This window comes from Tasmannia lanceolata, unplaced genomic scaffold, assembly GCF_043159265.1.
Source record: "Tasmannia lanceolata isolate RefF3 unplaced genomic scaffold, GAP_Taslan_0.1 ptg000008l, whole genome shotgun sequence".
NCBI lineage: Eukaryota > Viridiplantae > Streptophyta > Magnoliopsida > Canellales > Winteraceae > Tasmannia > Tasmannia lanceolata.
This window is the reverse complement of record NW_027518685.1, coordinates 33861299-33932198: the sequence shown is the minus strand read 5'-3', so window position 1 is coordinate 33932198 and position 70900 is coordinate 33861299. Positions and strand designations below refer to the sequence as shown.

General features: G+C 41.8%; 8 protein-coding genes and 3 pseudogenes across 9 annotated transcripts in view; 7 read left to right on the top strand and 4 right to left on the bottom strand.

The window, feature by feature from the left end:
- Nucleotides 1-4970, top strand: part of LOC143883579 (guanine nucleotide-binding protein subunit gamma 1-like) — a 20559-nt gene extending 15589 nt beyond the window's left edge. For both annotated transcript variants that reach the window (XM_077386923.1, XM_077386922.1), the window contains 3 exons: nucleotides 4375-4427; nucleotides 4553-4597; nucleotides 4704-4970. In XM_077386923.1, the coding sequence (XP_077243038.1) occupies nucleotides 4375-4427; nucleotides 4553-4597; nucleotides 4704-4788 (183 nt within the window). In that variant the 3' untranslated portion in view covers nucleotides 4789-4970. The remainder of the gene's footprint in view (nucleotides 1-4374; nucleotides 4428-4552; nucleotides 4598-4703) is intronic.
- An 11425-nt stretch (nucleotides 4971-16395) lies between these two features.
- On the top strand, nucleotides 16396-17908 carry LOC143883578 (zeatin O-glucosyltransferase-like). Its single transcript, XM_077386921.1, has one exon. It carries the CDS (start codon nucleotides 16467-16469, stop codon nucleotides 17883-17885), a length of 1419 nt encoding a protein of 472 aa, XP_077243036.1. The 5' UTR covers nucleotides 16396-16466; the 3' UTR covers nucleotides 17886-17908.
- A 1574-nt stretch (nucleotides 17909-19482) lies between these two features.
- Nucleotides 19483-21386, bottom strand: LOC143885257 (zeatin O-glucosyltransferase-like). Its single transcript, XM_077389334.1, has one exon. The coding sequence runs from the start codon at nucleotides 21243-21245 to the stop codon at nucleotides 19833-19835; it is 1413 nt and encodes a 470-aa protein (XP_077245449.1). The 5' UTR covers nucleotides 21246-21386; the 3' UTR covers nucleotides 19483-19832.
- Nucleotides 21387-24426: 3040 nt separating this feature from the next.
- Nucleotides 24427-26098, top strand: LOC143882902 (zeatin O-glucosyltransferase-like; annotated as a pseudogene).
- A 1351-nt stretch (nucleotides 26099-27449) lies between these two features.
- On the bottom strand, nucleotides 27450-29353 carry LOC143885256 (zeatin O-glucosyltransferase-like). Its single transcript, XM_077389333.1, has one exon. The coding sequence runs from the start codon at nucleotides 29210-29212 to the stop codon at nucleotides 27800-27802; it is 1413 nt and encodes a 470-aa protein (XP_077245448.1). The 5' UTR covers nucleotides 29213-29353; the 3' UTR covers nucleotides 27450-27799.
- A 3040-nt stretch (nucleotides 29354-32393) lies between these two features.
- Nucleotides 32394-34065, top strand: LOC143882901 (zeatin O-glucosyltransferase-like; annotated as a pseudogene).
- Nucleotides 34066-35710: 1645 nt separating this feature from the next.
- LOC143885254 (zeatin O-glucosyltransferase-like) lies at nucleotides 35711-37316 on the bottom strand. Its single transcript, XM_077389331.1, has one exon. It carries the CDS (start codon nucleotides 37142-37144, stop codon nucleotides 35774-35776), a length of 1371 nt encoding a protein of 456 aa, XP_077245446.1. The 5' UTR covers nucleotides 37145-37316; the 3' UTR covers nucleotides 35711-35773.
- Nucleotides 37317-40365: 3049 nt separating this feature from the next.
- On the top strand, nucleotides 40366-41775 carry LOC143882899 (zeatin O-glucosyltransferase-like). The gene has a single exon (XM_077386284.1). It carries the CDS (start codon nucleotides 40366-40368, stop codon nucleotides 41773-41775), a length of 1410 nt encoding a protein of 469 aa, XP_077242399.1.
- Nucleotides 41776-43382: 1607 nt separating this feature from the next.
- Nucleotides 43383-45230, bottom strand: LOC143885253 (zeatin O-glucosyltransferase-like). The gene has a single exon (XM_077389330.1). It carries the CDS (start codon nucleotides 45086-45088, stop codon nucleotides 43715-43717), a length of 1374 nt encoding a protein of 457 aa, XP_077245445.1. The 5' UTR covers nucleotides 45089-45230; the 3' UTR covers nucleotides 43383-43714.
- Nucleotides 45231-45829: 599 nt separating this feature from the next.
- On the top strand, nucleotides 45830-50256 carry LOC143882898 (zeatin O-glucosyltransferase-like). The gene is made up of 2 exons (XM_077386283.1): nucleotides 45830-45851; nucleotides 48878-50256. Exons 1-2 carry the CDS (start codon nucleotides 45830-45832, stop codon nucleotides 50254-50256), a joined length of 1401 nt encoding a protein of 466 aa, XP_077242398.1.
- A 15913-nt stretch (nucleotides 50257-66169) lies between these two features.
- Nucleotides 66170-67301, top strand: LOC143882897 (EIN3-binding F-box protein 1 pseudogene; annotated as a pseudogene).
- Nucleotides 67302-70900: the final 3599 nt, after the last annotated feature.

The following is a 70900-nucleotide window of genomic DNA, read 5'->3' as shown; positions in this document are numbered from 1 at the left end:
GGAGAGAGGTTCGTGCGGCACTTGAGTTGTCTCACGACAAGCAAGCCTAGCAAGGTTGTGAGGGTCAAACGACTCCTAAGGGGCCCCAATTACCCGTTGACTAGAATGGAATCCCTGCTACGATATGCACTAACAATGCACCACTCGTGGCCAAGCTAGCTATTAGGGTGAAGAGCTTTAGCAACCTACTCACTTAGCCAGCAGTGCCCACCAAAGGCAGTGCCCACCAAAGGTGCTACTACCCCAGTAGAATTTACATGATATTGATGGCTCGAAATACCAACTGCGTCCCTACTACTACTACTTATTATATTGATAGACCAAGGCGCTGGACGAAATGGCCCCGTGACACTAGCCTAGCCTCTAGTTTCTCCATCGCATCTCCCAAGTTGGCCTTACCACCACGCATCCATCCTAGTTCCGGTTAACCTTCCCTTTGCCCGGCTTTCCCTTCCTTTCCTCTCACCTGCTTTATGACCATATGTTTCCCCACACAGTCCAATTTGCAAATGAATCGCTTTCTCTCAGTTTTATGACTATCAAAATACTTGTCTCCAGCCTGTATTCTTGGTTCTTTGTTAGCAATGGAATAATTGTTATCAATTCTATTGTTGTGCTCCTCTTTGGAATCTGACAAAAGTGCTGGTTATTTAAAGCAAAGGTTTCCTCTTCCTTGGGATTAAAAGGATGCTGAAGTCGCTAATGAAGAAGTTCCACCTAGCAGTTACCATTGCAAATCGCGAGTTGAAGGGGTACAGTTAGGTAGGAAATGGTAGGAGAAGAATGCAAACTATCACAATGTTCTCTTTTATCCACTTTTTTTCTTTCTATTCTCCACCTGCATTTTCTTCTTCCTCTCCCTGTGTGTTCTTTCTGCTTGTTTCTTGATGACAGTAGACTAGTAGACCAGTCTATTCATCAGTCTTTGAAAATATAAAAGGTTGTTCACTTGTTTGTATATGAAAGCACCTCCGTCACTCGTACTCATTGCAACCAGTTGATTTCACACATGTGATCTTCTAGAGTAGATCTGTCTGTCACTATTATTTAATTAAAATGGGTTGTTATTAGATGGTGGCACCTTTGTCACAAGCGACTGCTTATATTGCCTCGCTCAGAACTGATTGTCAATTTAACCAACATAAATGTATCAGAGCTCGAAGCCTGAAGTAACTTACTTTAGATGTGTGTGTGGTCGAATAGTTATAGATATAGTTGTGATTGATATATCTATCTAAGCTTCACATGTTTTCATAGTGAATTACGTTTGCACATTTGTGTGCCATGCATTTCCGGACATTTTCAGTCTATCAACCAATAGAGAGGCAAGAGCAAGTGAATACATAGAAGGGGGGATTTATGGTGGTGGTGGTGGACAGTGAGATACAGAATTTTACCCATCTTCTAGGTCTCCTTGGGGTCCCATTACTGTTCGTTGTCGAATCCTGATTATTGAGTGTAGACCCCTAACACCTTAGGCTCATTTTCTGTTCGATCTTTCTTTAACTTGTTAATTCAAGAAGAGAGTGGATTGGTACGAGTATTCTAGCATTTGAAAATCTTTGGCACCCCCATGGGTGATTGTCATTTGAAAATCTTTGGCACCGCCCTTGGGGATTGTCTTCACTTGGATGGTAGTCAAGAAGCATATTTTTACATATGATGGGCTCTAAAGATGTATGCATATGGCAAGCCGGGTGTAGTCTCTGCAAGAAGGACGAAGAGTTGCTAGATCATTTCTTGTTACATTGTTCTCTTGCTCATCTGATTTGGAAAGCTATATTAGAAAGCTTTGAAATAAGTTGGGTCTTTCACCGGTCCATCAAGAAGACTATCCTATTTTGGAATAGGGACCATTTTGGAAAGACGGGGCAGACCCTTTGGAGGCTACACCTTACGCAATTATTTGGCACTTATGGAAAGAAAGAAATAATCAAAATTTTGAAGATAAAAAAAGGAAAGTGGAAAGAATAGTAATCGAGGTCAAAATTGACCTTGTGTCTTGGGCAACACAAGGTAAAATTTTATGGCATATATTCTAAGGAATTGGGCAAGGCTAAGATGGAGCCCACCACCACCGGTCCGGTATAGGGTGTCTTTTCTGAGACAACAATGGAAACATGTTTCCTTCTCTGGACATGTGGCACCATTTGATGTGAATGAAGCAGAGTAGAAAGCCCTTCTACGGGCTCTGAAACGGTTTGTGGGAGTCATGTCCGGTCCCTTAATCAATGAAGGTGACGCCGCAATGGGCTTCTAACAAGGTGGCAGTTCCTTGGAAGTTGGGGAAATCATTTATGAGATACCAATATCTGCAGTTCTATCCAACCAGAGTTCAGACATAAGAAAAAGTCACCGAACAAGCTCGCTGACAAACTAGCCAAGGACGGGGCAGAGAAGGTTGAGGTTACCTGGAAGGCGGTTCGTTCCGGTACGCGGTACGATGAGGGTATATATATATATATATATATATATATATATATATATATATATATATGAGAAAACGGTTTCTACACACGTGTAGATAAGTTATCTACACACTAGCTTAAAATACAATGGAGGACGTATTGTTTGGGTGATCCAAACCATTCATTTGATTGGCCCTCAATGGAGGGCATATATATGAGAAAATGGTTCCTACACATATGTGTAGAGAGTTCTCTACACACTAGCTTAAAATACAGTGGGGGCCCACATTGTTTGAGTGATCCAAGCCATCCATTTTAAAGGCCCTCACATAGATAGGGTGTCTACAAAAAATCAGATCCATAGGATCATCCCAACCCTACGATTTGTAGAGGTAAAATGGATGTCTTTAAACCTTCACAAATTAGTCCATTTTTTGCCTCCACAGTTCGAATGGTTAGGATGATCCTATGGATCTGATTTTTTGTGGACACCCTATCTATGTGAGGGCCTTAAAAATGAATGGTTTGGATCACCCAAATAATGTGGCCCCCACTGTATTTTAAGCTAGTGTGTAGATAACTTATCTACACATGTGTGTAGGAACCGTTCTCTCTCTCTCTCTCTCTCTCTCTCTCTCTATATATATATATATATATATATATATATATATATAGAGAACATTTCCTACACACTTGTGTAGGTAAGTTACCTACACACTACCTTAAAATACAGTGGGGGGCCCACATTGTTTGGGTGATCCAAACAATTCATTTGAATAGTCCTCACATAGATAGGGTGTCCACAAAAAATCAGATCCATAGGATCATCCCAACCCTACGATTTGTGGAGGTAAAATGGACGTGCATAAACCTTCACAAATTAGTCCATTTTTTGCCTCCATAGTTTGAATGGTTGGGATGATCCTATGGATCTGATTTTTTGTGGACACCCTATCTATGTGAGGACCATTCAAATGAATGGTTTGGATCACCCAAACAATGTGGACCCCCATTGTATTTTAAGGTAGTGTGTAGGTAACTTACCTACACAAGTGTGTAGGAAATGTTCTCTCATATATATATATATATATATATATATATATATATATATATATATATATATTTTCATATATTTTTACAAGAATGTCATTCCATAGTACACACTACACACATTTAATACACAAAATATAAAAACCTCGTGTATGTCATACATATTTTTTCAAAAAGAAAGTTCCCGTTGGAATATATGAATATCCTTCCATAGTCCATACTACATCCATTTAATAAAAAAATAAAAAAACCTCATGTATGCCCTACATATTTTTTTTCAAATAAAGCTCTAGTTCCAATTCAACCCAAAATATATAAACTTTGTAGCTCTCTCCATCTCTCTTCTAGTCTATATGCATCTCTCTCTCTTTCTCTCCCGCGGGTCGCCGTGGTTCGTCATTTTTGGCGATCCGGGTCGTTAGTGAACCACGTTTCGGATCGTGCGACCCCGGATCGCGGATCGGAGGGCGGATGGTGAATCCGGTAACTATGGGTTGAGATAGTGGTTTTTCAGAACCTACCGGTGGAAGGATGCACAGTTAAATAGTTAATCGGGTCTTGAACAGGGAGGTTGAGCTGGGGTTGGAGTCAGACTGTGGTTGGGTGTATCTGGATGGAGGGAGTTTTAGGAGGTGCAAGTAATCGGTTTGTGGGACGCTTTGTCCCCTTGCTGTATTGCAGTTGCGTTTGAATAAAATCGTTATTTCTCAAAAAAGAATAAATAGCACAACTGTGTGCAGGTGAGAATGTCCTTACTGTCTTCTACACAGGCAAAGGCTGCTTTAAAACAGACATCTTAACGTTCCTTTTTTTCCAGCCATCTTAACTTCCATTTCTAATTGTTTAACCATTTTCTTTTAGTGTTGCTCCATTCTATAATTTACTTGACTCACAACTCTGTAAAACGTGCATGCAGGAGGAGCTGGAAGAGCTTGAGAAAACAGAGAAGGTCTCAGCCGCATGTCAGGAGTACGTAGACTAAAATTTTGTGGAGCTTACCATAACTTTTTCTTGTCTAAATGACTTGAGATTCATTACAGCTATACATACAATATAGACATATGCAGGGACTGAATTTCAATTTGTGTCACCAGATTGCTGCTTAAAGTCGAATACAGACCAGACCCGCTACTCCCAGTGTAATAAACATCTCCTTATTCTCTTGTATATTTCAAATTTTCAATGTGGACATCATAATCTTTTTTCCTAACAAATGCAAATTATTTCTTTCTGCGCTTGTGACAGAACAAATGGCCCAGCAAATCCCTCCTGGGATCGATGGTTCGAAGGGCCCCAAGAGTCGCGAAATTGCAGATGCTGGATTCTCTGATTTCCTTCACAGGTCCAAGCTCCATCCTTTTCCATTTGTATCCGGAGGATTCGAGGAATGTTTTCTTTAGACTTCTTCTTATTAATTATATAAGCAAAAAAAATGTATCAGAAAGCTCCAATTGTTTCAGGTCATTGAAAATTCAAAATGTGAAATTAATCCTGCTTTGGGGAGACCCCATATGATGGTGCATCCACAAAAAAAAGCCTCTCTCTCTCTCTGTCTTCTTTCATCCCCAAACAAATACATTAAAAAATAACTGTTCAATCACTCATTTTCTCTTCAAGTCGTTGCCTTCACAGAGGAACTGTAATCATAATGTTTGATCTATGAAATGGAGAGGCAGAGCTCATCCAATGAGAATATAAGCAAAGCATAACCACATAATCAACCAGTGTTACCGTAAATAAACCAAATTAAATCAAGAAATTAATTGGTAAAAGATATAAATTTGCAGCCATATATACAACTCTCAATGCGAACTTAGGAAAAAAAGGCCTTTTAAGTTGAGTGTCGTGGCCGTGGTCTCGGTTGAATCAGTAATATCTGCTTGTGTCTAGCCGAGTACTGTGAGTCTTCAACTTCCTCAGTCATTCTTCCTGTGATCTCCATAAAAACCCGAGTCATTGGTGCGTCTATTAATAATTATTAATATTAATTAATATGTTCTAATGATTAATAATTATTAATATTATATGAATTCTGATTTTCATTTTTATTATTTTCTTAGTTATTATTATTTTTTATCTTATTATTTATTTATTAGTAGTCACTAGCAAGGTTTTAAATTTCGACCGAAATCCGAAATTTCGGGTTTCGGTCGAGAACGAAATCGAAATTGGGTTAAATCGAAACATTACAAAATTTCTATCGAAATTTCGTTTTCCCGAAATTTCGGGCCAAAATTTAAGGGATAAGACCAAAAAAATCTATTTTTATTCATTATTTAATATTATCCTGAAATTTCAGCCAAAATTAGCGAAATTTCGGTAATTTCGCTGAAATTTTCGACGGGATAAAATATGACGTTATTGGATTTTGATAGATTTCGTTCGAAATTTTGAAATTTCGGCTGAAATTTCGAAATCGCTGAGGACCGAAACGCATTCCGAAACCGAAATTTAAAACCTTGGTCACTAGCACTAGATTTTTTTTTTCATTCAAATCAAATTTAAAAAACACAAAATAATACTATATACATATGAAATAATTATATATAGAATATAACTATAACTAAGTATTTTATTAGATTGGGAATTTCAATTGAAATAATAATAAAGAATAAATGCAATGTCAAAATGAAATGAATCTATTCATATTTATAAATAAGTAAATAAATAAAAAGAAATCTATCAAAAGTGAGGCGAATATCTAGGTGGTGGACGTATCTCTTCTTATCTCTTCGTATATTTATCTCATGTGTCAATCTTTTTATTAATTTACAATTTTTTTAGTCGATAAAGGTTTTCAAACCAAAAATAGAATTCCTCCTAAACTTTAAGTTTTTCCTTTCCGTTCACTTGGATCTTCCGTTTCATCAAGTTTGTCTGGATCCTTGTTTACCAATCACATATTGTCTAACCAAATCAAATTCTCTCTCGATACTTTCCTCAAAACATCCGATTTGTGCTGATTCTTTCCCAAACTAACAAAGAGATAGGAGAAAAGTTAAAAAAATTATTTTTGAGTTTTCAGAATTTTAAAAGAAAGAACAAAATGGTGTCTAAAGATAGATAATATAACTAATATTGAATTAATATTTTTTATTCATTTTTTATTAATATGAATAATATTCATTTTCAATAATATGAATTTCGATTCATATTATTGAAGATGAAAATATTCTTTCATTTATTTCCATTTTTTAAAACTAAAGATATTAACCATAACAAATATTTCGTTCTTGGAGATAATTTCATTTTTATTGAGTTATTGATATAAGGGGAAAATTAAGAAAGAAGAGGACAAAAAATCCTTCTTTCTTTTTCTTTGAACTCCCCCCAAATGATCCCACAAACAAAGAAATTGTATAGTACAAAATTGTACTTTTCAAACTTTGGAGAAAGGCTGGGATGACAACCCTCGGGGGATCCTCCCGTCAGTGCTGTTGGTTTGGCTCTGATCTGGGTCGAGCATCCTCTCGCTCACGGTCCTTGTCTCCGAATCAGGCGGCCTCTGTTCATTTTTTGGTGGCTACAGTCTCTTCAACATTGATATACTCCTCCGCTCGAGCTATCAAGTCGCGGAAAGTCTTGGCGGGGTTTTTTGGCAAGAGAAATCTTCAGCCTGGTGTTGGTGATGCCTGCCTCATAGCTGTGAGGGCAACGGACGCTTCGAGCTCCTGGATTTCCACTGCCTCAGTGTTAAAGCGGGTGACGTTCTCTGTCAACATCTCACCTCTCTACTATTTTATGGTTAGGAGGGTGTCAGATACCTTTGGGTGGGGACGGCAAGCAGAGTATGAACTCTCGTCGGAATTGTTGGAAGATGCTGGTGGAGTAAGGCTGAAGCTTGGAGTACCGTGCTCGGGAGGCTCTTCTGAAGGTGGTTGGAAGGGCTCTGCACAATATTGCATCGGTTGTGCTATGCAAAAGCATTACAGTCTTGAAATACCTGACATGCCCCACTGGGTCCATAGTTTCGTCGTAGGACTAGTGATGGAAGCCGGAAGCTTACGGGGACTGTTTCCTTTAGAACTTCGTGAGTGAATGGATGCTCTTCATTATCATCCGTGTCGTAGTCCCCTCCCTCTCAGCACGTCGCTTATCATTCGTTGCATCTCATGGCGAATGCCGTGGGTGGTAGGGCAGGGGGTGCTTCTCTGGGTAAACCTGGCCATGGGGTGCTTCTCTGGGTAAACCTGGTCATGGGGTCATCGAAGATCCGGGGTTTACTCCTGTGAGGTTGATTCTTCGGACAGGGACAATCGGGCTGGACGTCTTGGGACTCCCTATGCTCCTTCATCGGAAAGTTTCGGGTAGGGGTGTAACTCGGGTTGGGTTCAGCCCGAAAAGAAATTGAGTTGGGTTTGGTATCTTTCGGGTCGGGTTCGGGCTTGGGTTGAATTTTACTAACCTGGATTGAATTCAGGTTTGGGTTGAGGGCTTGGGCAGTCCAATCCGAGTGAAACCCAGCCGGCATTTTTTTATCAATTTTTTTAGTTTTTAGTTTTTACATTTAAAGCTTAAAAACTCGGGTCGGGTCGGGTCGGGATTAGGTTGAAAAAAATGGTTCCTGGAGTTGGGTCAGGTTGAACATCATCGGGTTGGACTCGGGTTGGGTTGGGTCGGGTTCATGGTTCCTCAGGTTGGCCCCAACCCGACAGCCTAGTCACGGGCACTTCTGATTCTGGCCGAGCGAATCACTCAGCCTCTTGTTGCGCTGGGATGCGGCCCAACCCCCCTGCTCTATGTATCTTTGGAGTAGGGTGGCCAGGTTCACCACTTGGGTGACAAAATGACTATATTCGCTCCTGCTGGGGGCCACCTGCCCAGTACGACCGTAGTGGGACTACAGTGCGTGAGGTCGGAATGGGCCTGCCTTGGGCTATGTGGGATCGTCCGTAGGATTCCTGCATCGATCCCGCTCATAACTCGCTTGACCTGCTACGATCCTTGGAGGATCAGGGTCCCGGTTTTATCGATTGCCCAGATGGATGAGATCTGCTATATTAGATGCAGGGAGGATTTACACCGTAGCTATGGTGTATGCACTCTAGAGCTTATACGATGTATATTACTGATTAATTATTTAAAGAGAAATTTAGAAAGTGTAAACACCCCATCTTCCAAGATGGACTAACGATAGGTTGCCACAATGATGCTCCAGTTCGGATAACTTAGAATATGAACAAGTTGGTTGTTTGTCTTTTGTACATGCGAAAAGTGAAAGAATTCCCAGACTTTGTAGCCCAAAAACATACCCAAATACAACTCAGAGCTTGTCAAAAACTCAGCCATCTTTCTCAGCCTTCGTTTTAGCGGCCCTAACCTCTACATCTAATCCCACCCAAAAACCTCCTCAATCTTTTTATCTTGCTCAATTCCCTTTCTTCAGTACCCATTCAAAAACCCATCTTGCCAACGAATGCATCGTCCCTACTCTCGAATCTTTAACCTTTGAACCTCTTTTTTTTTTTGGGCGGTACCTTTGAACCTCTTGTTCTTTCATAACTACCTCTTAGCCCTTTTTTAACCGATCAAGAAATATCATTCTTTCTTGAGTTCTTTAACCTCATAACCAAAGTTCACCATTCCTTTAACCTTTCATCTAAATTAAACTCCCATAATTCATTCCACGGGTCCCCACAGAACCACCTAGTTTCACCTCCATTTTGTCCCTTTTCAACAAATCCAAGAACCCCTTTTCCAAACTTTCAACTACATTTTTCATTCCTTTTTCTTCCATAGTTTATCTTCCCTTTTTCCTTCAGCCTCTCATGCATCTACAATGAGTTTCACTTTTTTTTGGATATGTAATTGCGAAGCCACGTGTTTGGATTGATTCAATTGAGGATGGTAGAGAAAAATATTTCCTGAGCCACCTAGATGATTAAGTGTGCAAGAGCGACAGTAGGCCTTCATGTCAAATCGATGTTGATAAAGATGGAACTGGAGCGATATAAATTGCGACAATCACAGCTCAGTCATTGGAAAGAAATATGTTATCTCTTTATCTAGGAATTCACCCCTATCACTTATCGAGAGTCCTTGAAGATACATGTACGTGAAAAAGCCTAAAGGCCAATGATCATTTATAGAGGAAAGCCGCCTGTCTCACCATCCAAAAGACATGACACATGTATTATGCTAGAGGAGAATATAAGAGGTATATTAGTTCTACCATCAAGATTCCGAGTTCGTTTCGTCAAGATCACCCGAGTTTACTACTTGTGCACTAAGTATAGTACAACTGCAATCTAGCAAGTCGGGAGAGCCTAGATCACTTGATGGAGTTCGTGTGAGAAACTAGATTTGCCCAAGGAAGACTTCCCACAAGCAGAAGTGATGAAGTAGCTTATGATGTATGATATCATCCTTCTTCATGGGGGAGTAGCATAATTAAACTTGAGGACAAGTTTTTTTCATGTGGGTGTAGGACATTTTTATTATTTTAGGTCTCTTTTAGTTAGTTAGTTTTTTGGGTCTCTTTAACTAGTTAGCATGAGATAGAGTTAGATTAGGGAGAGAATTTATCCTAATCTTGGTGATGTCTATAAATATGGACATGGTGTATATTGTAATCGAATCTCTCAGGGAATAACTAAAGTTTTAGTTTTTATCTCATCGGTGTAGATTCAATGATTCCTTATTTTCTCTTGTGGATTCAAGAGTTTTATAAAAGTAGAACATCAGGTTGAAACCGGTGACCTTCGCGTGACTAATCAAACTTAAAATTAAGAAGTTGAAGAACAGACATTGCCCTTTTCATTTCCACTGGTTTCGCTTATCAATTTTATTGGAAATGGACTTTTCAAAAAATAATTAAAAAAGAGAAAGTACATTCGTTATTAAGAAATGACAAATAAAAGGGGTGTAAATAACAACTCCCTATCAGGATATATGGGCAATGAAGGAGTCTAGATCCTGTCGACAACTCCCTCCTTCCGACCACTCCTCACGAATGGCCTCACCCAACTTCTTAGATCTTCTCCTCATCTTCTTCCCTTCCTCCAACGCCATCAACCTTCTCACCTCCACTTTCACAGCAACGGTCCTCGGTTGGTCCGATGCGGCCATGCCACAATTGGGACCCCAAAGCTCATACTCTCCATGCAAGAATTCCAACAACAGTGGCTCAAAAACCCTCCCAAAACCCTCCCGTAGATTCGTGGGCCAAAATCGCCAACTGTAGGGCCCAATCTCTCACCACTATCCCCACTCCTTTCAAACCCACCTCATAATTCTCAAGCAATTTATAATTTTCACTTCTCTTCTGATTATTCTCTTCTGCAAAAATGTCTCCTCTATCCGTTTCCCTCAGCACCCAAATATACCTTTGCTCGCTCTGTTTATGTCCCATTCCGAGTCGTAAATCTGCTCCTCTAATATAGACGAATTGCTCCTAAACGAGACGTAAAGCACTGACCTCGGCGGCTGCTTCTTTAGCCACTTCAAACAATCGTGTCGCTGTCTCGAACCTCCATGTTCGTTGAGAATAATTGGATGTAATGGCCCCACCACCCATGGTCTCGAGTGTCTCTTCCCGGGAACCAAGAGATCAAGAAACTCGCCCTCGACCAATCGACACCTGTTGTAGAGTTCACTTGTTCAAGTACAAATGACTAAATACACAACTCTAACTGCTTAAGCTTTTGAAGAAATTGATTGTTTCACATAGTACCAGAGCCATTGCCTCACGGCAGGTTTTGGGTTCAAAACCCAAGAACTCATTTTCTTTCTAGATTGTCTCTCTACTTCTGTTTTGTAAACCTTAAAGGCACTTAATGCCTCACTTTTTTCAAAAAGAAGATAGAGATACATATATCTCTTGTGATCATCGATAAAAGAGATGAAATATTTTGACCATTCACACAAGGAGTTGGAAATGGCCAACAAACATCAATATGTATGACTTCTAACTTTTCAGAACACCTCTTGGCACCCTTCCTGGACTTGTTTCCCTGCTTTCCCTTTATGCAGTTCACACAAGTTCCAAAGTTCAAAAATCAAGAGTCTCTATGATTGCATCAATCAGTATCCTTTATTGCAATCTATGGAAGTATAACCTTCTCTCTTGTGCCATAATCTAAAGGATTCCATATTCTCATGACTACATTTAATGCTAACACAATCTTGCACAGTTAGGGTATTTTAAGAAAAAATATTTAGGCTCAAACGATGTAGGCCATCAATCAAGGTACTATTACTAATAACAGAATCCTTAACTATACAATGGAAGAAGAATGGAAATTAAGGTTCAAATCATAGACTGTAAGGCTTAAACAAATAAAGATATTTAAGAGGTCCTTTCTTTATTTAAAAGAAAACATGTGGATGACTCAAGCTGGTAGGTCCCTATATCCTCCACCCGTGAGCATTTATAGTTTCTTGAGAAGATAAACTGCTCACTTTCCGTCGGTGTCAGATGACTAGCTTATCCTTATAAGGTATTGGCAACATGGATTGAAAAACAGAGTCAATCCTCTACGTGTCATTTTGAATATAAATCATATTAGATTCATACAAACTAAATGAGATCAACTCACTTTTGAGTCACTTTACGTACTTGAGGTAGTCTTCCTTTACACGTCCCTTCTTTCTCCAGAAGAAGCACTTTACTTGAGTATCCTTAACGTCAATTTGGTTAACTGACGAGTTATTTGCTTTCTTCTTCATAGGAACACTTCGGCCTTTCTTTCCTTTGTTCTTTCCTCGAACGACAAGATTGGTTGTTTCCAGCTTCTCTTGTCTCAATCTCCCTTCCTCATATACGCTCATGGTCAGAAGTTTATTGAGAGACCATTTGCACTTATGAATGTTGTAGCCAATCTTAAATTGGTTGTATTCAATAGAGAGGGAGTTGAGGGTAAAGAATATCAGGAATGACTCAGAGATCTCGACTTTCAGGGCCTACAATTGCGCATATGCACTTACACTCCTCTATCTATAGTGTGCTTCAAAAATATGTGTTTGCTCATGAGGGTCATAGCCAATGCCTTATCTGAACTGACAAACTGTTCTTGAACAGCTTACATAAACTCCTTGTGGTCCTAGGGAGAGATGTATTAATGCTTTGAGCAATGTGGCTCTGAATGAGCAACAAGCTTAAGCGGTTCGATCTCTCCCACTCTTTATGGAGGTCATTCTCATCTTACGTACTCTCATATGTAGGAGTAGGTTGTTCATGTACTCTGAGAGAAGATTAATTTCCATCTAGCCCAAGAATGAGAATAACCCTATCCTTCCACTCAAAAAATTATTCTCAGTATGGAAAAGATTCCAACAGATTTATAATACAAAATATTGACTGATTAGCTACAAAATATATAAGACAAACACATGCTTACTACATGCTAAATTCCAATTAAGCCATAATACTAGAATGCCAACCCATATTGACATCTCTGGTTGTAAATGCATCGCATCACTGTAACCTTCCTGTGGGCCAAGCTACAACACGCATTAGATTTACCCTTAGTAATCGCACCAATCAATCAAATTAGAATTTGGTCTCTTCGCCGTACCTGTGGGCCTAGGATAAGAGCCTTCATCTAACCTAATTGATCTCACGATTCCAATTGATTTACAATACACAATCACCTTCCCGTGGGCCAAGCGACCATGTATTATAAATCCACTACAATCTTAGATACCATCAGAGCAAACCAATTGAAAAGTTATACTTTATGTGTCAATGGGCATTATCAATGCACTAGTTGTCACATGTATCCTCATAGCCATAGGATATTGTGGCCCTCCCAGACTAATAAAATACCTCTTTATAATAGTATCTATGGGTGTATGACTGGTCTTTATGTCATATTACAATAATTTTACTTTATGGGTTATGATTTACTTAATTGTAAGTATCCAATATAACTGAAGGAATTGCATACAACAACTACAACTGAATTTAAAGAAATATGCATATAAATTGAAACTTAAGCAAAAAACACTTTAAATTCAGATTGTATAATTTTAGGCAATTATTACCTTTATTGTAGAAGTTTTGGATTGATCAGATTACCTTAATGGAAAACCCAAATCAGTTTCCAAGGGCCTTTAGGCTGTAGGCAAAATTGACCATAAACAACATAAACCTCTTCAAAATTGAAATCCATTAATCCAATCGGTCCAAAACGGATACACATAGTACCATAGGATATTGATAACATTCTATCAAGATTTGGGAGTGTTTCCCAAACCCAATGGACAAAATCCGAAGCTCTTTTATAGTGGGAATAAAGAGAACAACAACATACTGATCTCGGATTGTTCTGAAAATTATACCACTGCGTCCGAAACACCGAAAAGCTTTAGGGTACAGTTTAAGACTTTTTCTATTTATGATCATAAACTCAAGAAAAGTTGGAATATCTAGTGCCCAAGAAAAGTGGAGATTCGCAGAAAAGCAACCTACATGTCTCATTTTGTTCCGAAACCAGTACTGCTGTGTTCGGGACTCCGAGAGAAGGTAGGGTATAGGTCAACACTTTTGCAAAATCTCAAATTTAAGGGCTCAAATTTCAGCACAAATGAAATCTCGAGAAAAAGACGAAACCACTGCGTCATCATGAGGCCCGCACAGTGCTTAACGCACATCTCTTCTTCCCCAATTATTTTAATAATAAAACCTGCAACTTCTAGTTTCTGGTGCGATTTTTGGACAGCCGCCGCTGGCAATCCTGACGTCCGATCTGATCTCCGTCAATGGCGTTAGAACCGCGGAATGATCATCTTTCCACCCATGCCATCAGATTAATGATTATACCGCCGACGGTTTTAGCAGAACAGAACTGCCCAAAAACACCAAAAAATTGATTTTCCACCCTTTCTTTAATGGCGTTTTAACCATTGCCGAACTGAAAATCTCTTATTTGTCCCAGAATCTCTTCCTTTATGATTCAAATTGATCTTATATTATCCACCCGTCGACTTCTTAATAAATCTAATTTCGATTAAAACAGGAAGGACGAATGAATAAAATTGATTCGAATCTTTTGTTCAAAACGAATTGATCTTAACTTGACCAATCGCCACAGCCCAAAGGCTGCTCTGATACCAACGGTTAGACTTTATTTAATTCAAAATTATTGCGGAACTTACCTCCGACCAGGGCGATTAGAATCGAAGATCATGAATTCCTCTAGCTTTGGCAAAACTGCGAACACGAACACGATTTCCACTGCACCACACAAACAAGAGAAGAGAGATCATCTAGACCTTAGGGCTCGATCGATGGAATCGCAGGCACAATTTTTCTTTCAGTTTAAGAACCCTCTTTATGATGGAACTTCTGCTATAACGTATGAGTATTGTTCCCATCACACGCAACCATATTTATAGATTTTGGTACAAGCCAATTTGTGTCCTTCCACACTTCAAATACCTTAGTGTTTAGAGTTTCAAAACACTTAGGATTTATCCCTGAACTCCCTTTGCAAATACAACTCTAAGTAGATAAGTTTTCGTCCACCTTACGTGTGATTCCCAATGTGGGCCGCACTAAATAAAACGCCAACACAACGATGATCCACTGACAATTTCAAAAATTTGATGTGAATTCTGGAAACACCTTCCCTTTGTAAAACAAAGTGGGTGATGCCTTCATCAAAGTATAGTAGAGCAACAAAGTGGGTGATGCCTTCATCAAAGTATAGTAGAGCGGATAACAGTACCCTTTGTAAATTGTCAAACAAGAAATCTGTTTTCGCAAATGAAGCAGACTTCTTTTGCGAAAACCCCTTTCCCAAAAACATGCGGCATATGAGCTACTATATTGGGACCAATAAAATGATAGTGCAAGCAGTCCGCACCAACACTTTGACCTAATTTTTCATCAGAGAAATTGGTGTAAACACTGGAGAAATTATATGATGAGTGGACGTACAAAGACACTCAACATCCCATACTTGATCTTTGATACAACAGCAGTTCACTTTTGGAGAAGCTGCTTGAAATTTGATCCAACGGCAGTTCACTTGTTGAGAAGCTGCCGTTGGATCAAATATCAAGGGTGGTACATCCAGGGTAGTACATCCATAGTACCACCTTTATGTCTTCAAAGCGTTTAAAAGGTGGAATGCTCCTTCGTGTGGGTTGCTTTCCAGATCTCTTTCTTTGCCAATATATGAGAAATTATACGGTGGACTACAGCGCATGGCCGTGCCCAAAAATACAGTGGGCCGCACATTGTTTGGGTGATTTAAACCATTATTTGTTGGGTACTGACGTGGATAAGGTGTGCCCAAAAAATCATGCTAGACTTTAGATTTCCACAGATTGCTCCACAAATTGGAGGGTTAGAATCATCGGATGGATAATATGTTTGGGGCACCCCTATTTGGGTTAGGACCCAACAAATGAGTGGTTTGGATCAGCTGTGGGTCCCATAGCTTTTTTGGTCTACACATCCACTTCCACTCCTATAGTTTAAAAAGTGACAAATACACCCCTGTAATTTCAATTTGTTTAAGGTTTGCCCCCTCAGCTGAAGGTTCGTCCATAGATTGAAGGGTTAGGATGATCCGATGGAGCTGATTTTTTGGGCACACCCTATCTATGTCAGGACCCATCAAATGAACGCTTTGGATCATCCGAATAATGTGGGCCCATACCCGAATCCAAAGCGTTTGGTAGATGTGTCAAAAACCAGAGGGGTTGTAAATGTAATTATCCCTAGAAAAAAAGAAGAAGAGAGGAATGCTCCTTCCACACGGAAGTTTTAGGTTGATGAAAGATTCGCATTCTTTCCAAAGTGATTTGACGTCAAAAAGCGTTAAAAGTCCGCCACAATTCACGTTATAAGCCGTGTGAATAATCCTACCGGGAGTGCGAATTTACCAGCTTCCAAGTTTTAACCACGAAAACGTCTGCCACAATTCATGTTATAAGTGGTGCGAATTTATCATCTCCAAAGTTTTAACCCCAAAAACACAATCACGACCGAAAAGGCGAAAACCCCTATAAAATGCTAAACCTAAGTTCGAAGTAGTAACAAAATCTCCTTCCATCTCAATGGAAAATCCCGTTAGAGAAACAGTCACAGTAGCCATCATAATGGTCCCACTACCGGCACAAGGTCACCTGAACCAGCTCCTCCACTTCTCCCGTCTCATATCCTCCCATGGCGTACCGGTGCACTTCGCCACCTCCGCCACCCACAACCGCCAAGCTAAAACCAGAATCCAAGGATGGGACCCACTCACCATCTCCAACATCCACTTCCATGACCTCCCTCTCCCTCCCTTCCCGGTCCCACCTCCGGACCCTAAATCCCGAAACAAGTTCCCGGCCCACCTCCAACCCGCCTTAGACGCTGCCGTTTTACACCTCCGCCAGCCCTTCTCCGCCCTCCTCCGCTCCCTCTGCTCCACAGCCCGTCGAGTGGCCGTCATCCACGACGGTCTCATGTCATTCGCCGCCGAAGAATCCACGGCCCACCCAAATGCCGAGGCCTACGCCTTTCATTGCATATCCGCCTTTGCCTCCTCCTCCAGTAAGATGGACTTAATCAGGAGCTCAAACAAAGAGCTAAAATTACCAATCTTACCAGCTATCTCTCTGGAAGGATGTTTTACCGATCAATTCGCAGATTTCAAGAGCTCGCAGAAGGAGATGTTGAAGTATGATGCGGGTCATCTCTATAACTCGTGCCAAGTTGTCGAAGGTGAGTTTCTCGATCTCTTGACTAAACTACCGAGCAACGGGAAGAGACAATTGAGGCCATGGGTGGTGGGGCCATTAAATCCAATAATTATCGACGGTCATGGAGGTTCGAGAGGGCGACACGAGTGTTTAGAGTGGCTAGACAAGCAACCACCGAGATCGGTGCTATATGTTTCATTTGGGAGCAATTCATCTTTAACCGAAGAGCAGATTTACGAGCTTGCAATGGGATTGAAACAGAGCGAGCAAACGTTTATTTGGGTGTTGAGGGAAGCGGATAGAGGAGACATTTTTGCAAGAGAGAATGATGTGAAGAAAATTGAAAAATATAAACTGCCTGAGAATTATGAGTTGGGTTTGAATGGGGTGGGGATGGTTGTGAGAGATTGGGCCCCACAGCTTGAGATCTTGGCCCACCAATCTATTGGAGGGTTTTTGAGCCACTGTGGTTGGAATTCTTGCATGGAGAGTATGAGCTTTGGGGTCCCACTTGCCACGTGGCCGATGCACTCGGATCAGCCGTTGAATGCAGTGCTGGTCACGGAGTATTTGAAGATCGGTGTCCAGGTGAGGGAGTGGGCCCGGCGAGAGGAGATTGTGGGGTCCGCTGACGTGGAAGTCGGGGTGAGAAGGTTGATGGGGACGGAGGAAGGGAAGGAAATGAGAAGCAGGGCGGAGGAGTTGGGTGGGGCCATTCGTGAGGCGTGGTCAGAAGGTGGAAGTTCAAGAGAGGATCTGGAGTCTTTCATTGCCCATATTTCCAGATAGGGAAATTGTATTTGTCTTTTTCTAGAAACGATTGAATTTCCAACCACTTTGTTTTCTTTCTTTGAAATAGCAGGGATATTGTCTGTCATTGGAAAACACTTCAAAACGGAACTATCACTTGGTAAATAAGTGGCCTACAATGGCGATAGTACCCTCATCCAACCCCGACGAATACCGTCCTCTTTCTTGTCTTCTCAGACTCATACACATGACCCAATCACGAGTTCCCTTTTTATTGACCAAGAAGATGAAGAGAAGAACATTCACTACTATGTATTAATTCATTGATGAAGAAAAATCTATTTGCTGCTTCAATTGGGAATTAATATCTCTACTTGTTTCAATTTCATTAATAGCATGTCATTACCGTGTACTTCTCTATTCGGCTTTAGAAGGCAGTTTCAAGAGGTCGTTAGGCTCGCGTGGCCACGTAGTCTCACAAAATAAAGTTCGAGCGGAGCTAGGAAGACGGAATCCTGTTTTGGAAAGAAAAACGGGCATTAACAAGTGGAACCACGTCCACCAAAAGACAAATGGGTGGTTCAAATCCCTATGAACCATGTCATTACCGATGGGAGACATCAAAATACGAGAATTGCCAACGGGAACACACGGTTGAAAAATTGTTAAAGAGGGTTGATAACCCCCTTTTGAGAGTTTGATAAACCCCTTTTAGAGACTTGATAGCCCCATTTTTTCCCTCTCTAACAATGTTTCAAAACTGTGTCCCCCATTGGCACTTCTCATATTTTAATGTCCCCCATTTGCAATTTTTTACATATTTAAAATGGTCAAACCAACCGTAGTTTCAGTCTCGTTTTTATTTTCCAAACGGAATCCCGTTTTCAAAGTGTTTTAAAAAAAAAGGGTAATGATAAATTTGCCCCATTTTTTAAAAAATGTATTTTATTAAATGTGACATGGTATTAGGGCATGAAACCTTATCTTGACTCAGGGCTGGCTCAACAGTAGCAGCTTAGGTATACACATCAACGTATGAATAGTTCCTTTATGTTGGGTGAGTGATTGAACCGTCTTCTGAAATTCAAGAATGATTTCGTTAATCTGATGCCTTCATCTTGCTTGTTAGAGTGACTCCACGTATTGCTTGACGTCTATCTTTTGTTGATTTTTTTCATGGCTTGATGGAGAATATCCAGATCCATCAATCAATCTGCTCTTGCTATCTCATCAATTCGTGGGTTGACAATCTCTTATATAGAGGTAATGACCCGTTGGCCTCGATCGAGCAGCCACTATGGGCAGTTGTCCATCCCTACCAAATTATTTCACCAGACCGGGATACGAGGTGCCACTAGCAAACAAGCTTCTTTATCGGAGCAGATCACCATTGGTTCAGATCTTGAAGAGCTAAAGAAGGCATGCAGAGATCATGGAGACTTTGAAAGATACAAATTGCTAATTCTTTAATCTTTTCTTTTAGCAGTTTTTATATGCAGTGTGCGCAATGCCAATTATTTTCCGAAAACTACTGTGCGGTCCACTTCATAGGATAGGATGATCCAAGCCGTTCACCTCCATAGGAGTTTTAGGACAGAAGCATCTTATCTTTTTTATAAAAGGCAAACACATATCATTTTCTCTCCAAACGAAAGTAAATTGAAAGATACTGATGTTGGCATTGCCATGTTTTGATAATTCCACTAACTCACGTTGTCCTTTCCTTTTAAATCGGCTTCCTAACAGCTTCTTTGGGGATTGAAGCATTTAACAATAAAAGAGAAGATAAGTTGGTGCAATCATCAAAATATGATAGTTCCAATATTAGTAGGTTAGTTAAATTTTAAGAAATTGAACGGATTTATCATATCCGTCTCTTACGCATGCGTGAGAATAGACATCATCCATCCAGCATTTCCAACATGGTCTTTAAATCTTTATTCTCTGAAGACTAAAAGACAAACAGGAGTGGGAATATCATTTCCCTTATCTGGAAATATGTGCAATGAAGGAATCCAGATCCTTCCTAGAACTCCCACCTTTGGACCACGCATCACGGATGACCCCACGCAACTCCTCCGCCCTCCTCCTCATTTCCTTCCCTTCCTCGCTCTCCATCAACCTCCTCACCCCTACTTCCACGTCACCCGACCCCACAATCTCCTCCCGCCGGGCCCACTCCCTAACCGGTACACCCATCTTCAAATACTCCGTGATCAGCATCGCATTCAACGGTTGATCCGAGTGCATCGGCCACGTGGCCAGTGGGACCCCAAAGCTCATACTCTCCAAGCAAGAATTCCAACCACAGTGGCTCAAAAACCCTCCTGTAGATTGGTGGGCCAAGATTTCCAACTGTGGGGCCCAATCTCTCACCACCATCCCCACCCCTTTCAAACCCAACTCAAAATTATCAGGCAGTGTATAATTCTTCAAATTATTCTCTTCTCCAAATATGTCTCCTCTATCTGCTTCCCTCAGCACCCAAATAAACCTTTGCTCACTTTGTTTCAGTCCCATTCCCAGCTCATATATCTCCTCCTCAGTTAAAGATGAATTGCTCCCAAACGAAACATATAGTACCGATCTCGGTGGTTGTTTGTCTAGCCACTCTAAGCAATCGTGTCGCCCTCTCGAACCTCCATGACTGTCGATAACTATCGGATTTAATGGCCCCACCGCCCATGGTCTCAATTCTGTCTTCCCTGGGATCGGTAGCTTGCTCAAGAGATCCACAAACTCACCTTCCACCATTCGACAAGTGTTATAGAGATCACCCGCATCATCCCTCAACATCTCACCCTGCGAGCTTACGAAATCCATGAATTGATCAGTAAAACACCCTTCGAGCGAGAAAGGAGGTAAGATTGGTAATTTTAGCTCTTCCTCAATTGGTCGACCGAGTAACTCCATGTTCATGAAGAATGAGGAGAATGCGGAAGGGCAGTGGAAGGCATATGCCTCGGCGTTAGGGTGGGCCACAGATTCTTGGGCTGGGAATGCCATTAGATCATCGTAGATGATGGCGATCCGATGGGCTGTGGAGCAGAGGGAGCGGAGGAGGGCTGCGAAGGGTTGGCGGAGGTGTAATACGGCGGCTTCTAAGGAGGACTGGAGGTGGGCCGGGAACTTGTTTCGGGCATGAGGGTCCGGTGGTGGAACAGGGAAGGGAGGGAGAGGGAGGTCATGGAAGTAGATGTTGGAGATGGTGAGTGGGTCCCATCCCTGGACTCTGATTTGGGCTTGGCGGTTGTGGGTGGCGGAGGTCGCGAAGTGCACCGGTATGCTGCGGGAGGCTATGAGACGGGAGAAGTGGAGGAGCTGGTTCAGGTGGCCTTGTGCTGGGAAAGGAACCATCACTACAGCCACCGAGACTGATTCTGTAAGGGGATTTTCCATTGAGAAGGGAGGAGATTTTGCTACTACTACGACTCTATTTTTAGCATTTTATAGTGGTTTTAGGTGGTGGATAGCCGCCATGGAAGGATAGTAATCTGTATGTGTGGAGCAAAACTTGGCCCAGGTCGGCGTCTGAGGAACTTTCTTCGTACCCCTATATCAAAGAGTGAGGGGGTGTGCAAATATCAATTCCATGCTTACTTTTTATATTCAGAAGTAATTGATATTTCCACACCCTTTGTTGTTAGACTGTTAGCAAGGAGTCCGAGGATAGTTCCTCAGACCTCGACCTGAGCCAAGTTTCGTTCGTATGTGTGGACGCAGAGCATTTCTCTTTTGAGAAATTTATTAAGGGAATTGCTAGCGTCCACCGCAGAAGACATCTCGCGAGACCAGACATCTATTGAATGGAGACAAAAGCTGTTCTCTTCATTCATGAGGCGGCTGGTCAGACCAGCAAAGCTGTTGTCTTCATTCAAGAGGCGGCTGGTCTCATGCGACCTCTTCAAAATTGAAATCCATTAATCCAATCGGTCCGAAAATGATACACATAGTACGTTAGGATATTGATAACATTCTATTAAGATTTGGGAGTGTTTCCCAAACCCTAGGGACAAAATCCAAAGCTCTTTTATAGTGGGAATAAAGAGAACAACAACATATTGATCTAGGATTGTTCTGAAAATTATACCACTGCGTCCGTAACACCGAAAAGCTTTAGGGTACAGTTTAAGACTTTTTCTATTTATGATCCTAAACTCAAGAAAAGTTGGAATATCTAGTGCCCAAGAAAAGTGGAGATTCGCAGAAAAGCAACCTACATGTCTCATTTTGTTCTGAAACCAGTACCGCTGTGTTCGGGACTTTTGCAAAATCTCAAATTTATGGGCTCAAATTTCAGCACAAATGAAATCTCGAGAAGAAGACGAAACCACTGCGTCATCATGAGGCCCGCACAGTGCTTAACGCACATCTCTTCTTCCCCAATTATTTTAATAATAAAGCCTGCAACTTCTAGTTTCTGGTGCGATTTTTGGACAGCCGTCGCTGGCAATCCTGACGTCCGATCTGATCTCTGTCAATGGCGTTAGAACCACGAAATGATCATCTTTCCACCCATGCCATCAGATTAATGATTATACCGCCGACGGTTTTAGCAGAACAGAATTGTCCAAAAACACCAAAAAATTGATTTTCCACCCTTTCTTTAATGGCGTTTTCACCATTGCCGAACTGAAAATCTCTTATTTGTCCCAGAATCTCTTCCTTTATGATTCAAATTGATCTTATATTATCCACCCGTCGACTTCTTAATAAATCTAATTTCGATTTAAACAGAAAGGACGAATGAATAAAATTGATTCGAATCTTTTGTTCAAAATGAATTGATTATAACTTGATCAATCGCCACAGCCCGAAGGCTGCTCTGATACCAACGGTTAGACTTTATTTAATTCAAAATTATTGCGGAACTTATCTCCGACCACGGCGATTAGAATCGAAGATCACGAATTCCTCTAGCTTTGGCAAACTGCGAACACGAACACGATTTCCACTGCGCCACACAAACAAGAGAAGAGAGATCATCTAGACCTTAGGGCTCGATTTATGGAATCGCAGGCACAATTTTTCTCTCAGTTTAGGAACCCTCTTTATTATGGAACTTCTGCTGTAACGTATGAGTATTGTTCCCATCACACGCAACCATATTTATAGATTTTGGTACAAGCCAATTTGTGTCCTTCCACACTTCAAATACCCTAGTGTTTAGAGTTTCAAAACACTTAGGATTTATCCCTGAACTCCCTTTGCAAATACAACTCTAAGTACATAAGTTTTCAATAAGAATATGTGCGTCCACCTTATGTGTGATTCCCAATGTGGGCCGCACTAAATAAAACGCCAACACAACGATCATCCACTGGCAATTTCGAAAATTTGATGTGAATTCTGGAAACACCTTCCCTTTAACAGAGTGAGTGATGCCTTCATCAAAGTATAGTAGAGCAACAAAGTGGGTGATGCCTTCATCAAAGTATAGTAGAGCGGATAACAGTATCCTTTGTAAATTGTCAAACAAGAAATTTGTTTTTGAAATGAAGCAGCCTTCTTTTGCGAAAACCCCTTCCCCAAAAATATGCGGCATTTGAGCTACTACATTGGGACCAATAAAATGATACTACAAGCAGTCCGCACCAACACTTTGCCCTAATTTTTCATCAGAGAAATTGGTGTAAACACTGGAGAAATTATATGATGAGTGGACGTACAAAGACACTCAACATCCCATCCTTGATCTTTGATCCAACAGTAGTTCACTTTTGGAGAAGCTGCTTGAAATTTGATCCAACGGCAGTTCACTTATTGAGAAGCTGCCGTTGGATCAAATATCAAGGGTTGTACATCCATAGTACCACCTTTATATCTTCAAAGCGTTTAAAAGGTGGAATGCTCCTTCGTGTAAGTTGCTTTCCGGATCTCTTTCTTTGCCGATATATGAGAAATTATACGGTGGAATACAACGCATGGCCGTGCCCAAAAATACAGTGGGCCGCACATTGTTTGGGTGATTTAAACCATTATTTGTTGGGTACTGACCTGGATAAGGTGTGCCCAAAAAATCTTGCTAGACTTTAGATTTCCACAGATTGCTCCACAAATTGGAGGGTTAGAATCATCGAACGGACAATATGTTTGGAGCACCCCTATCTGGGTTAGGACCCAACAAATGAGTGGTTTGGATCAGCTGTGGGTCCCATAGCCATTTTGGTCTACACATCCATGCGCCGTCGTCCAACATATAAATTTTATTTATATAAATTTTGTCATTAAAAAAAAGAGAGGAATGCTCCTTCCACACGGAAGTTTTAGGTTGATGAAAAATTCACACCCTTTCTAAAGTGATTTGACGTCAAAAAGCGTTAAAAGTCCGCCACAATTCACGTCATAAGCCGTGTGAATCATCCAACCGGGAGTGCGAATTTACCAGCTTCCAAGTTTTAACCACGAAAACGTCTGCCACAATTCATGTTATAAGTGGCGTGAATCATCCTAAAGTGGGTACGAATTTATCATCTCCAAAAGTTTTAGCCCAAAAACACAATCACGACTGAAAAGGCGAAAACCCCTATAAAATGCTAAACCTAAGTTCGAAGTAGTAACAAAATCTCCTTCCATCTCAATGGAACATCCCGTTAGAGAAACAGTCACAGTAGCCATCATAATGGTCCCACTACCGGCACAAGGTCACCTGAGCCACTTCTCCCTTCTCATATCCTCCCGTGGCGTACCGGTGCACTTCGCCACCTCCGCCACCCACAACCGCCACGCTAAAACCAGAATCCAAGGATGGGACCCATTCACCATCTCCAACATCCACTTCCATGACCTCCCTCTCCCTCCCTTCCCGGTCCCAACTCCGGACCCTAAATCCCGAAACAAGTTCCCGGCCCACCTCCAACCCGCCTTAGACGCTGCCGTTTTACACCTCCGCCAGCCCTTCTCCGCCCTCCTCCGCTCCCCCTGCTCCACAGCCCGTCGAGTCGCCGTCATCCACGACGGTCTCATGTCATTCGCCACCGAAGAATCCACGGCCCACCCAAATGCGGAGGCCTACGCCTTTCATTGCATATCCGCCTTTGCCTCCTCCTTCAGGAAGATGGACTTAATCAGGAGCTCAAACAAAGAGCTAAAATTACCAATCTTACCAGCTATCTCTCTGGAAGGATGTTTTACCGATCAATTCGCAGATTTCAAGAGCTCGCAGAAGGAGATGTTGAAGTATGATGCGGGTCATCTCTATAACTCGTGCCAAGTTGTCGAAGGTGAGTTTCTCGATCTCTTGACTAAACTACCGAGCAACGGGAAGAGACAATTGAGGCCATGGGTGGTGGGGCCATTGAATCCAATAAGTATCGACGGTCATGGAGGTTCGAGAGGGCGACACGAGTGTTTAGAGTGGCTAGACAAGCAACCACCGAGATCGGTGCTATATGTTTCATTTGGGAGCAATTCATCTTTAATCGAAGAGCAGATTTACGAGCTTGCAATGGGATTGAAACAGAGCGAGCAAACGTTTATTTGGGTGTTGAGGGAAGCGGATAGAGGAGACATTTTTGCAAGAGAGAATGATGTGAAGAAAATTGAAAAATATAAACTGCCTGAGAATTATGAGTTGGGTTTGAATGGGGTGGGGATGGTTGTGAGAGATTGGGCCCCACAGCTTGAGATCTTGGCCCACCAATCTATTGGAGGGTTTTTGAGCCACTGTGGTTGGAATTCTTGCATGGAGAGTATGAGCTTTGGGGTCCCACTTGCCACGTGGCCGATGCACTCGGATCAGCCGTTGAATGCAGTGCTGGTCACGGAGTATTTGAAGATCGGTGTCCAGGTGAGGGAGTGGGCCCGGCGAGAGTAGATTGTGGGGTCCGCTGACGTGGAAGTCGGGGTGAGAAGGTTGATGGGGACGGAGGAAGGGAAGGAAATGAGAAGCAGGGCGGAGGAGTTGGGTGGGGCCATTCGTGAGGCGTGGTCAGAAGGTGGAAGTTCAAGAGAGGATCTGGAGTCTTTCATTGCCCATATTTCCAGATAGGGAAATTGTATTTGTCTTTTTCTAGAAACGATTGAATTTCCATCCACTTTGTTTTCTTTCTTTGAAGTAGCAGGGATATTGTTTGTCATTGGAAAACACTTCCAAAACGGAACTATCACTTGGTAAATAAGTGGCCTACAATGGCGATAGTACCCTCATCCAAACCCGACGAATACCGTCCTCTTTCTTGTCTTCTCATACTCATACACAGGACCCAATCACGAGTTCCCTTTTTATTGACCAAGAAGATGAAGAGAAGAACATTCACTACTATGTATTAATTCATTGATGAAGAAAAATCTATTTGCTGCTTCAATTGGGAATTAATATCTCTACTTGTTTCAATTTCATTAATAGCATGCCATTACAGTGTACTTCTCTATTCGGCTTTAGAAGGCAGTTTCAAGAGGTCGTTAGGCTCGCGTGGCCACGTAGTCTCACAAAATAAAGTTCGAGCGGAGCTAGGAAGACGGAATCCCGTTTTGGAAAGAAAAACGGGCATTAACAAGTGGAACCACGCCCACCAAAAGACAAATGTGTGGAGCTCAAATCCCTATGAAAGCAATAAAAAGAAGGAAGTAATTGCCGATGGGAGACATCAAAATACGAGAATTGCCAACGGGAACACACGGTTGAAAAATTGTTAAAGAGGGTTGATAACCCCTTTTGAGAGTTTGATAAACCCCTTTTAGAGACTTGATAGCCCCATTTTTTCCCTCTCTAACAATGTTTCAAAACTGTGTCCCCCATTGGCACTTCTCATATTTTAATGTCCCCCATTTGCAATTTTTTACATATTTAAAATGGTCAAACCAACCGTAGTTTCAGTCTCGTTTTTATTTTCCAAACGGAATCCCGTTTTCAAAGTGTTTTAAAAAAAAAGGGTAATGATAAATTTGCCCCATTTTTTAAAAAATGTATTTTATTAAATGTGACATGGTATTAGGGCATGAAACCTTATCTTGACTCAGGGCTGGCTCAACAGTAGCAGCTTAGGTATACACATCAACGTATGAATAGTTCCTTTATGTTGGGTGAGTGATTGAACCGTCTTCTGAAATTCAAGAATGATTTCGTTAATCTGATGCCTTCATCTTGCTTGTTAGAGTGACTCCACGTATTGCTTGACGTCTATCTTTTGTTGATTTTTTTCATGGCTTGATGGAGAATATCCAGATCCATCAATCAATCTGCTCTTGCTATCTCATCAATTCGTGGGTTGACAATCTCTTATATAGAGGTAATGACCCGTTGGCCTCGATCGAGCAGCCACTATGGGCAGTTGTCCATCCCTACCAAATTATTTCACCAGACCGGGATACGAGGTGCCACTAGCAAACAAGCTTCTTTATCGGAGCAGATCACCATTGGTTCAGATCTTGAAGAGCTAAAGAAGGCATGCAGAGATCATGGAGACTTTGAAAGATACAAATTGCTAATTCTTTAATCTTTTCTTTTAGCAGTTTTTATATGCAGTGTGCGCAATGCCAATTATTTTCCGAAAACTACTGTGCGGTCCACTTCATAGGATAGGATGATCCAAGCCGTTCACCTCCATAGGAGTTTTAGGACAGAAGCATCTTATCTTTTTTATAAAAGGCAAACACATATCATTTTCTCTCCAAACGAAAGTAAATTGAAAGATACTGATGTTGGCATTGCCATGTTTTGATAATTCCACTAACTCACGTTGTCCTTTCCTTTTAAATCGGCTTCCTAACAGCTTCTTTGGGGATTGAAGCATTTAACAATAAAAGAGAAGATAAGTTGGTGCAATCATCAAAATATGATAGTTCCAATATTAGTAGGTTAGTTAAATTTTAAGAAATTGAACGGATTTATCATATCCGTCTCTTACGCATGCGTGAGAATAGACATCATCCATCCAGCATTTCCAACATGGTCTTTAAATCTTTATTCTCTGAAGACTAAAAGACAAACAGGAGTGGGAATATCATTTCCCTTATCTGGAAATATGTGCAATGAAGGAATCCAGATCCTTCCTAGAACTCCCACCTTTGGACCACGCATCACGGATGACCCCACGCAACTCCTCCGCCCTCCTCCTCATTTCCTTCCCTTCCTCGCTCTCCATCAACCTCCTCACCCCTACTTCCACGTCACCCGACCCCACAATCTCCTCCCGCCGGGCCCACTCCCTAACCGGTACACCCATCTTCAAATACTCCGTGATCAGCATCGCATTCAACGGTTGATCCGAGTGCATCGGCCACGTGGCCAGTGGGACCCCAAAGCTCATACTCTCCAAGCAAGAATTCCAACCACAGTGGCTCAAAAACCCTCCTGTAGATTGGTGGGCCAAGATTTCCAACTGTGGGGCCCAATCTCTCACCACCATCCCCACCCCTTTCAAACCCAACTCAAAATTATCAGGCAGTGTATAATTCTTCAAATTATTCTCTTCTCCAAATATGTCTCCTCTATCTGCTTCCCTCAGCACCCAAATAAACCTTTGCTCACTTTGTTTCAGTCCCATTCCCAGCTCATATATCTCCTCCTCAGTTAAAGATGAATTGCTCCCAAACGAAACATATAGTACCGATCTCGGTGGTTGTTTGTCTAGCCACTCTAAGCAATCGTGTCGCCCTCTCGAACCTCCATGACTGTCGATAACTATCGGATTTAATGGCCCCACCGCCCATGGTCTCAATTCTGTCTTCCCTGGGATCGGTAGCTTGCTCAAGAGATCCACAAACTCACCTTCCACCATTCGACAAGTGTTATAGAGATCACCCGCATCATCCCTCAACATCTCACCCTGCGAGCTTACGAAATCCATGAATTGATCAGTAAAACACCCTTCGAGCGAGAAAGGAGGTAAGATTGGTAATTTTAGCTCTTCCTCAATTGGTCGACCGAGTAACTCCATGTTCATGAAGAATGAGGAGAATGCGGAAGGGCAGTGGAAGGCATATGCCTCGGCGTTAGGGTGGGCCACAGATTCTTGGGCTGGGAATGCCATTAGATCATCGTAGATGATGGCGATCCGATGGGCTGTGGAGCAGAGGGAGCGGAGGAGGGCTGCGAAGGGTTGGCGGAGGTGTAATACGGCGGCTTCTAAGGAGGACTGGAGGTGGGCCGGGAACTTGTTTCGGGCATGAGGGTCCGGTGGTGGAACAGGGAAGGGAGGGAGAGGGAGGTCATGGAAGTAGATGTTGGAGATGGTGAGTGGGTCCCATCCCTGGACTCTGATTTGGGCTTGGCGGTTGTGGGTGGCGGAGGTCGCGAAGTGCACCGGTATGCTGCGGGAGGCTATGAGACGGGAGAAGTGGAGGAGCTGGTTCAGGTGGCCTTGTGCTGGGAAAGGAACCATCACTACAGCCACCGAGACTGATTCTGTAAGGGGATTTTCCATTGAGAAGGGAGGAGATTTTGCTACTACTACGACTCTATTTTTAGCATTTTATAGTGGTTTTAGGTGGTGGATAGCCGCCATGGAAGGATAGTAATCTGTATGTGTGGAGCAAAACTTGGCCCAGGTCGGCGTCTGAGGAACTTTCTTCGTACCCCTATATCAAAGAGTGAGGGGGTGTGCAAATATCAATTCCATGCTTACTTTTTATATTCAGAAGTAATTGATATTTCCACACCCTTTGTTGTTAGACTGTTAGCAAGGAGTCCGAGGATAGTTCCTCAGACCTCGACCTGAGCCAAGTTTCGTTCGTATGTGTGGACGCAGAGCATTTCTCTTTTGAGAAATTTATTAAGGGAATTGCTAGCGTCCACCGCAGAAGACATCTCGCGAGACCAGACATCTATTGAATGGAGACAAAAGCTGTTCTCTTCATTCATGAGGCGGCTGGTCAGACCAGCAAAGCTGTTGTCTTCATTCAAGAGGCGGCTGGTCTCATGCGACCTCTTCAAAATTGAAATCCATTAATCCAATCGGTCCGAAAATGATACACATAGTACGTTAGGATATTGATAACATTCTATTAAGATTTGGGAGTGTTTCCCAAACCCTAGGGACAAAATCCAAAGCTCTTTTATAGTGGGAATAAAGAGAACAACAACATATTGATCTAGGATTGTTCTGAAAATTATACCACTGCGTCCGTAACACCGAAAAGCTTTAGGGTACAGTTTAAGACTTTTTTTATTTATGATCCTAAACTCAAGAAAAGTTGGAATATCTAGTGCCCAAGAAAAGTGGAGATTCGCAGAAAAGCAACCTACATGTCTCATTTTGTTCTGAAACCAGTACCGCTGTGTTCGGGACTTTTGCAAAATCTCAAATTTATGGGCTCAAATTTCAGCACAAATGAAATCTCGAGAAGAAGACGAAACCACTGCGTCATCATGAGGCCCGCACAGTGCTTAACGCACATCTCTTCTTCCCCAATTATTTTAATAATAAAGCCTGCAACTTCTAGTTTCTGGTGCGATTTTTGGACAGCCGTCGCTGGCAATCCTGACGTCCGATCTGATCTCTGTCAATGGCGTTAGAACCACGAAATGATCATCTTTCCACCCATGCCATCAGATTAATGATTATACCGCCGACGGTTTTAGCAGAACAGAATTGTCCAAAAACACCAAAAAATTGATTTTCCACCCTTTCTTTAATGGCGTTTTCACCATTGCCGAACTGAAAATCTCTTATTTGTCCCAGAATCTCTTCCTTTATGATTCAAATTGATCTTATATTATCCACCCGTCGACTTCTTAATAAATCTAATTTCGATTTAAACAGAAAGGACGAATGAATAAAATTGATTCGAATCTTTTGTTCAAAATGAATTGATTATAACTTGATCAATCGCCACAGCCCGAAGGCTGCTCTGATACCAACGGTTAGACTTTATTTAATTCAAAATTATTGCGGAACTTATCTCCGACCACGGCGATTAGAATCGAAGATCACGAATTCCTCTAGCTTTGGCAAACTGCGAACACGAACACGATTTCCACTGCGCCACACAAACAAGAGAAGAGAGATCATCTAGACCTTAGGGCTCGATTTATGGAATCGCAGGCACAATTTTTCTCTCAGTTTAGGAACCCTCTTTATTATGGAACTTCTGCTGTAACGTATGAGTATTGTTCCCATCACACGCAACCATATTTATAGATTTTGGTACAAGCCAATTTGTGTCCTTCCACACTTCAAATACCCTAGTGTTTAGAGTTTCAAAACACTTAGGATTTATCCCTGAACTCCCTTTGCAAATACAACTCTAAGTACATAAGTTTTCAATAAGAATATGTGCGTCCACCTTATGTGTGATTCCCAATGTGGGCCGCACTAAATAAAACGCCAACACAACGATCATCCACTGGCAATTTCGAAAATTTGATGTGAATTCTGGAAACACCTTCCCTTTAACAGAGTGAGTGATGCCTTCATCAAAGTATAGTAGAGCAACAAAGTGGGTGATGCCTTCATCAAAGTATAGTAGAGCGGATAACAGTATCCTTTGTAAATTGTCAAACAAGAAATTTGTTTTTGAAATGAAGCAGCCTTCTTTTGCGAAAACCCCTTCCCCAAAAATATGCGGCATTTGAGCTACTACATTGGGACCAATAAAATGATACTACAAGCAGTCCGCACCAACACTTTGCCCTAATTTTTCATCAGAGAAATTGGTGTAAACACTGGAGAAATTATATGATGAGTGGACGTACAAAGACACTCAACATCCCATCCTTGATCTTTGATCCAACAGTAGTTCACTTTTGGAGAAGCTGCTTGAAATTTGATCCAACGGCAGTTCACTTATTGAGAAGCTGCCGTTGGATCAAATATCAAGGGTTGTACATCCATAGTACCACCTTTATATCTTCAAAGCGTTTAAAAGGTGGAATGCTCCTTCGTGTAAGTTGCTTTCCGGATCTCTTTCTTTGCCGATATATGAGAAATTATACGGTGGAATACAACGCATGGCCGTGCCCAAAAATACAGTGGGCCGCACATTGTTTGGGTGATTTAAACCATTATTTGTTGGGTACTGACCTGGATAAGGTGTGCCCAAAAAATCTTGCTAGACTTTAGATTTCCACAGATTGCTCCACAAATTGGAGGGTTAGAATCATCGAACGGACAATATGTTTGGAGCACCCCTATCTGGGTTAGGACCCAACAAATGAGTGGTTTGGATCAGCTGTGGGTCCCATAGCCATTTTGGTCTACACATCCATGCGCCGTCGTCCAACATATAAATTTTATTTATATAAATTTTGTCATTAAAAAAAAGAGAGGAATGCTCCTTCCACACGGAAGTTTTAGGTTGATGAAAAATTCACACCCTTTCTAAAGTGATTTGACGTCAAAAAGCGTTAAAAGTCCGCCACAATTCACGTCATAAGCCGTGTGAATCATCCAACCGGGAGTGCGAATTTACCAGCTTCCAAGTTTTAACCACGAAAACGTCTGCCACAATTCATGTTATAAGTGGCGTGAATCATCCTAAAGTGGGTACGAATTTATCATCTCCAAAAGTTTTAGCCCAAAAACACAATCACGACTGAAAAGGCGAAAACCCCTATAAAATGCTAAACCTAAGTTCGAAGTAGTAACAAAATCTCCTTCCATCTCAATGGAACATCCCGTTAGAGAAACAGTCACAGTAGCCATCATAATGGTCCCACTACCGGCACAAGGTCACCTGAGCCACTTCTCCCTTCTCATATCCTCCCGTGGCGTACCGGTGCACTTCGCCACCTCCGCCACCCACAACCGCCACGCTAAAACCAGAATCCAAGGATGGGACCCATTCACCATCTCCAACATCCACTTCCATGACCTCCCTCTCCCTCCCTTCCCGGTCCCAACTCCGGACCCTAAATCCCGAAACAAGTTCCCGGCCCACCTCCAACCCGCCTTAGACGCTGCCGTTTTACACCTCCGCCAGCCCTTCTCCGCCCTCCTCCGCTCCCCCTGCTCCACAGCCCGTCGAGTCGCCGTCATCCACGACGGTCTCATGTCATTCGCCACCGAAGAATCCACGGCCCACCCAAATGCGGAGGCCTACGCCTTTCATTGCATATCCGCCTTTGCCTCCTCCTTCAGGAAGATGGACTTAATCAGGAGCTCAAACAAAGAGCTAAAATTACCAATCTTACCAGCTATCTCTCTGGAAGGATGTTTTACCGATCAATTCGCAGATTTCAAGAGCTCGCAGAAGGAGATGTTGAAGTATGATGCGGGTCATCTCTATAACTCGTGCCAAGTTGTCGAAGGTGAGTTTCTCGATCTCTTGACTAAACTACCGAGCAACGGGAAGAGACAATTGAGGCCATGGGTGGTGGGGCCATTGAATCCAATAAGTATCGACGGTCATGGAGGTTCGAGAGGGCGACACGAGTGTTTAGAGTGGCTAGACAAGCAACCACCGAGATCGGTGCTATATGTTTCATTTGGGAGCAATTCATCTTTAATCGAAGAGCAGATTTACGAGCTTGCAATGGGATTGAAACAGAGCGAGCAAACGTTTATTTGGGTGTTGAGGGAAGCGGATAGAGGAGACATTTTTGCAAGAGAGAATGATGTGAAGAAAATTGAAAAATATAAACTGCCTGAGAATTATGAGTTGGGTTTGAATGGGGTGGGGATGGTTGTGAGAGATTGGGCCCCACAGCTTGAGATCTTGGCCCACCAATCTATTGGAGGGTTTTTGAGCCACTGTGGTTGGAATTCTTGCATGGAGAGTATGAGCTTTGGGGTCCCACTTGCCACGTGGCCGATGCACTCGGATCAGCCGTTGAATGCAGTGCTGGTCACGGAGTATTTGAAGATCGGTGTCCAGGTGAGGGAGTGGGCCCGGCGAGAGTAGATTGTGGGGTCCGCTGACGTGGAAGTCGGGGTGAGAAGGTTGATGGGGACGGAGGAAGGGAAGGAAATGAGAAGCAGGGCGGAGGAGTTGGGTGGGGCCATTCGTGAGGCGTGGTCAGAAGGTGGAAGTTCAAGAGAGGATCTGGAGTCTTTCATTGCCCATATTTCCAGATAGGGAAATTGTATTTGTCTTTTTCTAGAAACGATTGAATTTCCATCCACTTTGTTTTCTTTCTTTGAAGTAGCAGGGATATTGTTTGTCATTGGAAAACACTTCCAAAACGGAACTATCACTTGGTAAATAAGTGGCCTACAATGGCGATAGTACCCTCATCCAAACCCGACGAATACCGTCCTCTTTCTTGTCTTCTCATACTCATACACAGGACCCAATCACGAGTTCCCTTTTTATTGACCAAGAAGATGAAGAGAAGAACATTCACTACTATGTATTAATTCATTGATGAAGAAAAATCTATTTGCTGCTTCAATTGGGAATTAATATCTCTACTTGTTTCAATTTCATTAATAGCATGCCATTACAGTGTACTTCTCTATTCGGCTTTAGAAGGCAGTTTCAAGAGGTCGTTAGGCTCGCGTGGCCACGTAGTCTCACAAAATAAAGTTCGAGCGGAGCTAGGAAGACGGAATCCCGTTTTGGAAAGAAAAACGGGCATTAACAAGTGGAACCACGCCCACCAAAAGACAAATGTGTGGAGCTCAAATCCCTATGAAAGCAATAAAAAGAAGGAAGTAATTGCCGATGGGAGACATCAAAATACGAGAATTGCCAACGGGAACACACGGTTGAAAAATTGTTAAAGAGGGTTGATAACCCCTTTTGAGAGTTTGATAAACCCCTTTTAGAGACTTGATAGCCCCATTTTTTCCCTCTCTAACAATGTTTCAAAACTGTGTCCCCCATTGGCACTTCTCATATTTTAATGTCCCCCATTTGCAATTTTTTACATATTTAAAATGGTCAAACCAACCGTAGTTTCAGTCTCGTTTTTATTTTCCAAACGGAATCCCGTTTTCAAAGTGTTTTAAAAAAAAAGGGTAATGATAAATTTGCCCCATTTTTTAAAAAATGTATTTTATTAAATGTGACATGGTATTAGGGCATGAAACCTTATCTTGACTCAGGGCTGGCTCAACAGTAGCAGCTTAGGTATACACATCAACGTATGAATAGTTCCTTTATGTTGGGTGAGTGATTGAACCGTCTTCTGAAATTCAAGAATGATTTCGTTAATCTGATGCCTTCATCTTGCTTGTTAGAGTGACTCCACGTATTGCTTGACGTCTATCTTTTGTTGATTTTTTTCATGGCTTGATGGAGAATATCCAGATCCATCAATCAATCTGCTCTTGCTATCTCATCAATTCGTGGGTTGACAATCTCTTATATAGAGGTAATGACCCGTTGGCCTCGATCGAGCAGCCACTATGGGCAGTTGTCCATCCCTACCAAATTATTTCACCAGACCGGGATACGAGGTGCCACTAGCAAACAAGCTTCTTTATCGGAGCAGATCACCATTGGTTCAGATCTTGAAGAGCTAAAGAAGGCATGCAGAGATCATGGAGACTTTGAAAGATACAAATTGCTAATTCTTTAATCTTTTCTTTTAGCAGTTTTTATATGCAGTGTGCGCAATGCCAATTATTTTCCGAAAACTACTGTGCGGTCCACTTCATAGGATAGGATGATCCAAGCCGTTCACCTCCATAGGAGTTTTAGGACAGAAGCATCTTATCTTTTTTATAAAAGGCAAACACATATCATTTTCTCTCCAAACGAAAGTAAATTGAAAGATACTGATGTTGGCATTGCCATGTTTTGATAATTCCACTAACTCACGTTGTCCTTTCCTTTTAAATCGGCTTCCTAACAGCTTCTTTGGGGATTGAAGCATTTAACAATAAAAGAGAAGATAAGTTGGTGCAATCATCAAAATATGATAGTTCCAATATTAGTAGGTTAGTTAAATTTTAAGAAATTGAACGGATTTATCATATCCGTCTCTTACGCATGCGTGAGAATAGACATCATCCATCCAGCATTTCCATTTTCCAACATGGTCTTTAAATCTTTATTCTCTGAAGACTAAAAGACAAACAGGAGTGGGAATATCATTTCCCTTATCTGGAAATATGTGCAATGAAGGAATCCAGATCCTTCCTAGAACTCCCACCTTTGGACCACGCATCACGGATGACCCCACGCAACTCCTCCGCCCTCCTCCTCATTTCCTTCCCTTCCTCGCTCTCCATCAACCTCCTCACCCCTACTTCCACGTCACCCGACCCCACAATCTCCTCCCGCCGGGCCCACTCCCTAACCGGTACACCCATCTTCAAATACTCCGTGATCAGCATCGCATTCAACGGTTGATCCGAGTGCATCGGCCACGTGGCCAGTGGGACCCCAAAGCTCATACTCTCCAAGCAAGAATTCCAACCACAGTGGCTCAAAAACCCTCCTGTAGATTGGTGGGCCAAGATTTCCAACTGTGGGGCCCAATCTCTCACCACCATCCCCACCCCTTTCAAACCCAACTCAAAATTATCAGGCAGTGTATAATTCTTCAAATTATTCTCTTCTCCAAATATGTCTCCTCTATCTGCTTCCCTTAGCACCCAAATAAACCTTTTCTCACTTTGTTTCAGTCTCATTCCCAGCTCATATATCTCCTCCTCAGTTAAAGATGAATTGCTCCCAAACGAAACATATAGTACCGATCTCGGTGGTTGTTTGTCTAGCCACTCTAAGCAATCGTGTCGCCCTCTCGAACCTCCATGACTGTCGATAACTATCGGATTTAATGGCCCCACCGCCCATGGTCTCAATTCTGTCTTCCCTGGGATCGGTAGCTTGCTCAAGAGATCCACAAACTCACCTTCCACCATTCGACAAGTGTTATAGAGATCACCCGCATCATCCCTCAACATCTCACCCTGCGAGCTTACGAAATCCATGAATTGATCAGTAAAACACCCTTCGAGCGAGAAAGGAGGTAAGATTGGTAATTTTAGCTCTTCCTCAACTGGTCGACCGAGTAACTCCATGTTCATGAAGAATGAGGAGAATGCGGAAGGGCAGTGGAAGGCATATGCCTCGGCGTTAGGGTGGGCCACAGATTCTTGGGCTGGGAATGCCATTAGATCATCGTAGATGATGGCGATCCGATGGGCTGTGGAGCAGAGGGAGCGGAGGAGGGCTGCGAAGGGTTGGCGGAGGTGTAATACGGCGGCTTCTAAGGAGGACTGGAGGTGGGCCGGGAACTTGTTTCGGGCATGAGGGTCCGGTGGTGGAACCGGGAAGGGAGGGAGAGGGAGGTCATGGAAGTAGATGTTGGAGATGGTGAGTGGGTCCCATCCCTGGACTCTGATTTGGGCTTGGCGGTTGTGGGTGGCGGAGGTCGCGAAGTGCACCGGTATGCTGCTGGAGGCTATGAGACGGGAGAAGTGGAGGAGCTGGTTCAGGTGGCCTTGTGCTGGGAAAGGAACCATCACTACAGCCACCGAGACTGATTCTGTAGGGGATTTTCCATTGAGAAGGGAGGAGATTTTGCTACTACTACGACTCTATTTTTAGCATTTTATAGTGGTTTTAGGTGGTGGATAGCCGCCATGGAAGGATAGTAATCTGTATGTGTGGAGCAAAACTTGGCCCAGGTCGGCGTCTGAGGAACTTTCTTCGTACCCCTATATCAAAGAGTGAGGGGGTGTGCAAATATCAATTCCATGCTTACTTTTTATATTCAGAAGCAATTGATATTTCCACACCCTTTGTTGTTAGACTGTTAGCAAGGAGTCCGAGGAAAGTTCCTCAGACCTCGACCTGAGCCAAGTTTCGTTCGTATGTGTGGACGCAGAGCATTTCTCTTTTGAGAAATTTATTAAGGGAATTGCTAGCGTCCACCGCAGAAGACATCTCGCGAGACCAGACATCTATTGAATGGAGACAAAAGCTGTTCTCTTCATTCATGAGGCGGCTGGTCAGACCAGCAAAGCTGTTGTCTTCATTCAAGAGGCGGCTGGTCTCATGCGACCTCTTCAAAATTGAAATCCATTAATCCAATCGGTCCGAAAATGATACACATAGTACGTTAGGATATTGATAACATTCTATTAAGATTTGGGAGTGTTTCCCAAACCTAGGGACAAAATCCAAAGCTCTTTTATAGTGGGAATAAAGAGAACAACAACATACTGATCTAGGATTGTTCTGAAAATTATACCACTGCGTCCGAAACACCGAAAAGCTTTAGGGTACAGTTTAAGACTTTTTCTATTTATGATCCTAAACTCAAGAAAAGTTGGAATATCTAGTGCCCAAGAAAAGTGGAGATTCGCAGAAAAGCAACCTACATGTCTCATTTTGTTCTGAAACCAGTACCGCTGTGTTCGGGACTTTTGCAAAATCTCAAATTTATGGGCTCAAATTTCAGCACAAATGAAATCTCGAGAAGAAGACGAAACCACTGCGTCATCATGAGGCCCGCACAGTGCTTAACGCACATCTTTTCTTCCCCAATTATTTTAATAATAAAGCCTGCAACTTCTAGTTTCTGGTGCGATTTTTGGACAGCCGTCGCTGGCAATCCTGACGTCCGATCTGATCTCTGTCAATGGCATTAGAACCACGGAATGATCATCTTTCCACCCATGCCATCAGATTAATGATTATACCGCCGACGGTTTTAGCAGAACAGAATTGTCCAAAAACACCAAAAAATTGATTTTCCACCCTTTCTTTAATGGCGTTTTCACCATTGCCGAACTGAAAATCTCTTATTTGTCCCAGAATCTCTTCCTTTATGATTCAAATTGATCTTATATTATCCACCCGTCGACTTCTTAATAAATCTAATTTCGATTTAAACAGAAAGGACGAATGAATAAAATTGATTCGAATCTTTTGTTCAAAATGAATTGATTATAACTTGATCAATCGCCACAGCCCGAAGGCTGCTCTGATACCAACGGTTAGACTTTATTTAATTCAAAATTATTGCGGAACTTATCTCCGACCACGGCGATTAGAATCGAAGATCACGAATTCCTCTAGCTTTGGCAAACTGGGAACACGAACACGATTTCCACTGCGCCACACAAACAAGAGAAGAGAGATCATCTAGACCTTAGGGCTCGATTTATGGAATCGCAGGCACAATTTTTCTCTCAGTTTAGGAACCCTCTTTATGATGGAACTTCTGCTGTAACGTATGAGTATTGTTCCCATCACACGCAACCATATTTATAGATTTTGGTACAAGCCAATTTGTGTCCTTCCACACTTCAAATACCCTAGTGTTTAGAGTTTCAAAACACTTAGGATTTATCCCTGAACTCCCTTTGCAAATACAACTCTAAGTACATAAGTTTTCAATAAGAATATGTGCGTCCACCTTATGTGTGATTCCCAATGTGGGCCGCACTAAATAAAACGCCAACACAACGATCATCCACTGGCAATTTCGAAAATTTGATGTGAATTCTGGAAACACCTTCCCTTTAACAGAGTGGGTGATGGCTTCATCAAAGTATAGTAGAGCAACAAAGTGGGTGATGCCTTCATCAAAGTATAGTAGAGCGGATAACAGTACCCTTTGTAAATTGTCAAACAAGAAATCTGTTTTTGAAATGAAGCAGCCTTCTTTTGCGAAAACCCCTTCCCCAAAAATATGCGGCATTTGAGCTACTACATTGGGACCAATAAAATGATAGTACAAGCAGTCCGCACCAACACTTTGCCCTAATTTTTCATCAGAGAAATTGGTGTAAACACTGGAGAAATTATATGATGAGTGGACGTACAAAGACACTCAACATCCCATCCTTGATCTTTGATCCAACTAGTTCACTTTTGGAGAAGCTGCTTGAAATTTGATCCAACGGCAGTTCACTTATTGAGAAGCTGCCGTTGGATCAAATATCAAGGGTTGTACATCCGTAGTACCACCTTTATATCTTCAAAGCTTTTAAAAGGTGGAATGCTCCTTTCATGTAAGTTGCTTTCCGGATCTCTTTCTTTGCCGATATATGAGAAATTATACGGTGGACTACAACGCATGGCCGTGCCCAAAAATACAGTGGGCCGCACATTGTTTGGGTGATTTAAACCATTATTTGTTGGGTACTGACCTGGATAAGGTGTGCCCAAAAAATCTTGCTAGACTTTAGATTTCCACAGATTGCTCCACAAATTGGAGGGTTAGAATCATCGAACGGACAATATGTTTGGAGCACCCCTATCTGGGTTAGGACCCAACAAATGAGTGGTTTGGATCAGCTGTGGGTCCCATAGCCATTTTGGTCTACACATCCATGCGCCGTCGTCCAACATATAAATTTTATTTATATAAATTTTGTCATTAAAAAAAAGAGAGGAATGCTCCTTCCACACGGAAGTTTTAGGTTGATGAAAAATTCACACCCTTTCTAAAGTGATTTGACGTCAAAAAGCGTTAAAAGTCCGCCACAATTCACGTTATAAGCCGTGTGAATCATCCTACCGGGAGTGCGAATTTACCAGCTTCCAAGTTTTAACCACGAAAACGTCTGCCACAATTCATGTTATAAGTGGTGTGAATCATCCTAAAGTGGGTACGAATTTATCATCTCCAAATGTTTTAGCCCCAAAAACACAATCACGACTGAAAAGGCTAAAACCCCTATAAAATGCTAAACCTAAGTTCGAAGTCGTAACAAAATCTCCTTCCATCTCAATGGAACATCCCGTTAGAGAAACAGTCACAGTAGCCATCATAATGGTCCCACTACCGGCACAAGGTCACCTGAGCCACTTCTCCCTTCTCATATCCTCCCGTGGCGTACCGGTGCACTTCGCCACCTCCGCCACCCACAACCGCCAAGCTAAAACCAGAATCCAAGGATGGGACCCATTCACCATCTCCAACATCCACTTCCATGACCTCCCTCTCCCTCCCTTCCCGGTCCCAACTCCGGACCCTAAATCCCGAAACAAGTTCCCGGCCCACCTCCAACCCGCCTTAGACGCTGCCGTTTTACACCTCCGCCAGCCCTTCTCCGCCCTCCTCCGCTCCCCCTGCTCCACAGCCCGTCGAGTCGCCGTCATCCACGACGGTCTCATGTCATTCGCCGCCGAAGAATCCACGGCCCACCCAAATGCGGAGGCCTACGCCTTTCATTGCATATCCGCCTTTGCCTCCTCCTTCAGGAAGATGGACTTAATCAGGAGCTCAAACAAAGAGCTAAAATTACCAATCTTACCAGCTATCTCTCTGGAAGGATGTTTTACCGATCAATTCGCAGATTTCAAGAGCTCGCAGAAGGAGATGTTGAAGTATGATGCGGGTCATCTCTATAACTCGTGCCAAGTTGTCGAAGGTGAGTTTCTCGATCTCTTGACTAAACTACCGAGCAACGGGAAGAGACAATTGAGGCCATGGGTGGTGGGGCCATTAAATCCAATAAGTATCGACGGTCATGGAGGTTCGAGAGGGCGACACGAGTGTTTAGAGTGGCTAGACAAGCAACCACCGAGATCGGTGTTATATGTTTCATTTGGGAGCAATTCATCTTTAACCGAAGAGCAGATTTACGAGCTTGCAATGGGATTGAAACAGAGCGAGCAAACGTTTATTTGGGTGTTGAGGGAAGCGGATAGAGGAGACATTTTTGCAAGAGAGAATGATGTGAAGAAAATTGAAAAATATAAACTGCCTGAGAATTATGAGTTGGGTTTGAATGGGGTGGGGATGGTTGTGAGAGATTGGGCCCCACAGCTTGAGATCTTGGCCCACCAATCTATTGGAGGGTTTTTGAGCCACTGTGGTTGGAATTCTTGCATGGAGAGTATGAGCTTTGGGGTCCCACTTGCCACGTGGCCGATGCACTCGGATCAGCCGTTGAATGCAGTGCTGGTCACGGAGTATTTGAAGATCGGTGTCCAGGTGAGGGAGTGGGCCCGGCGAGAGGAGATTGTGGGGTCCGCTGACGTGGAAGTCGGGGTAAGAAGGTTGATGGGGACGGAGGAAGGGAAGGAAATGAGAAGCAGGGCGGAGGAGTTGGGTGGGGCCATTCGTGAGGCGTGGTCAGAAGGTGGAAGTTCAAGAGAGGATCTGGAGTCTTTCATTGCCCATATTTCCAGATAGGGAAATTGTATTTGTCTTTTTCTAGAAACGATTGAATTTCCATCCACTTTGTTTTCTTTCTTTGAAATAGCAGGGATATTGTCTGTCATTGGAAAACACTTCAAAACGGAACTATCACTTGGTAAATAAGTGGCCTACAATGGCGATAGTACCCTCATCCAACCCCGACGAATACCCTCATACACATGACCCAATCACGAGTTCCCTTTTTATTGACCAAGAAGATGAAGAGAAGAACATTCACTACTATGTATTAATTCATTGATGAAGAAAAATCTATTTGCTGCTTCAATTGGGAATTAATATCTCTACTTGTTTCAATTTCATTAATAGCATGCCATTACAGTGTACTTCTCTATTCGGCTTTAGAAGGCAGTTTCAAGAGGTCGTTAGGCTCGCGTGGCCACGTAGTCTTACAAAATAAAGTTCGAGCGGAGCTAGGAAGACGGAATCCCGTTTTGGAAAGAAAAACAGGCATTAACAAGTGGAACCACGTCCACCAAAAGACAAATGGGTGGAGCTCAAATCCCTATGAAAGCAATAAAAAGAAGGAAGTAATTGCCGATGGGAGACATCGAAATACGAGAATTGCCAACGGGAACACACGGTTGAAAAATTGTTAAAGAGGGTTGATAACCCCCTTTTGAGAGTTTGATAAACCCCTTTTAGAGACTTGATAGCCCAATTTTTTCCCTCTCTAACAATGTTTCAAAACTGTGTCCCCCATTGGCACTTCTCATATTTTAATGTCCCCCATTTGCAATTTTTTACATATTTAAAATGGTCAAACCAACCGTAGTTTCAGTCTCGTTTTTATTTTCCAAGCCGAATCCCGTTTTCAAAGTGTTTTTAAAAAAAAGGGTAATGATAAATTTGCCCCATTTTTTTAAAAATGTATTTTATTAAATGTGACATGGTATTAGGGCATGAAACCTTATCTTGACTCAGGGCTGGCTCAACAGTAGCAGCTTAGGTATACATCAACGTATGAATAGTTCCTTTATGTTGGGTGAGTGATTGAATCGTCTTCTGAAATTCAAAAATGATTTCGTTAATCTGATGCCTTCATCTTGCTTGTTAGAGTGACTCCACGTATTGCTTGACGTCTATCTTTTGTTGATTTTTTTCATGGCTTGATGGAGAATATCCAGATCCATCAATCAATCTGCTCTTGCTATCTCATCAATTCGTGGGTTGACAATCTCTTATATAGAGGTAATGACCCGTTGGCCTCGATCGAGCAGCCACTATGGGCAGTTGTCCATCCCTACCAAATTATTTCACCAGACCGGGATACGAGGTGCCACTAGCAAACAAGCTTCTTTATCGGAGCAGATCACCATTGGTTCAGATCTTGAAGAGCTAAAGAAGGCATGCAGAGATCATGGAGACTTTGAAAGATACAAATTGCTAATTCTTTAATCTTTTCTTTTAGCAGTTTTTATATGCTGTGTGCACAATGCCAATTATTTTCCGAAAACTACTGTGCGGTCCACTTCATAGGATAGGATGATCCAAGCCGTTCACCTCCATAGGAGTTTTAGGACAGAAGCATCTTATCTTTTTTATAAAAGGCAAACACATATCATTTTCTCTCCAAACGAAAGTAAATTGAAAGATACTGATGCAGGCATTGCCATGTTTTGATAATCCCACTAACTCACGTTGTCCTTTCCTTTTAAATCGGCTTCCTAACAGCTTCTTTGGGGATTGAAGCATTAAACAATAAAAGACAAGATAAGTTGATGCAATCATCAAAATATGATAGTTCCAATATTACTAGGTTAGTTAAATTTTAAGAAATTGAACGGATTTATCATATCCGTCTCTTACGCATGCGTGAGAATAGACATCATCCTTTCCAGCATTTCCAACATGGTCTTTAAATCTTTATTCTCTGAAGACTAAAAGACAAACAGGAGTGGGAATATCATTTCCCTTATCTGGAAATATGTGCAATGAAGGAATCCAGATCCTTCCTAGAACTCCCACCTTTGGACCACGCATCACGGATGACCCCACGCAACTCCTCCGCCTTCCTCCTCATTTCCTTCCCTTCCTCGTTCTCCATTAACCTCCTCACCCCTACTTCCACGTCACCCGACCCCACAATCTCCTCCCGCCGGGCCCAATCCCTAACCGGTACACCCATCTTCAAATACTCCGTCATCAGCATCGCATTGAACGGTTGATCCGAGTGCATAGGCCACGTGGCGAGATTTCCAACTGTGGGGCCCAATCTCTCACCACACTGGGCCAAGATTTCCAACTGTGGGGCCCAATCTCTCACCACCATCCCCACCCCTTTCAAACCCAACTCAAAATTATCAGGCAGTGTATAATTCTTCAAATTATTCTCTTCTCTAAATATGTCTCCTCTATCTGCTTCCCTTAGCACCCAAATAAACCTTTGCTCACTTTGTTTCAGTCCCATTCCCAGCTCATATATCTCCTCCTCAGTTAAAGATAAATTGCTCCCAAACGAAACATATAGTACCGATCTCGGTGGTTGTTTGTCTAGCCACTCTAAGCAATCGTGTCGCCCTCTCGAACCTCCATGACCGTCGATAACTATCGGATTTAATGGCCCCACCGCCCATGGTCTCAATTTTGTCTTCCCTGGGATCGGTAGCTTGCTCAAGAGATCCACAAACTCACCTTCCACCATTCGACAAGTGTTATAGAGATCACCCGCATCATCCCTCAACATCTCACTCTGCGAGCTTATGAAATCCATGAATTGATCAGTAAAACACCCTTCGCGCGAGAAAGGAGGTAAGATCGGTAATTTTAGCTCTTCATCAGTCGGTCGACCGAGTAACTCCATGTTCATGAAGAACGAGGAAAATGCGGAAGTGCTGTGGAAGGCATATGCCTCGGCGTTAGGGTGGGCCGCAGATTCTTGGGCTGGAAATGCCATTACATCATCGTGGATGATGGCGATCCGATGGGCTGTGGGGCAGAGGGAGCGGAGGAGGGCTGCAAAGGGTTGGCGGAGGTGTAATACGGCGGCGTCAAAGGAGGGCTGGAGGTGGGCCGGGAACTTGTTTTGGGCGTGAGGGTCCGGTGGTGGGACCGAGAAGGGAGGAAGAGGGAGGTCATGGAAGTGGATGTTGGAGATGGTGAGTGGGTCCCATCCCTGTACTCTGATTTGGGCTTGGCTGTTGTGGGTGGCGGAGGTGACGAAGTGCACCGGTATGCCGCGGGAGGATATGAGACGGGAGAAGTGGAGGAGCTGGTTCAGGTGGCCTTGTGCTGGGAAAGGAACCATCACTACAGCCACCGAGACTGATTCTGTAAGGGGATTTTCCATTGAGAAGGGAGGAGATTTTGCTACTACTACGACTCTATTTTTAGCATTTTATAGTGGTTTTAGGTGGTGGATAGCCGCCATGGAAGGATAGTAGTCTGTATGTGTGGAGCAAAACTTGGCCCAGGTCGGCGTCTGAGGAACTTTATTCGTACCCCTATATCAAAGAGTGAGGGGGTGTGCAAATATCAATTCCATGCTTACTTTTTATATTCAGAAGTAATTGATATTTCCACACCCTTTGTTGTTAGACTGTTAGCAAGGTGTCCGAGGATAGTTCCTCAGACCTCGACTGAGCCAAGTTTCGTTCGTATGTGTGGACGCAGCCAAGTTTCGTTCGTATGTGTGGACGCAGAGCATTTCTCTTTTGAGAAATTTATTAAGGGAATTGCTAGCGTCCACCGCAGAAGACATCTCGCGAGACCAGACATCTATTGAATGGAGACAAAAGCTGTTCTCTTCATTAATGAGGCGGCTGGTCAGACCAGCAAAGCTGTTGTTTTCATTCAAGAGGCGGCTGGTCTCATGCGACCTCTTCAAAATTGAAATCCATTAATCCAATCGGTCCGAAAATGATACACATAGTACGTTATAGGGGTGTAAACGAGCCGAGCCGAGCCGAGCTTTGCCAGGCTCGGCTCGGCTTGTTAAGCTCAAATACTAGGCTCGGGCTCGGCTCGGGCTCAGCTCGGCTCGGCCAGGCTCGCGAGCCGCTCACGAGCTTGGGTTTATCGAGTTTCGCATATGGCAAATGGTAGTAGCAAAGGTAAAGGTTCGTAGCAAAAGTAAAAAAAAAGTAATCATTAGTTTGAAATGTAAACTAGCTGTGATTTACATAGTTTGAAATGAAAATTTACGAAGAACAGGTACTATGTTATGACAATTAATAAATAAATACAAAAAAAATGATAAAAATTATGACAATTACGAAAAAAAATTAATTTTTAACCGTCTGATTTGCGGTGATGTTGACAGAACATACCTACCCTCACATACCATCAGTACGTTATTTTTGCTTTTGCATATTATGTTGACTTTACGAGCTTTAACGAGCCGAGCCAAGCCTGGCCTAACTCGGGCTCGGCTCGTTAAGGTTAACGAGCCGGCTCGGCTCGGCTCGTTAAGGATTCGAGCCGAGCTCGAGCGAGCCTCCGAGCCCGAGCCAAAATTGACACCCCTAGTACGTTAGGATATTGATAACATTCTATCAAGATTTGTGAGTGTTTCCCAAACCCTAGGGACAAAATCCAAAGCTCTTTTATAGTGGGAATAAAGAGAACAACAACATACTGATCTAGGATTATTCTGAAAATTATACCACTGCGTCCGAAACACCGAAAAGCTTTAGGGTACAGTTTAAGACTTTTTCTATTTATGATCCTAAACTCAAGAAAAGTTGGAATATCTAGTGCCCAAGAAAAGTGGAGATTCGCAGAAAAGCAACCTATATGTCTCATTTTGTTCTGAAACCAGTACCGTTGTGTTCGGGACTTTTGCAAAATCTCAAATTTATGGGCGCAAATTTCAGCACAAATGAAATCTCGAGAAGAAGACGAAACCACTGCGTCATCATGAGGCCCGCACAGTGCTTAACGCACATCTCTTCTTCCCCAATTATTTTATTAATAAAGCCTGCAACTTCTAGTTTCTGGTGCGATTTTTGGATAGCCGTCACTGGCAATCCTGACGTCCGATCTGATCTCTGTCAATGGCGTTAGAACCACGGAATGATCATCTTTCCACCCATGCCATCAGATTAATGATTATACCGCCGACGGTTTTAGCAGAACAGAACTGCCCAAAAACACCAAAAAATTGATTTTCCACCCTTTCTTTAATGGCGTTTTCACCATTGCCGAACTGAAAATCTCTTATTTGTCCCAGAATCTCTTCCTTTATGATTCAAATTGATCTTATATTATCCACCCGTCGACTTCTTAATAAATCTAATTTCGATTTAAACAGAAAGGACAAATGAATAAAATTGATTCGAATCTTTTGTTCAAAATGAATTGATTATAACTTGATCAATCGCCACAGTCCGAAGGCTGCTCTGATACCAACGGTTAGACTTTATTTAATTCAAAATTATTGCGGAACTTATCTCCGACTACGGCGATTATAATCGAAGATCACGAATTCCTCTAGCTTTGGCAAACTGCGAACACGAACACGATTTCCACTGCGCCACACAAACAAGAGAAGAGAGATCATCTAGACCTTAGGGCTCGATTTATGGAATCGCAGGCACAATTTTTCTCTCAGTTTAGGAACCCTCTTTATGATGGAACTTCTGCTGTAACGTATGAGTATTGTTCCCATCACACGCAACCATATTTATAGATTTTGGTACAAGCCAATTTGTGTCCTTCCACACTTCAAATACCCTAGTGTTTAGAGTTTCAAAACACTTAGGATTTATCCCTGAACTCCCTTTGCAAATACAACTCTAAGTGCATAAGTTTTCAATAAGAATATGTGCGTCCACCTTATGTGTGATTCCCAATGTGGGCCGCACTAAATAAAACGCCAACACAACGATCATCCACTGACAATTTCAAAAATTTGATGTGAATTCTGGAAACACCTTCCCTTTCTAAAACAGAGTGGGTGATGCCTTCATCAAAGTATAGTAGAGCAACAAAGTGGGTGATGCCTTCATCAAAGTATAGTAGAGCGGATAACAGTACCCTTTGTAAATTGTCAAACAAGAAATCTGTTTTTGAAATGAAGCAGCCTTCTTTTGCGAAAACCCCTTCCCCAAAAATATGCGGCATATGAGCTACTACATTGGGACCAATAAAATGATAGTACAAGCAGTCCGCACCAACACTTTGCCCTAATGTTTCATCAGAGAAATTGGTGTAAACACTGGAGAAATTATATGATGAGTGGACGTACAAAGACACTCAACATCCCATCCTTGATCTTTGATCCAACTAGTTCACTTTTGGAGAAGCTGCTTGAAATTTGATCCAACGGCAGTTCACTTATTGAGAAGCTGCCGTTGGATCAAATATCAAGGGTTGTACATCCGTAGTACCACCTTTATATCTTCAAAGCGTTTAAAAGGTGGAATGCTCCTTTCATGTAAGTTGCTTTCCGGATCTCTTTCTTTGCCGATATATGAGAAATTATACGGTGGACTACAACGCATGGCCGTGCCCAAAAATACAGTGGGCCGCACATTGTTTGGGTGATTTAAACCATTATTTGTTGGGTACTGACCTGGATAAGGTGTGCCCAAAAAATCTTGCTAGACTTTAGATTTCCACAGATTGCTCCACAAATTGGAGGGTTAGAATCATCGAACGGACAATATGTTTGGGGCACCCCTATCTGGGTTAGGACCCAACAAATGAGTGGTTTGGATCAGCTGTGGGTCCCATAGCCATTTTGGTCTACACATCCATGCGCCGTCGTTAAAAGTCCGCCACACGGAAGTTTTAGGTTGATGAAAAATTCACACCCTTTCTAAAGTGATTTGACGTCAAAGAGCGTTAAAAGTCCGCCACAATTCACGTTATAAGCCGTGTGAATCATCCTACCGGGAGTGCGAATTTACCAGTTTCCAAGTTTTAACCACGAAAACGTCTGCCACAATTCATGTTATAAGTGGTGTGAATCATCCTAAAGTGGGTACGAATTTATCATCTCCAAAAATTTTAGCCCCAAAAACACAATCACGACTGAAAAGGCGAAAACCCCTATAAAATGCTAAACCTAAGTTCGAAGTAGTAACAAAATCTCCTTCCATCTCAATTGAACATCCCGTTAGAGAAACAATCACAGTAGCCATCATAATGGTCCCACTACCGGCACAAGGTCACCTGAGCCACTTCTCCCTTCTCATATCCTCCCGTGGCGTACCGGTGCACTTCGCCACCTCCGCCACCCACAACCGCCACGCTAAAACCAGAATCCAAGGATGGGACCCATTCACCATCTCCAACATCCACTTCCATGACCTCCCTCTCCCTCCCTTCCCGGTCCCAACTCCGGACCCTAAATCCCGAAACAAGTTCCCGGCCCACCTCCAACCTGCCTTAGACGCTGCCGTTTTACACCTCTGCCAGCCCTTCTCCGCCCTCCTCCGCTCCCTCTGCTCCACAGCCCGTCGAGTCGCCGTCATCCACGACGGTCTCATGTCATTCGCCGCCGAAGAATCCACGGCCCACCCAAATGCCGAGGCCTACGCCTTTCATTGCATATCCGCCTTTGCCTCCTCCTTCAGGAAGATGGACTTAATCAGGAGCTCAAACAAAGAGCTAAAATTACCAATCTTACCAGCTATCTCTCTGGAAGGATGTTTTACGGATCAATTCGCAGATTTCAAGAGCTCGCAGAAGGAGATGTTGAAGTATGATGCGGGTCATCTCTATAACTCTTGCCAAGTTGTCGAAGGTGAGTTTCTCGATCTCTTGACTAAACTACCGAGCAACGGGAAGAGACAATTGAGGCCATGGGTGGTGGGGCCATTAAATCCAATAATTATCGACGGTCATGGAGGTTCGAGAGGGCGACACGAGTGTTTAGAGTGGCTAGACAAGGAACCACCGAGATCGGTGCTATATGTTTCATTTGGGAGCAATTCATCTTTAACCGAAGAGCAGATTTACGAGCTTGCAATGGGATTGAAACAGAGCGAGCAAACGTTTATTTGGGTGTTGAGGGAAGCGGATAGAGGAGACATTTTTGCAAGAGAGAATGATGTGAAGAAAATTGAAAAATATAAACTGCCTGAGAATTATGAGTTGGGTTTGAATGGGGTGGGGATGGTTGTGAGAGATTGGGCCCCACAGCTTGAGATCTTGGCCCACCAATCTATTGGAGGGTTTTTGAGCCACTGTGGTTGGAATTCTTGCATGGAGAGTATGAGCTTTGGGGTCCCACTTGCCACGTGGCCGATGCACTCGGATCAGCCTTTGAATGCAGTGCTGGTCACGGAGTATTTGAAAATCGGTGTCCAGGTGAGGGAGTGGGCCCGGCGAGAGGAGATTGTGGGGTCCGCTGACGTGGAAGTCGGGGTGAGAAGGTTGATGGGGACGGAGGAAGGGAAGGAAATGAGAAGCAGGGCGGAGGAGTTGGGTGGGGCCATTCGTGAGGCGTGGTCAGAAGGTGGAAGTTCAAGAGAGGATCTGGAGTCTTTCATTGCCCATATTTCCAGATAGGGAAATTGTATTTGTCTTTTTCTAGAAACGATTGAATTTTCATCCACTTTGTTTTCTTTCTAAGTGAATGTTACGACTTTTCATCAGGAAAGAAATAGCAGGGATATTTGTTTGTCATTGGAGAATATTGTTAGGAAATTATCCTAACGGTGGATGTGGCATGTGCAAGATTAACGGTCTAGATCATTTTGTTAGTTGGTTTTGTGAAAAAGGCATTAAGTGAAAAGCCATAAAAGAATGGGTGTAAATGTAAGAGACATTTGGGGAGGGAACCAGCGTGATGAGGAGTTGTGTTTCTTCCCATAAATGTCTATTTATTCTCTCATCCGGTCCCTATTTGCACACAACAATTTCTACATCATTCTCTTTGCAATCCACGACAAAAAGAGAGAGGAAGTCGGTCCCCATCACCGTCTGTTGTGGAGTGAGGAGAAATACCGGAATGGAATCCTTCCAGTGATAGCAAAACGATATTCGGCTTTCGGTATGTTCCCTTTACTGTTTCAATTTCAATCAATACGGTTAATTGTGATTTTCTCAAAGTTGGACCGCCAAAGATCCGTTGCCCGTGTTCCTTTTATGATGAACACTTACATGTGGTATCAGAGCCACGGTTCCGGCGAGAAAATGACGAGAAAATCGCATTAAAAGTGATTGAAATAGGGTTTCTGAAAACTTGTATTTTGAGTGCCGCCATCAATTCTGGAGTCAGATCGATGATTAAATGGCACTGAAACGTTGCTTGTGTTCCCATGAATCCAACGCAACAAACGGTTCGTCGATCCGATGTCTGGATTGCGTTTGGCGGCGATTTAAAGATAAAAATTTTAACTTTTGGGGAAGTTTTGGACCTCACCGGAAAACAGTGTGCCGGCGACCGGCTTGTTCGACCGGAGATTTTCCTGCTTGGTTGCTAAGTTCGTCGAGAGACGAGTCCAGCGGCGTATTGTGAGCCTCAATCGGACTTCAAATGAAGCCGCAATAATAAATCGAACTTTGAGTGTTTTTTCGGATTTTACTGGAATTTTTCACTATTTTAATGAAGAAGACGATGAATAGTGTCGGGCTTGGCGAGCCGAACCGGGCCGCGCGGGCCAATCAAGGATTCGCGACGGGCTTTTCAATTTAAAAAGGGCCAAGTAGACCCTCTAAGCCCACCAGACCGCTTGGCCCAACTTGACCTGAACCAGCCCATAGGCCCAAACGGTCCAAATCTGTGTTTGACTCGGTTTGGCCCATTTTTGTGAGATTTTTGGCCAGATTACAGCTGTTCTGGAGGTTTTGCACTCTTCTGAATCCATTTTTTGGGTCAGTTTTGGCATTTGGTATCTGTATCATATAGGTATAGTGTAAATTCAAAAACTTCTGATTTTTCAAGTTGGTTTTTGAGTCAAATATTTTAGGGTTTTAGCCCTATTAAAACTGGTTCCGAACATTTTGCAACTCTTTGAAACCATTTTTGCTATCCATTTTGCCATTTGAGCACTGTATAATACACTTCTAGTATATTTTTAACACTTGACTTTATAAATTTGGTTTTGAGTCAAAAGTTTTGGAGTTTTGGGCTCGGATTAGATTGGTTCCTAAGGTTACAGACCGTTCTGGACCTATTTTTGACGTCATTTTTGGTATTTAAGTACTGTATGATATAGTTACAGTGTAAAATCAAGACTTTTGGTTTTGTAAGTTAGATTTTAAGTCAAATATTTTGGGGTTTTGGACTTCGGTTAGACCATTCCTATGGTTTTAGACCATTTTGTACCCATTTCCAAGGTCTGTTTTGGTGTTCGGAGTCTGGATTTTAAAATTTCAGTGTAATTTTATAACTTTTGAGTTTTTTAAAGTGGGCATTGAGTTTAATTTTGATTTCAAACTCTTAAAGAATTAACTAAATGCCATGGAGACCCAGTTATGTAAAGTTTTGATGTTGTTTATATGCTTTATGTTTTGCATATAACTTAAGGGTTAAAATGATTAGTTGAAATCATATATGGGACTAAACTTTTAACTTGAATGCACATTAGTTCATGCCAGATATGCTTAAAACCTAAGCTTATGGTTATAATAAACTGATAGTGTGTGTAGACACCCCATTTTGACTGTACCTTAAACCTCCCGTGTTTGAGCAAAGCCTGACCAAACCAATGTTTTAAAATTCCAAATTTCACCTTAAGGTAGGTTAGAGTCCCAGTAAGGTCCCTACAAAATTTCGTCGAAATCCGAGCGCGTTTGCCTAGCGAACGAGTCGAGCAAAGTTGTAGTGCAAGTCCAGAAAAGGGGGGTGGATTATCCTGGATGGAGCCGAACCCTAGCCGAATAGGACAAAAATTACGGGCGCGCCGTATCAAAATTCGCGCGCCTTATCAATCAGGGTGCCTTTATCAATTCTCAAAAATGCCTTTAAATATGGATTTTCTCTCATTTTCGAAAAAAAAGGGCAGAGAGAGAAATCCCCAAAATTTTACTCTAAATTTTCTTTTTTTTCCGATCGCTCCTCATCTTCTCTGATCGCCTCTCCGGCAACTTGCCAGAGCTCCGGTCGAATATTTTTTTCTCCGATCGCTTCTATAAGCCTTCCTAGCTTTGATTTCTTCCTTTTCTATTTTTTTTTCTCCAAATTACAAACCCTACCAGAGAGATCCTTCATTTTTTCCCAAACTTCTTAAGATCTGATTGTTTTCCGGTCAGTTCTCCGGCCGGATTGTTTTTCTGGCAAGTTCAAGTTTTATTCTTTGCTTTTCTCAGTAATAGTTCCTCCTTTTATCATTTCCTTTTGATTTAGAAACGATTGAAACCCTAGCCGATTTCAAAATCTTAGATCTGTCCTTATTCCTACAATTTTACCTTAGTTTATTCTCATTATCATCCAAATACCTATTATTAGCCCAGATCTGAGTGCTTTGGAGATAGATCTTGGTCATATTCTTCTCTGATTTTGGCGGCATCAGCGGATCTTTCCTGGAGATTTTTTTAGCAAGTTTCACTGATCTGGTAAGTGTTCTATGAAATTTTATTTGTTATTTGCTAAGAGTGTCATTTGTAAGTGAGCAGGGTTTTGATTTGTAGTGATAGATTTCTATATCCTTAGTATGATCAGAGTCTCACAAATGTAATGGAAATTATGTTGATTTATCTTTTGAATTGTGTTATAAAACTTGTGCATAGATTTTGCATATCTTATTTGAAGTTTATAAGAATTACTTTAGATATTTAGTGAGGAACTTATGAATATGCACTAGTTTTATTAATTAGTATAAATTAAAGTTGAACAATAATCTCACTTCAGTTTTGAAGAAATCTCATTAAAATATCCTTCATGATGCTGATCCATGAATTCATGTTCACTGATGTGTTTTAGTTTTAACTCTAATCTACGAAATAATTTTTAACAGAAAAGAATTTGTTTGCTTTATGAATCTTGAGCTGTAAGAAGATATAAATAATACATGTGTAAAAGAAGAAGATGAAAAGCAGATATATAAGGATTAGATTGAAGGAAAATAGCTATTGTATAAATGATGCAGGGATAGGACAGTGTATTTTCTCATTTCATTTCATTCTATTTTGAGTAGTGAGTAACCTGTAACCATCGTTTCATTTTAGCTTTTGATGTTTTTATTGAAATGAAAGAATGACTGAATTTGATTTTATACCTTATATGGTCTAAGTGCTTAAAAGAAGAGAAAACTTTAGGATATTGATGAAGAAAAATTGATAAAAGGAAAAAGATTTAAGGGATAGCAAGGTAGGCTAATAGAAAGACAAATGGTGAATTGATCAAAGGAGAAATTATATTACAATAATAGTGATTATGCTTGTGTAGATGTTTTGCTGGAAATATTAACTTTTAGAATTTTATGTTGGAATTGCTAAATCCTGTCAAGGAAAATTAGTAGGGGAGACATGACTGAGATTTAATTCCCAATTTTTTTATACACATTCATGTCTATCTTGGGATTGTTGTCTATAGTTCTCAAGCATTCAACTGGATACGAACAAGGTTTAATTTTCGTCAGACCTTACTCAACTTGAATGTTGTCTTTTCCTTGAGTAATGACTTGAAGGATAAGAGAAGTAGATGATTGTGCTAGAATTCCAACTCATTCGCCATTTCTTTTATTCTTTACTCTAATGATTTTGTACATGTCATTAAAATCTATTTATTATATTTATGAGTCATTGGACCCATTTATTATACTAGTAATTCCATATGGTTTGTGTCAAGTAATTCAAAATCTACTTTATGATCAAGCATGACATTGTAATCTCATTTGTGATTAACTGCGGTAAGTGTACCAGTTATGTTTAGGCCTTTGAAGGGTAGCAATATATAGTTTTATTAATTGCATATAACCTATTAATTGAAATGAATCCTTTGCCATTAATATAATTTGCTATTTTTCTCGTTTGCTTTGGGTAGGTTGCATATGGTGCTTGTGACTTTAATAATTTTTCATAATTGTTTTGGACAGTCAACATGGCCATTTTTTAGGGATATTGAATCAAATGGTAGGGAGAAGTTTAATTGATCTACAAGGCATTAGAAGTTTTATTACCTTGGTAAAATAGATTCTTTAACTTCTTAACATTTTTTTTATTATATTGGAGTTAAATTTAAATAAGATTATCATATTTACTTGTTGGCCTAAGACATTTATAGCTAATTTTGCTTATCTTAGAAAAATGAACTCAAGTGGTTTCACACTGTAGTAAAAGTTCTGTTTTATTAATAGATTAGGATATTCATGATTTATTTTATTTTTATTTTTATTTTTTGTGCTATAAAAGTAATCTCACTTCTTTGGATTCAAGCCTTTAGTGATTCAGATGTAGTCATAATCCATTGGTCAATGTTCATTTCTATTACCATGAGGACCTTGGTATCTTTTGAGGTCATTTTGAGCATAATTTTATTTAAGTATTCATAAAATCAGCACTTCTATATGTACAGTCCAACTATGTATCTATCAACAAGTACAGAGTTCAACCCATTCTTCCATTGTTTACAGCCCACACATTTTTGCTGTGTTGACTTCTTTTGTACTCTCTATTCGAATCATCCTTGTAATCCCATACCCATAAATCTCACTCATGTTGAACTGATCACAATTTGGATAGTGAGGATCATCTTATAGAAAGGATTTTCTAGGTTCTATTAACTGTATAAACTTGGTTGATTTTGGAAAACTAGCTTTTGGCATCTTTTACACTATTTTGAAATGTACGGCCATATGGCTCCCTTTAGTATTTACAATCCATATACATATATTTTATAGCAGCCCCCTAACCTTTTTTTTATATCGGCAGCCCTTATACCTTAATAATTACACCACTTGTTTGTCTTTTCTCCTCTAGTTATATGCTCACAAGAATTGATATTTACACCTTATTTGTAGGACTAATGACATTTGGTTTTCCTTTAAAATATTTTCTTTGGTGTATGTACCATAGCTACAGTATAGATAGGTCTTTATTTTTTTCTTCTAGAAGTCCAAGGTATTTTTCATATCTTATCATTTTTGTTCTGGTAATCAAAGTTGAGTAGAGTTGGAGATATAGTTGAAAGGGAGATAATGTCTATGACAATTCAATAGTAAGTTCAGTCATCCTTCGATTAAATGCTAATGTAATGGTCAAGGAAAAACAGTAGCTGAAGGATGCCCAAAATACTCATAATAGCTGAAATATATATGACTGCTTATATGATTGGCATTACCGAGAAAAAAATAATTGCTACAAAGAAAATATCTTGTTATGACTGTCATGTTTGGACTATGGAGCATATAATGATATTGAAATAATATCGAATTGTATTTAATACAAGAAGTTAACTTGATTTGTGGATTGCTGTTTGATTCATGTTCTGTTAAGTAGTTCCCTGTGTATTTTATTGAATTACTCCTTGGAATGATAATGCACGTTTGGATAAGCGATAGTTAAGATGTTATGCTGATCAATGCCTGATTCAAATTGACATAAAATTGATGATACATGGATATAAAAACAAATCTCATATTGGCATAGTCATTGTATTGAATTATTTGTTCTGGATATATTGATAAAATAAAAGTCAGAATTGACATGAGTAAAACTGTTATGATAAATTAATTTAGATGACATGTTTCATATGTTAGTTTAAAATTTTTTGCTTCATATTGATACTACCTTTATCATAGACCTGTATGAATGACATGATGATTTTGTTGATCTTGTATTAGTCATATATATATAGGATTTGATATTGTATTGAATGATAAGTGGTCTAAAATTGGAACTGTCATTGTTGAATGCTGACTTTATTTTGGTACTATATGGAAAGGTATTATGCAGAAATTACAATGTTGTCTTGAATTGGATGTTCATATTATTATACAGTGGGTGTTGCGTTCAGGTAATGGCATTGTTTAATTTTGCTAAATATTTTGGGTTAATTTGGGCAGAGATAGTTGTTTAGTTATGATATCGAGTTTAACAGGGATCATTATAGTTTTTCTGAGACTGACTAAGTCTCCTTGGTATTTTCTTTTTTATTTTATTTTATTAAAAAGGGCGATGAAGGAGTCATCCCAAGCCCATCCTTTAAAGGGACTTACTTAGTCTCATCAGTACCCCTCTTCCTTCTTATTCTTTATAAAGACTAACTTAGTCTTTTAGATGTTTTTCTTTAGCTGTTCATTAGATTTCCTTGTCATTGCAAGACAAGGGCGATGAAGGCGCTAGCCCAAGCCCATCATTAGGGAACTTGCTCAGTCCAAATAGCACTCCCCTCTTTAATTTGAAAGACTTGCCCAGTCTTTTAGATGTATATCCTTTAAGACCTTAGGTTCCCCTTTTCATTGCACGGGCAATAAAAGAGTTATCTAGAGCCCTCTTTTAGGAGACAAGCTATGTCTCAGCAGAAAAATCAAACTCTTTTAGGAGACAAGCTATGTCTCAGCAGAAAAATCAAACCCTTTTAGGAGATAAGCTGTGTCTCGATAGAAAAGTCATCCATCTTTTGGAGACAGGCTTTGTCTCTTTGGTCATAGTGTTCCTTGTGTTTAGGAGACTTGCCTAGTCTCACTACTGCCCTTCTTATCTCCTCTTCTTTTAGAAGACTAGCCTAGTCTCATTTGCACTTCCCTCTTGGGGTTCTGCACTAAGAATCAGTCCTTTCGTATAGGAGTCTGTCCTTAGCCAGAAATTCTTTTCCATTAGCATAGGAGTTTTTCTTTAGCTAGAGAGTCAGTCCTTCTTTCAGGAGTCAATCCTATCATCATAGGGGTTAGGATTCTTTCCAACCTCTCATCAAATCATGTGATTTTTATCCACTCTTGCAAGGTATAGGATGCTGTCCAACCCTTGCAGAGTCGTGATTCTGTTTTTTCCCCCCGCAAAGCATAGGATGCTGTCCAACCATTGCGGGATATCAGGAGTCTGTCATACTCTTATGATGATAGGAATTTGTCTTCTTGAGTCAAAAACTCTTGAAAATTCAAAAACATCTAAAAACCAAAAATCTCAAAAATCTTGAGTCATTTAGGAGTAGTTAGGAAAATCATTTCCGAACTACGTTGGCTTGATCCCTTTCCATAGGGTACGTAGTGCAGCTTGGGATCCACATCCCAGGTCCAGCCAAACCTTTAAAAATAAACATTTCAAATCTTCCAAAAATACAAAAATTCTTCAAAACCGTTTCAAAAAGATCTTTCCCTAGAGTTAGGAGTCTGTCTTAGCTGTTTTGGTTCTTTTAGAGTTAGGAGTCTGTCTTGTTTGTATTGATATGGTATGTCCTGTCGTGTGAGTGTCCCTAGAGTTAGGAGGCCTCGAGTTGATCGGTTAGACATTTAGTCGAACCGATGGCTAGACTAGGAAGCATATAGTCAGCCCCTGGTTTTCTTTAGGATGCACAGCCTAGTTACCCATAGGATGTAGGGCCCACCTGCATTAGCTTAAGGTTAATCAACTTGCATTAGTTAGGGCGTATAGAGAGTCCTGAAAATTACAATTCACCTGAACTTAAGCAATCGTATAAAAAGCTTTAAAATTCAGTTGAGTCTAGTGGATCGAGTCTGTGATAGCGATTCTAGATGGTTAGGCATCGTAGTTTAGAATAGGTCATCGAACTACGTTGACTCCGATTCTTCCCGAGGCCGGGATTCGTGTAGAGCAGCCGGGATGGACGGTCATCTTGGTCCGAGTCAAGTCGCATTAGAGTTTTAGGATTCATTTTGTCCAGTCATGTATAGAATTGAATTGTGTTGTGTGTTTTGCTGTGTTTTCTTACTTTCATGTACAGATCCTATACATTTAGCTGTAGCATGCATGTGTTTGCACACCAGAACTCAGACACCAATTAGGTATGACACTCATAACCTAGCTATTATTAGGCGACACTTCTTTCATTTCTTTTATGTGTGCTTATTATTAATCTCCGAGACATGCATGATTAGATAGACGTCTTCTCGGAGATATTCGTTCCCATTTCATATGATTTTCGCCCAAAACTCTTCAAAATTATTAAGTAAATGGCATAAGAGACCAGGTGTTTGCACTTGGGCGGATGAGGTGTTCTTTGGACCTTTCGAATTCATAACCAGGCACGAACCTTCTTTTATATCTCTGGTTATCCGTTGCAACAGAGCATAGTATGGGATCCTTGGCCCACTCTCATGGATGACGACTCTTCTTTGTTTAAAGTACGCCTCGAATCTGGGCTAGTCCCCGAATCGAGAGGTATCTCACCCTTTGTATCGCCACTCATGTTGTGAGAGGCACTTCTTTCGAGAGTTCCTTGGTAGAGCTCTCCATTCACATGGATGATCCTGAGACCTAGCATGTGGGGCCCGTCCCCCGCTTCTCTCGTTGTGGGCGAGGAGGGATTCGAACCCCCGACACCGTGGTTCGTTGCCACGTGCTCTAATCCTCTGAGCTACATGCCCCACCCCGTCTCTACTGGATCTGTTCCCGGGAGTACCCTAAAAAAGGAACCTTTCCTCTCCTCATCCATATTTCGGGTACGAGACATCTAAGTCGTACAAGTAAAGAGATCTATTCATTGATAAGAAAAAGAAAAAACGTGAACGGTGATTGGATTGATGAGAAAATAGAATCCTGGGTCTCGACCCTTTGCCTTAGGATTAGTCAGTTCTATTTCTCGATGGGGCAGGGAAGGGATATAACTCAGCGGTAGAGTGTCACCTTGACGTGGTGGAAGTCATCAGTTCGAGCCTGATTATCCCTAAACCCTAATGTGATTTCTCGATAAAAAGAAATATGACCAACGGTGGTTCGAATGTATATACAAAGGATTTCTTTTTTGACACTTCTTACTAGTAGATAGTGCCCATAAATCTCATGATAGGTACCCAAAGATTCATATTGAACTTCGATGGGCACTTCTCTTGGGTGGAATCTCTCTATTCCGTACATATTCATTCCTGAACTTTTCGGAATAAATAAAACGGGGGGGGGGGGGTGGGAAATTCTTGGAACAATGCCTAACTCTGTTAAAATGCCATTTTTTACTAATTTTGAAAAAATTTGGGCCAAAATCATATGAAATGAGGATTTAATCGCTTAGAATCCAGGGGCACCAAATAGGTGTTTAAAACAAGGGTTTCACACACTGCACATCATACATCATTTTGTTTTTTTTTTCTTTTTTTTTTATTTTTATTATTATTGGCTCCATGGGATAGATACAGTACATGCCATCTGGGATGTCATTACCTGGATGAGATTGTTGTATCTATTACCAAGCTATGCGCCGGTGCTGCAGCCGTAAACACTAGGCGTACTTGTGTTTACAGCAGCCGATGAGCAATGAAGCATACTATGTATAACACTAGGCGTACTTGTGTTATACATTTTAAGTATGGATCATAAGCATAGTACCTGATATATTGAGTCCGGAGCCCTACTTTCATTTTACATATATTATGTATATGAATATATTTACTAACTTAGTGAAACCCAATTAGGATCTGCATGTGCTTATATATATATTGCATTCATATAAGGACGAACATGTGTTGCTGACACATGTTGAAGCCTAGATTTAGGAACCATGTCCTATCTATAGATTATTGTAGCTCACCTTATGTGGCTACTACGCAGTCCTAGTACACTCACATGTATGTCTTAAGTCAAGTGTCTTGACTCTATGGGATCATTTTTAGGGCTGGTGCCCCTGGTTAGGATATATATGTATATATCTATATATTGATTATCAGATTGAGGGCCTACTCTTTAGTGAGGTTTCCTTGTCTAATCTAATCAGTTGTATCAGGCCGTTTTTCAGATCTAGACCCGACCAGTGGCTTTTACTTGCCCCTCTCGTGGTCGTGGCCTTTTTGTTGTTCTATTCATTGAGATTATGTCCATATATCTCTTGATTATAAGATCAGGATCTACTTTCTAGTAGAGATTCCTGACTTGAATCAATCTGTTATGTCTATTCATCTCTCAGATCTAAACCTAGCTAGTGGCTTCTACTTGTCACCCTCATAGCTACGGTTTATTCCTTGACCCGATGATGATAAATTTCACTTGTTTTTATCCCTTAGATTCAAACCTCATTTATCCATTCTGTTGTTGTGTCATATATTATTCAGATTGTTTGCTTGTCTTGTCTTTAGATATGGTCGACAGTTTGTCTGCTGTCTTTATAGCCATAGTCTATTATGGATCTCCTTGATCATTCAGTTTTGACATCCATCTTCCAGATTTAGATCCGGTCTATGATCTACTTTTGTCATTTTGTGATCGCGGTCTCGTTTTTGAGTTTCTGATCATCTTTGATCAGCAGTGAAACATTCGATGTCGTCAATTGTATCCTTCTTATGTTTGATCGTTAAGTTTATTTTTATTCTTTGTTTATTCGAAGTTATCTTCATTCCCTCATTATCCCGTCCTATTTTTGTGTCAGGTCTGATTATGGCAAACCTTTTGTTGGACAACTGGATAGCCGATACCATTAAAGCTCTTCCGCGTGAACAGTCACAGAGAAATATGGCTGATCATTTCATCAATTCATTCACCTATTTGAACAGTCGGGATATAAATTGGAAGTTTCTCCAAGCAGCTACTGGACTTTGGGATCCTGTTTTTCATGTCTTTCGATTTGGCCGTTTTGAACTCTGCCCCATATTTGAGGATTGGTGTACCCTGCTAGAGCTCCCATCTGAGAGACTCTGGATCAAACCTTCAAGAATAGAATCTCCTCATGGTCTGTTTTGCAAACTATTCAAAAATAAGATTTTGGATGTTCTGCCGTGTTTAACGGATACGTGCGTGAAAATTCAAGACCTTGTTAAACTTTTTTCGAAAAAGGTCGATCCTACTAACTCTCATTTTCAGGATTGCCGACGTAATGCTTTAATTTTTATGGTCTTCGCACGTCACGTTCTTCGCAGAAATTCCCATGTTGCATCTTTGACCTTATTAGGAGTGGTAGATCAGATCAATGAGGGGAGGAATCCTATCCCCACCATGTTAGCAGAGACCTTCTTGGGACTAGATCTTATTACTTCCCAAGAGATCAAGGACAATTTCTATGGGTGTGTCAAGTTGTTGTATGTCTGGCTTGGTGAAAAACTTCAAATTCTTCAGCGACAAAACCAAAATCCGTATACCCTGAAGAATTCTCGTACATGGAAACCAATAGCCAATCAACCTTAGTCCATCGATGAATGGCGCAATTGGTTGCAACATGTAGAGGAAAGCCAGTTTCGTTGGGTAAGTCATTCATGCTTTCAAGTTTTTACTAGCACTTACCCACATCCGTTTGTTTACCTCATGAGTACCGAGAAATCTTCTTTTTATGCACCCATGCGATTTCTCCATAAGATTACGGGAATTCCATGCCCTCCCGGAATCATAGTCCCTCCTCTTTGTGAAGATCTCACTCCTGATCTCGTCCGATCCATTGTGGCTGCTTGGGGAAATAAAAATATGGAAAGGAGGTTTGGTTTATTATCTAGAGTCCGACGTGGAGAAATATCGGAAGAGCCCGCAAGCGGGAGAGCTCGGATTGAGGAGCCTTGAAGATCCATATCATGTTTTTATTATTATTTTGATTTCTGTATTTCCCATTATTGTCAGTCTGTTTATCCAGTTGTGATCAGAGATTAATATTTTTCATCCGTTGTAATCACAATTTGAATTTTATTAATGAAAGTGTGTTTCTGTTTCTTTTGTCACTGTTTGATCAAAATAGTTTATCTCGATTATCAAATTTTTAATCTAGTGTTTATATTTCCATAATAGGATTCTTGATTGAGCAGCCATTGCTCCTAAGAAAACTCTTGTTTCAAAATCAACCTGGTCCCGTCAGTCCGCTGATTCCAGGCTGAGTCGATTTTCTTCCTCACCCATTTCTTTTACCTCCCCTGCATTACCTTTCTCCAATCTCCAGGAAATCCCTACGCCCGTCCAATTTACTCCTGAACAGATGGCTGAATCTGGAAGTGCTTGAAGCGTTGATGTTACCAAAAGGGATCTCAAAGCGTTGAAGCAGGGCCACAATGAAACCTTCACATCCTTCATTCACAGATGGAGAAGGAAAGCTGCACAGATGACTCATCGTCTGTCAGATGAGGAACAAATCAAAATCGTGGTGAAGAATCTGTCGCCACAATACTACCACCATATGGCTATTCAATACTTTCTTCATTTTAATCATCTTATCAAGACAGGAACCCAAATAGAGGATGCTTTGTCCAAAGGTCTAAGATCAAGAATTCCATCTGATGTCAGAGAGGGAAAGCGACCTGTGATGGCGCCAAAAGAAGTACATAATGTCAATTATGTCAGGCCACCGCCCAGGGTAATCACTGAAGTAAGAAGGCCGCCGATGGAGCAGAAGCCTCCTCGTCACTTTGATCCCCTTCCATATTCTTTGTCCGTAACTTTGAAGAAGCTGTTGAAGGACAGGAAGATCAAACTGCCCGACATCAAGCCCTTGCCCAATCCGTTGCCAAGATCCTGGAGAGAGGATCAGTTCTGTGATTATCATCGCAACACTGGTCATATCACTGATAGGTGTTTAGCTTTGAAACACCAAATACAAAATATGATTGATAGGAAGGAGCTGTCAATTGAGTTACCAAATGTAACCAGAAATCTCCTTCCGACGCATGCAATGCCGCCTCCACCTTCAGTCAATGTCATTTGTGTTGAAGAGTCTGTCATTGATCCTGCTTCCTTCATATGCGCAATTGAGTCTGAGGGAAATTATGTTTGGAAATTTGAAGAAGAATATGAGTGGACAGGATCGAAAGAGCCATATGTCTTATCATGGAATGACCCTGATGTAGCTGGGCCATCAAACCAGTCATACGTTCTCCAGTGTGAGGATGAGAAGCAAGAATCCGAGGCTTTGTACATCTTAAGGGTGAGTGATGATGAGGAAGAAAAAATGCAAACCCCATACATCCTTAAGATAGAAGATGAAGATCTGTTGCTCTTAAATGATCAATGCGATGAGCTGCGCCACGTCACACGTGGTGGACGAGTCTTCAAACCAGCTGAACTCAGAGTTGATAATCCTGCTGAGGTTGCAAGAGCAGTTGACAGTCAGAAGCAGAAGCAAAGACTTGATGAAGAAGAAGATAACTTGCTGAATCAGCTTAAGAAAACCCAAGCTAATGTTTCCATTTGGGGTTTACTGATGGCGTCGCTGAAACACAGACAGGTTGTGCTTCTTGAGCTGAACTCATCCCAAGTATCAGTTGAGATTACTCCAGACGAGTTGGTCGGTCTAGTAGCCATGACCAAAGCTTCAAAAGCTTTATCTTTCTCAGACGAGGATTTGCCGTCAGAAGGAAAAGACCATACTCGTCCTCTCAAGATTACCCTACTTTGCAACCAGAAGAAAGTCTCCGAAGTACTGGTAGACAATGGGTCGGCTCTGAACGTGTGTCCTTTGAGTACTGCCACTACTCTGGGGTTTGGGCCTGAAGACTTCATACCATCTGAGCAAGGCATATTGGCATATGATGCGACCCGAAGGGATGTAATTGGAACATTGGCTACTGAGATTGTCATCGGAGGAGAAACCTTTGACATTGAATTTCAGGTATTGGATATCAAGACTTCTTTTTGTCTGTTGCTTGGTCGACCTTGGCTGCACAAGGTTGGAGTCATCCCTTCCACGCTTCATCAAAAGTTGAAATTCATTCGAAACAACCGGGTGATCACAGTTAGAGGAGATCCCGAGCCAGAAGTCGGACAAATATCTCAAGAGCTTGTTACTGAAAACACAAGAGATATTAGTCTGACAGGATTTTCAGTGGAGGTTTCGGCTATCACCATGAAAGAAGCTATGAGTGACGAAATTATGTTTCTCTCTAGCACCAATACTCGGGTAGTCAAGATGATGCGCCGATTTGGATATATCCCAGGGGCTGGTCTGGGAAAGAATATGCAGGGTCCGACTAAGCGGCCAGAGTTGAAAGCATCTGACGGATTGTTTGGGTTGGGATACAAGCCAACTCGCAAGGAGATGCAGGAAATCAGAGCTTACATGTTGAAATGGGCCGAACGTCACCGTAGAGGCTTAGAGTCTCCCATGGGACCGTTCAGGAAGATCATGAATGGCAGATTCCGAAAAGAGGGAGCTGATTGCCCTTATTACGGTTTCCCTGAGCCATGGTATGATGAGAGCGGGGTAAAATTGCCAGGTCTTGAGATTTTCTTTGCAGATGAGCTGCCAGCAGACTTTTACAGTAAGCAGATTGCAGAGGCAATAGTGGCAGAGGAACCAGACTCAGACTGGGTTGAGAACCTTGAATCAGAGCTCTTAGACTCCTTGTTTTAGGTTGAGGCACCAGTCATTGCTACGATTGGAAGAGATGCACCTTTTGTGAACCCTCAGGATTGTATCACCCTGTAGACACCCCATTTTGACCGTACCCTAAACCTCCCATGTTTGAGCAAAGCCTAACCAAACCAATGTTTTAAAACTCCAAATTTCATCCCAAGGTAGGTTAGGGTCCCAGCAAGGTCCCTCCAAAATTTCGTCGAATTCCGAGCGCGTTTGCCTAGCGAACGAGATGGGAGAATGTCCATAGTGTAAACTAGAAAGGGGAGGGGGTGAATTATCCTGGAGAGAGCCGATCCAAATCCGGATAGGACACGATACGGTCGTGCGCCTATCAATTTTCGTGCAAAATCGCGCGCTCATCAAAATGGCGGTGCCAATATCACTCCCCTCTATTCTTATAAAAAAAATGTAAAAAAGCTCATTTGCAGGGAGATCTCATTTTTTCCAGAAATTAGAGAGAGGAGAGAAATCCCCAAATTCGCCGAAACCCTAAGCGTTTCTTCATCTTCTCCGATCTCCATTCTCCGACAAAGCTTCGATCAGGGATATAAGCTTCAGAGAGAAGAAAAGGAAAAAAAATCGGCAGAGAGAAAGAGGGGAAAATGGGATTTTCTTGTTTACATCTTCTTCTCCGGTAACCTCTGCAAGTTCCGGCAACTCCGCGACTCCGATCATGCTCTGGTAAAATTTTGATTGATATACCTTCTCTATTTTCCTTACAGATCTATTCTTCTCTCTTTTGTTTCTTCACTTGAAACTTTATTTTTTTCGATTGTCTTCTCCGACTCCGATCATGCTTTGATTCTGGCTTTCTCCGATCAAATATGCCGGATTTCAGCATAGCTCCGGTCAAGCTCCGGCTATTTGCCGGCTCTTTCTCCAGCTTCTTCTTCTCCGGCTAGCCATCGCATCTCTTTCTTCCGATCTGCAGAGAGAGAGGGGGAGAATAGATCTCATTTTTTCCCCCAAATTCTAACCCTAACCAGTACTCTTCTTCTCCGATCAACCTTTTCTGGTGGGATTGCCGAAGCTCCGGTAAGTTTTGAATCTAATATCAATTTTGTTCCTTCTCACTATTTTTGCTCTCGAACGAGGGTTTTTTTTTTGTTGAGGATCTATACTGTTTCGAATCCAAGGCTTTTCTTCATCTTTATACATGTCTATGCTCGTCAACTATGGTGGTGATGAGGATCTCCTCCCTACTGGTGCATTATACTCAAATATCAAAGATTCAAGCATCATTTTGTCTCTCAGTCCTCGCGTTGATGTTTACTGCCCTCCTCGCAAGAAATCCTGCATCCGTGCCCCATTTGTTTTTCGAGAAAGGGTTGAGCAAGAGAAACAATGCTCCATTGAAGTTCTTCCAGATGAATGTCTCTTTGAGATTTTCAAATGCTTGCCTGGAGGCCAAGAGAGAAATGCTTGTGCCTGTGTTTCCAACCGTTGGCTTTTGCGTCAGTGCAGCCTTCGCAGGGCTGAAATCTGTAGCGAAAAACCAACTCTTTCTTTGAAGCAGGATTTTACTGCCATTGAAGAGATCAATTCTGCCTTGGGGAATGAAAGTCAGGAATTTGAGAATGATGGGTATCTTACTAGGTGCTTGGAAGGGAAGAAAGCAACAGATATGAGACTTGCTGCTATTGCTGTTGGCACTTGTAGCCTTGGTGGATTGGGAAATCTTCTGATCAGAGGAAGCAATTCCACTCGCGGAGTCACCAATTTTGGTCTTTCTGCAATCGCTCGTGGGTGTCCATCTCTTAGGGTTCTTTCACTGTGGAATGTTGCTTCTATCAGCGATGAAGGTCTATCAGAAATCGCAAATGGGTGCCCTTTGTTAGAGAAGTTTGACCTATGCGGATGTCCTTCAATATCTGATAAGGTTTTGCTTGCTATTGCGGAGAAGTGTCCGAATTTGACTGATATATCAATAGAATTTTGCTCAAAGATTGGGAATGAAGGTCTGTAGTCTATTGGCGCCGGTTGCCCAAATCTACAATCTGTTTCCATGAAGGACTGCCCTCTTGTGGGAGACCAAGGAGTTTGTAATCTGTTGTCATCTGCCTCTACTGTCCTGAAAAAGATCAACCTTGAGGCCACAAACATCACCGATGTCTCTCTTGCAGTCATAGGACATTATGGATTGGTTGTTACTGATTTTTCTCTCATTGGCCTACAGAACGTGAGTGAACGAGGTTTCTGGGCGCTGGGCACTGGAGTTGGCGGATGGGGAGATGGATAGGGATGATGATTTGGAGGTTCAGATTGGGAATAAGTTGAGGAGAGACGCGTTTTTGGTGTTTAGGGCGCTTTGTAAGCTCTTGATGAAGGCGCCTCCTAAGGAGGCATTGGCGGATCCGTCGTTGATGAGGGGAAAGATTGTTGCGTTGGAGTTACTGAAGATTTTGTTGGAGAATGCTGGCGCTATCTTCAGGACGACTTTCTTGCTCCATTTTCAGTAGTTTGGTTTCGAGATTTAAAGCTGGATTGAAGGCAGAGATTGGTGTATTCTTTCCAATGATTGTTCTCAGAGTCCTGGAAAATGTTGCTCAGCCAAATTTTCAGAAGAAAATGATAGTGCTCCGGTTTCTGGAGAGGCTTTGTGTTGATTCGCAGATTTTGGTGTCCCTCCAGGTGCTACCACTACCCTACTACCACCTCAGGATGCCACCATGAAACTAGAGGCGATGAAATGTTTAGTGGTAATATTGAGATCAATGGGAGATTGGATGAACAAGCAATTGCGCATTCCGGATTCTGATTCTCCTAAGAAATCAGAAGCAACCGAGAACAATCTTGAATCCGGAAATGGTCTTCCTATTGTGAATGGCAATGGGGAAGAGTCTGTTGAAGGGGTCGGATACTCATTCTGAAACAAGTGAACACTTTGAAGCAGCAGCTTTTGAGCAACGTCGGGCTTACAAGCTTGAACTTCAGGAAGGTATATCTCTTTTCAATCGGAAACCTAGAAAAGGGATTGATTTCCTTATTAGGGCGATGAAGGCGTTAGCCTAAGCCTATTCTTAGGGGACTTGCTCAGTCCAAGTAGCACTCTCCTCTTTCATTTAAAAGACTTGCCCAGTCTTTTAGATGTATATCCTTGAATATTAGATTCCCCTTATTCATTGCAAGGGCAATGAATAGTCATCTAAAGTCCTCTTTAGGAGACAAGCATATGTCTCAGCAGGAAAATCGATATATTTTTGGAGACAAGCTTTGTCTCATTAGAAAATCACCCTCATAGGAGACTATCTCTAGTCTTACAAGTCGCAGTTGTACTCTCACTAGAAGACCAACTCAGTCTATTAGTTGCCTCTCCTTACATCATTGCTAGGGCCATGATAACAACACTTGGAGCCCCTCTCTTTTGGAGACCTGCTTAGTCTCATTGACACCCTTCCTTGTCTCCCCTTTTCTTTAGAAGACATGCTTTGTTTATATAGTACCCCCTCTCTTAGAGTCACCAATTTATGAGTCAGTCCTTAGCTAGAGAGTCAGTCATTCTTTCAGGAGTCTATCCTATCATCATAGGGGTTAGGGTTCTGTCCAACCTCTCGTCAAGTCATGTGATTTTTATCCACTCCTGCAAGGTATATGATGCTGTCCAACCCTCGCAGAGTTGTGATTCTGTCTATTTCCCCCGCAAAGCATAGGATGCTGTCCAACCTTTGCGGGATATTCAGGAATCCGTCCTACCTTTATGATGATAGGATTCTGTCCTCTTGTGTCAAAAACTCAAAAAAACACTATAAAACAACCAAAATACCAAAAATATCTGAAAAATAAAAAATCTCAAAAATCTTAAGTCATTAGGAGCGTACTAGGAAATCTGTTCCGAACTACGTTGGCTTTATCCTCTTCCACGAGGTACGTAGTGCAACTTGTGATTCATATCCCAGGTCCAGCCAAACCTTTAAAAATAAAAATTTCAAATCTTCAAAAAAATACAAAAAACTCTTCAAAACCTTTTCAAAAAGATCTTCCCCTAGAGTTAGGAGTCTGTCCTAGATATTTGGGGTGTTTTAGAGTTAGGAGTCTGTCCTGATTTGTATTGATATGGTGTGTCATGTCGCGTGAGTGTCCCAAGAGTTAGGAGGCCTCAAGTTGATCGGATAGACACTTAGTTGAACCGATGGCTAGACTAGGAAGCATATAGTCAGCCCATGGTTTTCTTTAGGATGCACAGCCTAGTTACACATAGGATGTAGGGCCCACCTGCATTAGCTTAAGGCTAACCAACTTGCATTATTTAGGGCATATAGAGAGTCCTAAAAATTACAATTCACTTGAATTTAAGTAATCGTATAAAAAGCTTTAAAAATCAGTCGAGTCTAGCGGATCGAGTCTAGGATAGCGGTTCTAGATGGTTAGGCATCGTAGTTAGAATAGGTCATCGAACTACGTTGACTCCGATTCTTTCCGAGGCTGGGATACGTAGAGCAGCTGGGATGGACGGCCATCTTGGTCCGAGTCAAGTCCTGCATTAGAGTTTTAGGATTCATCTTGTCCAGTCATGTATAGAGTTGAATTGTGTTGTGTGTTTTGCTGTGTTTTCTTACTTTCATGTACAGATCCTATACCTTTAGCTGTAGCATGCATGTGTTTGCGCACCAGAACTGAGACACCAATTAGGTATGACATTTATAACCTAGCTATTTTTAGGCGACACTTCTTTCATTTCTTTTGTGTGTGCTTATTATTCATCTCCGAGACATGCATGATTAGATAGACGTCTTCTCGGAGATATTCGTTCCCATTTCATATGACTTTCACTCAAAACTCTTCAAAATCAATAATAAATGGCATAAGAGACCAGGTGCTTGCACTTGGGCGGACGAGGTGCTCTTCGGACCTTCCAAATTCGTAACCAGGCACGAACCTTATTTTATATCTCTGGTTATCCGTTGCAACAGAGCATAGTATGGGATCCTTGGCCCACTTCCTTGGATGGCGACTCTTCTTTGTTTAAGGTACGCCTCGAATCTGGGTTAGTCCCCGAATCGAGAGGTATCTCACCTTTTATCGCCACTCATGCTGTGAGGGACACTTCTTTCGAAAGTTCCTTGGTAGAGCTCTCCATTCACGTGGATGATCACCAGAGACTTCGTGCGTGGGGCCCGTCCCCCGTCGCCTCTCTCGGATCGGGGTCCACAGGCTGGCAACTCTGCTGGGGAGTTCTTGGAACATTGCCTAACTCTGTAAAATATGCCATTTTTACTAATTTTGAAGAAATTTGGGCTAAAATCATTTCAAATGGGAACTTTTCCTGTTAGAATCCAGGGGCACCAAATAAGTGCGTAAATAAAACAAGGATTCACATACCACTTTCATCCATGCATATATTATCTGTTTTGTTGTTACTTTCTGCTATGGTTTGCTGTGTATATACTATCAGGTTACTCTCAGAGAGATACTATAAGTAGGAGCCGTGAGGGCTATACCCGCCTTCTAGTGCCACCGCACCAGTAGTATCTCAACACCTGGACACCTTGTGTGTAAAACGGACATAGTTTGTATGCTGGGCGATAGTCACAGCATACAAGTAACTATGCACCCGGCCAGGTGGACCTCGCGACATTACTCTCTCTATATTATTGCATGGTCCTTTTGTTTGCATTTATGGACGAACATATGTGTTGCTTATACATTTGGAGCCTAGAGTTAGGGGCCTTATCCTATTTTTAGACTAGGGTAGCTCACTTTATGTGGCTACAGATGCAGTCCTAGTACACTCACATGTCTGTCATGAGTCAAGACCTCCTTGACTCTGCTAGATTAGACTAGGGTTGGTGCCCCTGGTTAGGATATATATATATATATATATCTATTGATTATTAGATT

Excerpts from the sequence above, each read along its gene's own strand:
- LOC143882899 (XM_077386284.1), top strand. The coding sequence starts at position 40,366 with ATGGAACATCCCGTTAGAGAAACAGTCACAGTAGCCATCATAATGGTC.
- LOC143882898 (XM_077386283.1), top strand. The coding sequence starts at position 45,830 with ATGGCAAATGGTAGTAGCAAAG. Across the intron at positions 45,852-48,877 it reads GGCAAATGGTAGTAGCAAAG|TAGCCATCATAATGGTCCCA; the intron begins GTAAAGGTTCGT and ends AAACAATCACAG.
- LOC143883578 (XM_077386921.1), top strand. The coding sequence starts at position 16,467 with ATGGAAAATCCCGTTAGAGAAACAGTCACAGTAGCCATCATAATGGTC.
- LOC143885256 (XM_077389333.1), bottom strand. The coding sequence starts at position 29,212 with ATGGAAAATCCCCTTACAGAATCAGTCTCGGTGGCTGTAGTGATGGTT.
- LOC143885253 (XM_077389330.1), bottom strand. The coding sequence starts at position 45,088 with ATGGAAAATCCCCTTACAGAATCAGTCTCGGTGGCTGTAGTGATGGTT.
- LOC143885254 (XM_077389331.1), bottom strand. The coding sequence starts at position 37,144 with ATGGTTCCTTTCCCAGCACAAGGCCACCTGAACCAGCTCCTCCACTTC.
- LOC143885257 (XM_077389334.1), bottom strand. The coding sequence starts at position 21,245 with ATGGAAAATCCCCTTACAGAATCAGTCTCGGTGGCTGTAGTGATGGTT.